The sequence below is a fragment of the Tasmannia lanceolata genome, unplaced genomic scaffold (assembly GCF_043159265.1).
Source record: "Tasmannia lanceolata isolate RefF3 unplaced genomic scaffold, GAP_Taslan_0.1 ptg000003l, whole genome shotgun sequence".
Taxonomy (NCBI): Eukaryota; Viridiplantae; Streptophyta; class Magnoliopsida; order Canellales; family Winteraceae; genus Tasmannia; species Tasmannia lanceolata.
In genome coordinates this window covers 62,976,982-63,048,571 of record NW_027518680.1, presented here as the reverse complement: position 1 = coordinate 63,048,571, position 71,590 = coordinate 62,976,982, and the positions used below count along the sequence as shown (strand labels likewise).

The following is a 71,590-nucleotide window of genomic DNA, read 5'->3' as shown; positions in this document are numbered from 1 at the left end:
ATTCATGTCGTCATCAAGAAGAACATTGCTTGGTTTTAAATCACAATGAACAAGTGGTATTTCACCATGGTGATGAAGATAATCCAATGCAGAGGCCACATCAATGGCTATATTAAGCCTTTGAATAAGGGTCAAGTTCATCACTGGATGTTGCCCATCTTCACTTTGGTGCAACCACTTCTCTAAACTCCCATTAGGCATGTACTCAAAAACCAAAGCTTTAAAATCATTGCCTTGGTAATCAATACTTGAGCAAGAAGTTAAGATCTTAATGAGATTCCGATGCCGAATGTTTCTTAAGGCTTCACATTCGGCGTTGAAGCTCTTAGTAGCCCCGTGTTGTTGAAGGTTGAGTACCTTCACTGCAACAGCCGTTTCATTGTGGTCTAAAAATCCTTTATAAACAGAACCATAACTTCCAGCACCAATCAAATTTTCCAATGAGAACCCATTAGTTGCTCTTAGGAGCTCCGCATAAGAAAGCTTTAAACATAGATCCTCCAAAGGCGTCGAAACAACAGGATTCTTTCTCAACTTTCTTTTCCAATAGAAGGGAGCAAAGAAACAAGATAGTATAATAAGGAATAAAATCACACTGACTATTGAAATTATTACTCGTAGAGAATGAGATTTTCCATGTTTGTTATAAACTTGGAGAGGGCATGCTGTCAACTGTAGTTCTAGGATACCCCCACAAAGCTTGTTGTTTCCATAAACTGAAATCGCACTTGCATTTCTAAAAATCCCTTCCTTTGGTACATCACCCTCAAGATCATTAAAAGACAGATTTAGATACTCAAGTAAGTGAAACTTTTCCATGTATTCTGGAATCTTTCCAAACAAGTTATTGTGTGAAAGATCTAGCTGTTGAATTCCTTTTAAATTGACCAGTGATGAAGGAATGGTTCCTTGAAAGAGGTTATGATCCATGTGTAAGTATTCCAAACTATGACAATTTCCTAACGTACTAGGAATTTCACTTGATAAATTATTATAAGAAATGTCTAAATTCCCAAGTTGTTTCAAGTTTCCTACTTCTGAATCAAGGGATCCTATGAAAGAACTATGTGATAAGTCAAGGACTATTGTTAGTGAGGAAAGCTTCAGAATTTGTGTGGGTATTGTACCACTGAGGGTATTTTGACGAAGGATTACTGCTTCTAAATATCCACAGTTTCCTATACTTGATGGAATGCTTCCTTGTAATTTATTTTTTTGTAAACTGAGTTCTAACAAATGAATTATGTTGCCAAGGGAAGATGGAATTTGACCGAACAGTCCATTTGTCTGAAAGCTCAATAATTGCAGCTTATTAAGCTTTCCAATTCCGAAAGGAATAGTTCCTGTGAGAAAATTCGTCTCCATGCCCAGAGCTGTTAAACCTACCAGATTTTCAATACCTGATGGGATGCTCCCAAATATCTGGTTTCTTCCTAATGTCAGGTATGTCAGTTGAGTTGAGAGATTAGCTATATAGTCGGGCAGTGCACCACTTAAGTAATTGGTGTCCAGAGATAATTTTTGTAGACCAGAGCAATTGGTTAAAGGAGTGAGAAAAATCATGTCGTTAGATTTGCCTCTGCTTCCTAGCCAATTACCTTGAAAGCTAAGAATATAGAGGTCTTCAAGGCTTCCCAAATTCATAGGCAGGAGTCCACTAAAGCTATTACAACCAAAATCAATAGCTAAAAGGCGTGATGCATTAGAAAAAGAGACTGGAATGGGTCCTGTGAATAGGTTGTAACCCATGAGAAGCCATTGTAAATTAGGGAGAGAGAGGCCCAGGTCGGGTGGAAGGCTTCCATGCAACTGATTTTCTACCAGAGAGAGTATAGAAATAGATGAGAGATTGTAAATTGGTTGAGGAATCATACCAGACAAATTATTTGCACTGAGTTGAAGGAAATGTAAGCCGGTTAGTCGTCCGAGCTCATACGGGATGCTTCCTTCCAAACTATTTTGTACTAGTTCTAAATGGATGAGTGAAGAAAGGTTCCCAAGCGAGGATGGGATGTTTCCTGTGAGATTGTTATGTCTGAGGTTTAAGTAAGCGAGCTGAGAGAGCGAGTGGAACTTGTTGGGAACCCCCCCAACAAAATTATTGTAACTTAAATCCATGCCTACGAGCTTTGGCCAATGGGCAGTCAGATTGGTTGGTATTTCTCCTTCATATGAATTGCGCCTCAGATTGAGAGAACGCAAACGGAATAGACCACTCATCTCTGGAGGGAGTTGGCCGGAGAATCCATTGTTTGCGAGGTTGATTTCATGGAGGAAGGTGAGATTTGCTATGTGAAGGGACATGGGTCCGACCAAGCCTTGATCGCCAAGTTTCAAGGCAATGACCCTTTGAGGATGGCGACGACTACATGTGACTCCCTGCCAATGGCAAAAATGGAGAGAATTGTTCCATGAGGTCAAAGCCCCATTAGGATCATGCGTTATTTCATGTTTGAAGGCGAGCAAAGATAATCGATCGGTTTCGTTTCCTAGAGTGCCGGATTCTACAGATAAGAGCAGAGAGAGGAGGGTGACATGAAAGAGAAATGATGGATGCAATAACCTACAACTCACTTTACTTGGAAGCTCCATGGAGAGGGAAGAGAAACTCAAAAACTCTAAGAAAACAAGCCTGGGTTGAAGATGCAGAATCACCTTCAAAGGTTTCTATTTATTTTTGGGGGGGAGGGAGAACGAGTTGGACATTATTATCACATCTATTTGTCCGATTGGAGCGGTGGTTGGGCATTATTATCATATCTATTTGTTTGATTGCCCAACAGACCATTGTTCTAGGGGAAATGATATATTCATCCCATTTTCTTCACTGAGGAACGCCCTTCTAGAGTAAAATGAGCAGTCATAAATACACTAAAGGGGGTGGCCCGGGGAAGAAAAAGGAGCTGAATAGGATCCATGACTTTTGCCCATCACTACCTAATCTTTCCAACCTGTTCTATTTGGATTTTGAGAATTGATTTTGAGTCCAAAACTGACTATTGAACTCAAAATTAAACGCAATTTACAGTCAAATAATCAGTTTACTTTAGCCATCCATATAGGAATCTACCAGGTGAATGTGGACCGTTGATCAGAACGATCCTAGCCATCTGTATTAGACTTTTACCGGCCGAATGTGGATCCTAGCCATCTGTATTAGACTTCTACCGGCCGAATGTGGACCGCTGATCGGAATGATCGTAGCCCTCTGTATGAGACTACTACCGATTAATGTTGGAGGTTAATCTTTTTCCTTTTCTACAAATCATTTAAAGAAACATGCATATAGATGGTTCAATTCTACAATAGAAAACTTAGGGTCGGGCCGAGTTAGGGTACCCGAGGCATTAACCCAGAACCACACCCGACCTAAGTCAGGGTCTAAAAAAATAAACCCTGGTCCGCCCTCAGGGTTGGAAAATCCAGCCCTGACCCAGTTCGGGCTCAGGGCGGGTCAGGGCTGACAGGGCCAAACTTGCACCCCTAGTTGTAAGCCCTTACACCATATAATTTCTCAACATTAACACTTTGAAAACGGAATTCCATAAATTATATATAAAGAAAAAAGAGTTTATACACACCCTTAACTGTGTTAAACTTTTTGTAGATAGACACGTGGTATAACTGGGAGGGCTGTTACAAACTTCCTAAAAATGTAGTGTCTTCCTAATGACTCCTTTTCCTCTCCCAATTTAGCCTATTGGCCATTGGTAGGATTTTATCCTAATCATCAGCCTAAGATTCCATAAATTTGAGTGATTTGGAATGTTGATAATTGCTAGGCAATTTTGGGGAAAGTCAATTCTCGGCTTAATTGTGCAAGAGAACAAACAATATTCTCAGTTTTTAACAGATTTTGTCTTATTCTTTTGATTCATCTGAGCTGGGTGTTATCTACTGCAAAAGTGAGCCGCAAATGTCTTTCCAAAAAATTCAATAGCAAATCCTATTGAGAATTGAAACAATAATGAGGGTAGCTCACATGCCAGCTCACATGCCAGCTAAATGGGCATCCTATTTGCATCCTAGATAGACGGACTCTGATTGTTTGATCTAGGCTGGACCAGAGGTTGTTCAATGGATCAACAGACCTCATAATGGGCCTAGGGCGACTCTTAGTTTTTTATTTTTTTTATTTTATGAAATGGTGTTACTTTATCGAGTTCTTCATGAAAAATTTCTAAAGGATTCAGTAGCCGACCCCAACTAGTTTGGGACAACGGCTTAGTTGAGTTGAGTTGGTACTTTATTTAGGAAAAAAGAGTGCCAAAGATCAAGGCGGGTCATGGGCCTAGGAGTACAAAAGCCAAGTAAACAGACATAATTTCTTAGAGAGGAAGAAATTCAAAAAATTATAGCTCGGCTCTAGTCATACTCCCATGAGCTAGACTACCCGCCTCACGGTTCCTAGGGCGACTGTTAGTAAAAAATCCGAACATTGATAGTTAGAATCTATGTAACCTGGTTAGTCGGTTCGCTTCATTCGGGTTGAAGTCAGCATTTCAAAATTTTCATATAAACCCTATTTGAATTTTTGATTTAATTCACTGTTAATTATCTGTATTTGATAATTCCAATCATTCCAATATATTATTAGAATTTTGAACTTATTTTCAAATAATTGGAGGAAAGAAATAAGAAGGAAAATATATTGTGAGTCATGACTTAGAATATTGTTTCAGTGCTCAAAATCTATCAAATAATAAAAAAGATACTAAATAATTGGAGGAAAGAAATAAGAATATTGTTTCAGTGTTCAAAATCTATCAAATAATCAAAAAATACTAAATAACCCATGACATTTATTTATTTAAATTTTAAATTTATAAATATTTTAAATTTCAAAATATATAGGTAGCATACAAAGTAACTTTTAATAGAGTGATTATAGAAAATGTAACTTCAAACATAAGTCTTGCATGAACAGTTTTGATGGTGAAGATATTTTATGGGTAGAATTTAGTCGTAACTCAGTCAGTATTAATGCTTCATAAATTTATAGTCACTATTTAGTAAATTAAGTTTCAAGAACATGTACGTTTCAGGCTCTAATAATTAATGCTTCATAAATTTATAATCACTTATACATTATCGATGAGAGAAAGAACAGACATTGCTCCTTTACTGATAATTTATACTTTTTTATTTCTAATACTTAATAAATAAATTTAGCAATATAAGATATATGAAAGTCCTTTCTAAGGAAATATTATTCGAGGTACATACAAAGTAAAAGTTAATATTCTTCAAAGTACGTACTATATGTAGCTACTTAGGAAAAGTTCTTCAATCTCTTTAATAGAATGATCAATCTCTTTAATAGAATGATCGGTTCTACCCTAATGCATAGGCTTGGGTAGAGATGGTGGCCACACCCCGTAAATTGAAAACCAAATTAGAACTGGAAACTCCTTGTGCGCCCTGTTTGGTCATTTCCTCTAGAAGAACCAATCCAAAGGAGGAATTTGTCCTAAAATATCTGGCTTAGAGCTTTTATCGTTTTCCTTGTAAGTATCTCTAATGGTTCCTTTACCTCTTACGAGATAAAACAGTAGAAAAGTTAATATAAAATGCAAGAGTGGAGAGGCAGAAGAAACACAAGGATATTTCTGTCAATAGACCTTATACATGACATTAAAATGGAATTGTCGTCTTCTCACATGGAATGTAATGGAAGAGAGGGATTCTTCTTGGGGTAGGCAAAGTGGTATAATAAAATTAAAAAATAACTTAAAAGGGGGCATGAGAATATGAAAACCCTTTGGATTGGTGTTTGGATTGTTGGAATCAAGAATCAGAATTCGCATCCTATTCTGATTCTCCTTGAAAACGGAATGAAAAAATTAGAACTAAAATTTTAATTAATAAGATTCTATTAAAAATTTCATTATGTTCGGGGTGGAATCAAAATACTACCTATAGGGGTGGGAATTGGGAAACATATTCTAGCATTTCCCTTATTAATTACGCCATGATGGCATTCCTGCTCCTTGATTTTGTTTATTTTGGTGACACACATGATCTTGGTTCCATCCTGAATGGTCTCTTGTTTATAAGAAATAAGGCCAAAAAAAGGAAAAAAAAGTTTAGATTTTTTAAGTTGGTAAGTTGGGATTAAACCTCCGACCTCAAGGTTGAAGAAAAACCTTAACCAGTTGAGCACTAGGCTCAAGCCCAAGAAAAATTCAGTTTTGTTTGTCAACCCTAAAATGAGGCAATGGGTTAGACTTGTAGTCGGCATTCAGATCAACTGATCCGATCGCACCCACGTTGCACCCGTGCGGCCTAAAAAGTGGCTTCGAGAGAGAGATTTAACAACCATGGCTCATAAAACATTTTCTACTTGATTTGTTCAACATCAAATTATATACTAGCAGTTTACAAGATAGTTTAGGATTTTATTAGGAAGTGAAAGGCTGGGTAGGTAAAACCCTCTTTCACCAAACTTTGGAAATTGATTTTAATTAGCCCCTTAAAAGGTAAGAGGGGGGCTTTCACTCATATATGAGGAATGCTAAATTGAAGTATGCTCTTGCAAAAACCCAGTCACGACGACATCCTATTGGACCCATTGCACTCAACCGCATTAATCTTTCCTTCAGTTTCTGCATTTTTTCTATGCAGCTATAAATGTGGTTGAGTGGTGTGGACCCCATGAAGAGCCATTAAGCTAGGGTTTGCAAGGATGTCCTTCAGTTTAGCATTCCTCTATGTAGTATAGATTAGAACAACATAAAACAAATAAAGGGTTACACTTATTAAAAAAGAGAGTAGGGATGCCATTTCCCTTGAAAAATACCAAGGTGATGTTTGGCAGCCATGAAAATTTCTTCCATGGAATATTTGTGGGTCCAATTCTGAGAGAGGAGCTGAGAATGAAGGGCAGAAGGGAGGGGAGAGAGCATGAGAAATCTCTTAAAATCAATGCGTATAAACAAACCCACAGTTTTGTCGGGCTCCCGGAGTGATCGTTGATATCCACACTCCCTTGTTTCAATAATGGCACTCCAATATTTACACATATGAATGAGACGCACGCCCTACGTTTGCCTTACTCAAGAAGATTCCCGATAGCATGTGACCCAACATCCCTTTTTGTCTCCACCAATACCTTCCCTAACAACACAACAAACCCCTCTTTTGGACTCTTTCACCTCCTTTTTCCTTTTCTTATGGGTTGGTTCCTTATGTATCATTAACAAATTGGAGCACTGTTTCATTAAAAAATTATTTCCATATGTTGATCCTAACCCTCCGATATGTAGAGGGACTGTTTGATCCTAATCTTCTACAGATCTGAGGGTTAAGAACAACTTATATATGGAAAGGATTTTTGGGGCACAACCTATTTAGGCTATGGCCCATCCAATGGACGGTTTGGATCATCCTATGGTGCAGGCCAGACCTTACTTTTAATAAAGTGAAGAGTGCGATCATCAAAATACAATAGTGCTAATAACATTTCCCAAAATCAATCATAACTTAAGCGTCCTTTTTTGAAATGAGGCCCTCGGTACGAAGAATAAAGACTGATATTATTAAAATTTTATTTTACAGAATAAATCTAAATTAACATTGAACTAAAAGATCAACGAAGCTAAACCCACTGAAGTACTACAATGAGGAAAGACCCACTATGCCAAGTGATGGACTTTATAGCATTCTCAAAAGGGAAATGATATTTCAACCCCCTTCAGCAGCATTGTTTGTTTGTCTATGTCCTCAATATCACTTTATTTTCAAGAACAAACAAAGAAGTTAGCTGGAATTTTCAAGAGAATACAAACAAATGAAGGTGAAAATCAACATAAATGCATGGCATAAACACCCTCACATTAAAGTTGCATATCTCATGATGAGGGTATGAGAAAATGTTTCCAACGATTCTTGTCATTGAACCATTCAACTTCAATCAATACCTTAGTTGTTGCTAAGATACGATGAACCCTCACGTAAAGTTGGCATCCTATTTTTCCTGTCTCGATGGATGCCAATTCCATGATATAATTTTTTGATCTCATGCAATTCTGTGACAACATTACCCATCTGCATTCGATCTCTTGGTGATTCTGCACAACAAGAGATACCGATTCTGAACATTGAGACCACACAGTCATGGATTCTATTTTTCATAATGGTATGATTTTCATTGTTATTATTGTTGACAACTTGGACTTCTTCTGAGATCAATTGTGGGTCTGTAATCTCGATCACTCGATCTGGCAGTGCCGTCTTAGCGAACTGGTCGAGAGTTAGGCCATCTGTAAACAAGTTATTGGTAGGAGCTTTTCCTGTGAACATCTCCAGCAACAAGATTCCATAACTGTACACGTCTCCATGCGTAGATCTCTTTCCACCCATACCATACCCTTTCCATTTAAACATGAATACAAAAATCAAAGCTTTGATCTTGTTAGAAAGAAACTATGAGATGTTGCCAAATAAAACTTCATCTTGTAATCAAGCTAATGAAAATTTTAAAATCTTATAAGATAATAATAAAGAATAAAAAATAATGATAAAGTCATTTACCTGGAGCAACATATCCAATAGATCCCTTTATTGTCAGCGAGCTACTTTGATTGTTAGAGTGATTTGCAGTGTCTTCAAAAATAAACCTTGCTAACCCAAAATCCCCCACATGGGCATTCATGTCATCATCAAGAAGAACATTGCTCGGTTTTAAATCACCATGAACAAGTGGTGTTTGTCCATGGTGATGAAGATAATCCAATGCACAGGCCACATCAATGGCTACATTTAGCCTTTGAATAAGGGTCAAGTTCACCAATGGATGTTGCCCATCGCCACTTTGATGCAACCACATCTCTAAACTCCCATTAGGCATGTACTCAAAAACCAAAGCTTTAAAATCATTGCCTTGGTAATCAATACTTGAGCAAGAAGTTAAGATCCTAATGAGATTCCGATGCCGAATGTTTCTCAAGGCTTCACATTCGGTGTTGAAGCTCTTAGTGGCCCCGTGTTGTTGAAGGTTGAGTACCTTCACTGCAACAACCGTTTCGTTCTGGTCTAAAAATCCTTTATAAACATAACCATAACTTCCAGCACCAACCAAGTTTTCCAAAGAGAACCCATTAGTTGCTCTAAGTAACTCCGCATAGGAAAGCTTTAAGCATGGATCCACCGAAGGTGACATTACTAAAGGGTTCTTCCCCGACTTTCTTTTCCAATAGAAGGTAATATAGAAAAAGGATAATATAATAAGAAATAAAACCACACTTGCTATTGAAATTATTACTAGTAGAGAATGAGATTTTCCACGTTTGTTATAAATGTGGAGAGGGCACGCTGGCAACTGTAGTTCTAGGATACCCCCACAAAGCTTGTTGTTTCCGTGAACTGAAATCGCACTTGCATTTTGAAAAATCCCTTCCTTTGGTACTTCACCCTCAAGATCATTAAAAGATAGATTTAGATACTCGAGGCCGCGAAACTTTTCCAGGTATTCTGGAATCTTTCCAGACAAGTTATTGTGTGAAAGATCTAGCTCTCGAATACCTTTTAAACTGCCCAATGATGACGGAATGGTTCCTTGAAAGAGGTTATGATCCATATAAAGGTATTCCAAACTAAGACAATTGCCTAACGTGTCTGGAATTTCTCCAGACAAACTGTTGCCAGACATGTACAATCTCCCAAGTTGTTTTAAGTTTCCTACTTCTGAAGCAAGGGGCCCGGTTAAAGAATTATATGATAATCCAAGGTACATTGATAGAGAGGAAAGCTTAAGAATTTGGTTGGGTATGGTACCAGTCAGGCTGTTATGATGAAGATATATGGATTCCAAATTTCCACAATTTTCAAGACTTGATGGAATGTGTCCTTGTAATTTATTTGTAGATAGATCGAGTGTTAACAAATGAGTTATGTTACCAAGGGAAGATGGAATTTGCCCGAACAATCCATTTCTGTTTAAGGTCAATAATTGCAGCTTGTTAAGCTTTCCAAGTCCAACAGGAATAGTACCTGTGAGAAAATTATTCTCCATGCCTAGTGTCTTTAAACCTACGAGATTTTCAATACCTGAAGGGATGCTCCCAAATATCTGGTTTCTTCCAAAAGTCAGTCGTTTAAATTGAGTTGAGAGATTAGCTATAGAGTCGGGCAGTGCACCACTTAAGTAATTGGTGTCCAGTTGTAATTTTTCTAGACTAGAGCAATTGGTTAAAGAAGTGAGAAAAATCATGTCGTTAGATTTGCCTCTGCTTCCTAGCTGATTATCTGCGAAGCTAAGATAATTGAGATCTTGTAGGCTTCCCAAATTCATAGGTAGAAGTCCACTAAAGCTATTATAACCAAAATCAAGGTTTGAAAGGCGTGATGCATTAGAAAAAGAGACTGGAATGGGTCCTGTGAGTAGATTCACATCCATGAGAAGCCATTGTAAATTAGGGAGAGAGAGGCCCAGGTCGGGTGGAAGGCTTCCATGCAACTGATTTTCTGCCAGTGAGAGAGTAGAAATAGACGAGAGATTGTAAATTGGTTGAGGTATCATACCTGACAAATTATTTACACTGAGTTGAAGGAAATCTAAGCTGGTTAGTCGTCCGAGCTCATACGGGATGCTTCCTTCCAAACTATTATATCCTAGATCTAAATAGATGAGAGATGAAAGGTTCCCAAGGGAAGTTGGGATGTTTCCCATGAGATTATTTTTCCAAAGGTCTAAGTAAGCGAGCTGAGAGAACGAGTGGAACTTGTAGGGAACCCCCCCAACAAAATTATTGTAACTTAAATTCATAGACGTGAGTTTTGGGCAATGGGCAGTCAGATTGGCTGGTATTTCTCCTTCATATGAATTGAGGCTCAGATTGAGAGAACGCAAACGGAATAGACCACTCATGTCTGGAGGGAGTTGGCCAGAGAATCCGTTGTTTGCGAGGTTGATTTCATGGAGGAAGGTGAGATTTGCTATGTGAGGGGACATGGGTCCGACCAAGCCTTGATCGCCAAGTTTCAAGGCAATGACCCTTTGAGGATGGCGACGACCGCATGTGACTCCCAGCCATTGGCAGAAATTGAGAGAATTGTTCCATGAGTTTAAAGCCCCATTAGGGTCTTGGGTTATTTCATGTTTGAAGGCAAGCAAAGCTAGTCGATCGGTTTCGTTTCCTAGAGTGAGAGATTCTACAGATAAGAAGAGGAGACAGAGGAGGAAGACATGGAAGAGAAACGATGAAGGCAATAACCTACAACTCAGTTTACTTGGAAGCTCCATGGAAAGGGAAGAGAAACTCTAAAACCCTAAGAAAACAAGCCTGGGTTGAAGATGCAGAATCACCTTCAAACCCTTCTATTTATAGGGGAGAGAGAGAGAGAGAGATCTGACTGGTCGATAGAGAGATCTGACGAGTGGATAGAAAGATAAGACTAGATGGGCATTAATATTGGACTTCTACCGATTTTTCATTTTTGTCAAAGATGGCATAAGTGGGGCCCCACGTTAGGCCTTCTACTTTAAGTGGGGCCCCACGACGTTCATACATCAATGCTTGGAGTCACCCTATCTCCGCAATACTTGACTTCCGCTGCCGTATACACGAGGGATGGTTTGGAATGGATGTTGTCTTTCCGCAGAAAAAGACAAAAGAGATTTTCCTCCAAGAACACTTTGTGACCATACACTAATTAGTCAAGTCAATGTCTATAGTTGAAAGTATGAGTATCATTATCAAAACAAATAGGCTCTCACCCGTTTATTATACGTTTAGGAGAAATTATATGAAAGTATGAGTATCATTATCAATAAAGTAGTGATGGATTTGATATTTCCACACCCCCTGCTATTAGAGGTAGGGCTGCAACTCGAGCCGGGTTTTACCCGACCCGCATCGACCCGACCCGAAAATAGCCTGGGTTGGGTTCAGGTTTCATAGGTTTCGGGTCGAGCCGGGTTGAGCATTCAAAAGCCCGCATGAATCTCGGGTCGAGCCGGGTTTGAAGGGGCCCGACCAGAGCCAACCCGACCCGAGTTACATAAGTTATAGTATGTACATTTTTTTCTATTGTTAGTTAAAAGTTAAAAGTGAAAACCCACGCACCCATTGTTATTGCGTGTGAGTGTAATATATGCTTCTATGAGTTGAGTTTATTCAAGTGTTTTGATTCAACATTGATTGTAATTACAACATTGTTTGATTACAGCATTGTTTGATTCAAGTGTAATGTGAGTGTAATTACATCATTGTTTGATTCAAGTGTAATGTGAGTGTAATTTCTGCTTCTATGAGTTGAGTTGCCTTGCCAAACAAGAATTTTCCTTTAAAAATTGCGTCAACGTGAAAAAACCCGAACCGACCCGACCCGAGATTTATCATGGGTAGGGCCGGGTTTGGGAATCGTGGGTTTTCCGAAAAAAAACCCGACCCGACCCGCCCGACCCGAGTTGCAGCCCTAATTAGAGGCACTAGAGGAACTTCCTCCAGACCTGTCCGGACTCTGGAGCCAAGTTTTGTTCATTTATATCTATTCACGAGGGGTATGTTCATTTAGTGGTTGGATGTGTGTTTTTGGGTGTTAGTTATATAGCTATGTGTTGTAGGGTAGTGGGAGTTAGTTATTTATGAGGTGTCTTGTTAGTGGGTAAGTGTGCTTGTGATGTGGCAATCTCTCTTGCTTGTATTTATGTAATAGCAATCTAATGAAATGAAAAAAAAGAGAAATTTCTAGCAAAGAGACTTATGTTTCTCGGAGAGTTATTGTTCCTCTCGATTTGAACCACTAGGAGGTCCGGTTGCCTCGAATCAACCTTTCCCAACCTCTTTTTCTATTTTCTGTTTGTTTGCTTGTGTTACGGCTTATTAGAAGCGTAACATCTTGCCACATGGAAAGGAATGGAAGATTATTCTTGGGGTAGGCAAAGTGGTATAATAAAACAAAAAATAACTAAAGAGGTGCATGAGACAATGGAAACCATTTGGATTGTTGGAATCAAGAATCAGAATTGGCATCCTATTCTGATTCTCCTTGAAAATGGAATGAAAAATGTAAACCAAAAGTTTAAATTAAAAAAATTCTAATTAAAAATTTTATCAGGTTCAGAGTTGAATCAAAATACTACCTCTAGGTGTAGGAAACATGTTCTAGAATTTTCCCCTCTCTAATTAAGCCAAGCTATCATTTCTGCTGTTTGATTTTGTTTCTATTTTTGAACCAAAAATCAGAATCAGGGAGAATCAGAATATGACGCTGATTATAGCGCTTGATTCCAGCAATCCAAATGCACCCTTAGGGGGATGTTTGGATCTAGGGAAAAAATGATGAAATATAATATTTTTCATGAAAAAACATTCGATGGAAAAAATCCGGGATCTAGTAATCTTGCAGTTTCCTTGAAAAACAATTAATTCATTTGACTTTGGGAAAAAAAATCAAGAAAAATGAGTTTACCAAACATGTGAAAACTCATTTTCCTTGGAAAAATATCCTAAAAAAATTCCCTACATAGAGGCAGATCATTGTCAAGATCAATATTCGCAAGGGTGTCCTTAAGTATAGCATTCCCCTATGTAGCATAGATTGGAACAACATAAAAAAAAAAAAAGGGTTACTCTTATTAAAAAAGTGAGTAGGGATGCCATTTCCCTTGAAAAATACCAAGGGGATGTTTGGCAGCCATGAAAATTTCTCCCAGGGAATACTTGTGGGTCCAATTTGACAGAAGGTAGGGGAGAGAGATTCAAGAGGATAGGAGTGGAGAGAGGATGAGAAATCTTAGAAAAACAATGGCACTTTTAAGACCTTATCTTCAACTTGCTTTTCTGATAATACAATCTAATGGTTGACATCCACACCCCCTTGTTTCAATAATGGCACCCCAATCTTTGCATATATGGGACCCACGCCTACGTTTACCTTGAGAAGATTCCCGCTAGCATGTGACCCAACCTCCTTTTTTGTCTCTCTACCATTCCTTCCCTAACAACACCATAAACCCCTCTTTCGGACTCTTTCACCTCCCTTTTTCCTTTTCTTATGGGTTGATCCTAAGAAAATTTTATTAACAAATAGGAGCACTGTTTTTTTCTTTGTATTGTTCTGTCTTGGTTTCTTATGAGACTTTCACCAGACGTCAACATTATGACCAGTGTGAATCTTTTTATCTGTAGAGGAGGGACTGTTTGATCCTAATCCTCTACAGATCGGAGGGTTAGGATCAACCTATATATGGAAAGGATTTTTGGGGCACAACCTATTTAGGATGTGGCCAGCTACAAGAAAATGGGTTACCACCGAGTTTCAAGACCGTCGCTGAAACTAAGAAAAAACGCCGCTATTACATTCACCGACATTTTGGAAAATGCCCGTAAATCCAGTGTCGCTAATTTACTGACGTTCGCAAAAGTCAGTGAAGTACTTACACCGGCGTTAGAAAACGTCACAAAAAGTTGCTTTTTGAGTGCAGCAATTATTATATATGCCGGCGTTTTGAAAACGTCGGCCATCATGTAGCCCATAACATAACAATGTATGCAGATTCACTCAATGGTCCAGAGAATCATTTAAAAGAGGCAAGAAAAAAGATCAGGGTGTGGCTATCAATGTTTCACCATGTCATGTTCTACTTCTTGGTTGCCTTTTGTTTTGATGTGAAAAAGGAAGCGGTGCAAAGTGTACTCCAGCAATGTCCATACAAATATACCAGTAAACACTATAAGAGCTACCTTGAAAGTGCAAGGCCCGTTCGGATGGATGTGGTCACAAACCGACATACAAATAGCAGCCAGATGAGTGGGATCACCCACCATACTGTTCGTGTTAAGAACTGTTACAAGTTGAAAATGAGTTAGAAATGAAATGCTAAGCCAGAGTTGCATATCAACTTAAAGGTGTATTAGGCAACAGGGTAATACCTCCCAAAAATCACTAGAATGTGAAGGATAAAAGCCAAATGAAATAACATAGCCAGCATCAATTGATGCAATGCAACTGATACTTGACTTTCTTTAGGAAACAAAAGTAAAAGATCAAACTCATATTCATGAGCAAACTGAATAACAGTAGGCGGAGACGATATGCATACAAGGTGGTCAGTCACACATTTGTGCGAGATAGTATGCATTGAAACGAATTCACAGCATATGCTCTATTCCCAATTTGTTCCCATCATTTGTGCACAGGAGGCTTATTCAACTCTAAAATTTGGACCTTAGGATGATCCCCATCAATCGATCTATGACATTATATCCAACGAGTCGGTTTAATACTAAAGAAATCCTTAAAACAGGATTTCAAAATGGAAAAAACCCACAAATAAATCACATTCATAACACAATGCAATCATATAAAGAGTATTTCTAATCAAAACTTTAAGCACAACATGGCATTGCTTCAAAAAACATATGGAGATGAGCATGGAAACATCTCTTTGCGCCATTTCTACAAACATGTAGCGGGTAGAAATGATTGGAACAAATAAAATTCATCACTTTGCGCCATTTCATTACTCTTTCCAAAAGAGTAAAGAAAATATTAGAGATTTAAGATAATCTCTAAAAAGGAGATTCAAAACTCTAATTTCCCAAGAGAAAAAAAATAGAAAACAAGATTCAAAACACTAGGGCAATGTGAATAAACTAGATTCATACCCTTTCTTCTTCGCCTTCTTTTGAGAGGAAATGGGTAGGGAAACCCCTTCTCGAAGAAACCAAAACCCTAGAAAAAGCAATTGAAAATGAAATCAAAACCCTAGATTTAAGATAAATCTGACAGGAGAATTCAAAACCCTTATTTTCCAAAGGAAAAAAAATAAAACAAGATTCAAAACCTTAGGGCAATGTGAATAAATGAGACTTATACCCTTTCTTCTTCACCTTCTCTTGTGAGGAAACGAGATTCCAAACCCCTTCTCTTAAAGAAACCAAAACCCTAGAAAAAAGAGAATTGAAAATGAATATCAAAACTCCTGAAAGCAAATCAAAACCCTAGAAATAAAATCGCAAATCCGAAGAAGATGCCTGAGAGATAATCTCCGGAAAGAGAGTTACCGGAGAGAAAATCGCGGGAGAGATAATCACGCACAGGGGAGGGTGAAAACAGCGTGCAGGAGGAAGAAAAAAGAAACCGCGTTTTGAGTGCGGGGTCGATCTCTTTTAATTTGGGTTTTTAGTAATTTGGGTTTTTAGTAAGACCTTCACCGACGGCCAATAAAATCCGACGGTGTAATTGCAATTATCGACGTTTTGTTCAACGTCCCTGAAAACAAAGCAAAAAATCAGTTGGGGCCATGGGATTAACGCATGTTTTGCGACGTTTTGACAAAAAATGCCGTTGCTTAGCAATGTTCAGTGACGTTCAAGAAACGCCGGTGATTATTCCTAGGATGCACCAGCGTTAACCAAATAAACGCCGCAAATTATTTTATTTAGGGACATTTTATGACCGTCGGTAAAAGAACGCTGCTGAAGGTTAACTTTCTTGTAAGTGCGGGCCATACCATACTTTTAATAAAGTGAAGAGTGCGATCATCGAAATACAGTAGTGCTGATAACATTTCCCAGAATCAATCATAGCTTAAGCGTACTTTTCTGAAAGGAGGCCCTCGGTATGAGGAATAAAGACTGATATTTTTAAAATTTTATTTTAAAGAATAAACCTAAATTAACATTGAACTAAACGATCAACGAAGCTAAATCCAATGAAGTACTACAATGAGGAAAGACCCACAATGTCAAGTGATGGACTTTATAGCATTCCCAAAAGGGAAGTGATATTTCAACCCCCTTCAGCAGCATTGTTTGTTTGTCTATTTCCTCAATATCACTTTATTTTCAAGAACAAACAAAGAAGAGAGCTGGAATTTTCAAGAGAATACAAACAAATGAAGGTGAAAATCAACATAAATGCATCCCATAAACATCCTCACATTAAAGTTGCATATCTCATTATGAGGGTATGAGAAAATGTTTCCAACGATTCTTGTCACTGAACCATTCAACTTCAATCAATACCTTAGTTATTGCTAAGATAAGATGAACCCTCACGTAAAGTTGGCATCCTATTTTTCCTGTCTCGATGGATGCCAATTCCATGATATAAGTTTTTGATCACATGCAATTCATTGACAACATCACCCATCTGCATTCGATCTCTTGGTGATTCTGCACAACAAGAGACACTGATTCTGATCATTGAGACCACACAGTCATGCATTCTATTTTTCATATTGGTATGATTTTCATTGTTATTATTGTTGACAACTTGGACTTCTTCTGAGATCAATTGCGTGTCTGTAATCTCGATCACTCGATCTGGCAGTGCCATTGGTAGGAGCTTTTCCTGTGAACATCTCCAGCAACAAGATTCCATGACTATACACGTCTCCATGCGTAGATCTCTTTCCACCCATACCATATTCTTTCCATTGAAACATGAATACAAAAATCAAACCTTTGATCTTGTTAGAAAGAAACTATGACATGTTGCCAAATAAAACTTCATCCTATAATCAAGCTAATGAAAATTTTAAAATCTTATAAGATAATAATAAAGATTAAAAAATATTCATAAAGTCATTTACCTGGAGCAACATATCCAATAGATCCCTTTATTGTCAGTGAGCTACTTTGATTGTTAGAGTGATTAGCATGTCTTAAAAAATAAACCTTGCTAACCCAAAATTCCCCACATGGGCATTCATGTCATCATAAGAAGAACATTGCTCGGTTTTAAATCACAATGAACAAGTGGTGTTTGTCCATGGTGATGAAGATAATCCAACATCAATGGAGGTTGCATATCTCCACTTTGATGTGACCACTTCTCTAAACTCCCATTAGGCATGTACTCAAAAACCAAAGCTTCAAAATCATTGCCTTGGTAATCAATACTTGAGCAAGAAGTTATGATCTTAATTGGATTCCGATGCCGAAAGTTTCTTAAGGCTTCACATTCAGCGTTGAAGCTCTTAGTAGCCCCGTGTTGTTGAAGGTTGAGTACCTTCACTGCAACAGCCGTTTCATTGTGGTCTAAAAATCCTTTTTAAACAGAACCATAACTTCCAGCACCAATCAAATTTTCCAATGAGAACCCATTAGTTGCTATTTGGAGCTCCGCATAAGAAAGCTTTAAACATAGATCCTCCAAAGGCATCGAAACAAAAGGATTATTTCTCAACTTTGTTTTCCAATAGAAGGAGCAAAGAAACAAGATAGCATAGTAAGGAATAAAATCACACTGACTATTAAAATTATTACTCGTAGAAAATGAGATTTTCCACGTCTGTTATAAACGTGGACAGGGCATGCTGGCAACTGTAGTTCTAGGATACCCCCACGTAGCCTGTTGTTTCCATAAACTGAAATGGCACTTGCATTTCTAAAAATCCCTTCCTTTGGTACATCACCCTCAAGATCATTAAAAGACAGATTTAGATACTCGAGAAAGTGAAATTTTTCCAAGTATTCTGGAATCTTTCAGGACAAGTTATTGTATGAAAGATCTAGCTCTCGGATTCCTTTTAAATTGGCCAATGATGAAGGAATGCTTCCTTGAAAGAGGTTACGATCCATGTATAAGTATTCCAAGCTAATACAGTTGCCTGACGTGTTGGGAATTTCACCTGCTAAATTTTTATGAGAAAATTCTAATGCCCCAACTTGTTTTAAGTTTCCTACTTCTGAAGCAAGGGATCCTGTGAAAGAATTATACGATAAGTCAAGGACTATTGTTAGTGAGGAAAGCTTCAAAATCTGAGTAGGTATAGGACCATTGAGGCTATTTTGAGCGAGCATTAGTTCTACTAAATATCCACAATTTCCAAGACTTGATGGAATGCCTCCTTGTAATTTATTTTCAGATAAACTAAGTCCTAACAAATGAGTTATGTTGCCAAGTGAAGATGGAATTTGGCCGTACAATCCATTTGTCTGCAAGGCCAATGATTGCAGCTTGTTAAGCTTTCCAAGTCCAACAGGAATAGTAACTATGAGAAAATTCCTCTCCATGCCCAGTGCTGTTAAACCTACCAGATTTTCAATACCTGATGGGATGCTACCAAATTTCTGGTTTCTTCCTAAAACCAGTCGTGTCAGTTGAGCTGAGAGATTAGCTATAGAGTCGGGCAGTGCACCACTTAAGTGATTGGTGTCCAGTGCTAATAATTGTAGACGAGAGAAATTGGTTAAAGAAGTGAGGAAAGTCGTGTCGTTGGATTTGCCTCTGCTGGCTAGCTTATTATTTCCGAAGTTAAGAGCATAGAGACCTCGAAGGCTTCCCAAATTCATAGGTAGGAACCCACTAAAGCTATTATTAGAAAAATCGAGGATTGAAAGTCGCGATGCATTACATAAAGAGACTGGAATGGGTCCCATGAATAGATTCCCATCCATGAGAAGCCCACGTAAATTTGGGAGAGAGCGGCCCAGGTCGGGTGGAATGCTTCCATGCAACTGATTATATGCCAGAGAGAGAGCATAATTAGACGAGAGATTGTAAATTGGTTGAGGAATCATACCAGACAAATTATTTGCACTGAGTTGAAGGAATTCTAAGCTGGTTAGTTGTCCTAGCTCATACGGGATGCTTCCTTCCAAACTGTTACATCCTAGATCTAAACTGATGAGAGATGAAAGGTTCCCACGCGAAGTTGGGATGTTTCCCATGAGATTATTTTTCCAAAGGTCTAAGTAAGCGAGCTGAGAGAACGAGTGGAACTTGTAGGGAACCCTCCCAACAAAATTATTGTAACTTAAATTCATGGACGTGAGTTTTGGGCAATGGGCAGTCAGATTGGCTGGTATTTCTCCTTCATATGAATTGAGGCTCAGATTGAGAGAATGCAAACGGAATAGACCACTCATGTCTGGAGGGAGTTGGCCAGAGAATCCGTTGTTTGCGAGGTTGATTTCATGGAGGAAGGTGAGATTTGCTATGTGAGGGGACATGGGACGTCCGACCAAGCCTTGATCGCCAAGGTTCAAGGTATTGACCCTTTGAGAATGGCGACGACTACATGTGACTCCCTGCCAATGGCAAAAATGGAGAGAATTGTTCCATGAGGTCAAAGCCCCATTAGGATCATACGTTATTTCATGTATTGGCAACAAAACATATATTATTAAAGAACAGTATTATGGCATCTTTTATAACCATTAACCTCTGGTTTGTCTACTAGTGTGTGTGTGTGTGTATATATATATATATATATATATATATATATATATATATATAGAGAGAGAGAGAGAGAGAGAGAGAGAGAGAGAGAGAGAGAGAGAGAGAGAGAGAGAGAGAGAGAGAGAGAGAGAGAGAGAGAGAGGGAAAACAGCATCCTCAACAAATTCAAGAAAAATTCTACCTTCTGTGGAATGTGGCTTGGATTTCATTGGAAGGAGACAAGGGTGACACATCAACAGACAAGCAATTATAAAAGCAAGAAACATCCCTGATAGTCACTAGAGATTTCGTTTCTATACAAAACAAGAGGTTTTGCTAATGTGGAATCCAAATGCCAAGCAAAAAACCTAAGCCATCCTGGCTTTTTGAGCATCTTTCCAGAGTTATGAAACCACTGGCAGGGCTATCTTGGTAAATAAAAGGGTGTATTTATCATTTTCCTTAAATGATTGGTACGATTTTTGAGCCACATATAGCATAACGAAAGCAAGGCCAATCAAGTGTGATTAAGATCAATCATAACTTAGGTGTATTTCGTTTTTGGAAACAGGCCTTTGGTATAACGAGACATAAAGACTCCTTATTTTATTGAAATCTCATTTTATGGAATCAGCCTAAATTAATACTGAACTAAACGATAAACAAAGCTAAATCCACTGAAATACTACAAAGTGGAAAGACTCACTATGCCAAGTGATAGACTTTATAGCATTCTCAAAATGGAAATAATACTTCCACCCTCTTTAACAACGTCTGTTTGTATGTTTCCTGAACATGACTTTATTTTCATGAATAGGCAAAGAAGAGAGAGCTGGAAATGATGCCATTTTTACGATAATACAAACAAATGGAGGTGAAAATCAACATAAACGAATGCCACAACCATCCTTACATTAAAGTTGCATATCTCATGATGAGGTTATAAGAAAATATTTCCAATGATTGATGTCAACTTCAATTAATACCTTAGTAATTACTTAGATAAGATGAACCCTCGTGTAAAGCTGGCATCCTATTTTGCCTATCTCGATAGATGCCTATTCCTTGATACAAGTCACTAATCACATGCAATTCCTTGACAACATCACCCATCTGCATTCGATCTCTTGGCGATTTTGCACAGCAAGAGACACCGATTCTGAACATTGAGACCACACAGTCATGCATTCTACTTCTTATATTTCTATGGTTGTTATTATTGTTGGCAACTTGAAATTCTTCTGAGAGCAATTTTTGGTCTGTAATGTCCATCACTCGATCTGGTAGGGCCATCTTAGCAAACTGGTAGAGAGTTAGGCCATCTGTAAACAAATTGTCCGTTGGACTTTTTCCTGTGAACATCTCCAGCAACAAGATTCCATAACTATACACGTCTCCATGTGTAGATCTCTTTCCACCCATCCCATACTCTTTGCATTTAAACATGAAGATAAAAATCAAAGCTTTGATCTTGTTAGAAAGGAAATATGAGATTCGTGTAATCAAGCTAATAAAAATTTTAAAAATCTTGTAAGATAATAATAAAGAACAAATTTTTTTGATAGAGTCATTTACCTAGAGCAACATATCCAATTGAACCCTTTATCGTCAGCGAGCTACTTTGATTATTAGAGCGATTAGCATTGGGTTCAAAAATAAACCTTGCTAACCCAAAATCACCCACATGGGCATTCATGTCGTCATCAAGAAGAACATTGCTTGGTTTTAAATCACAATGAACAAGTGGTATTTCACCATGGTGATGAAGATAATCCAATGCAGAGGCCACATCAATGGCTATATTAAGCCTTTGAATAAGGGTCAAGTTCATCACTGGATGTTGCCCATCTTCACTTTGGTGCAACCACTTCTCTAAACTCCCATTAGGCATGTACTCGAAAACCAAAGCTTTAAAATCATTGCCTTGGTAATCAATACTTGAGCAAGAAGTTAAGATTTTAATGAGATTCCGATGCCGAATGTTTCTTAAGGCTTCACATTCGGCGTTGAAGCTCTTAGTAGCCCCGTGTTGTTGAAGGTTGAGTACCTTCACTGCAACAGCCGTTTCATTGTGGTCTAAAAATCGTTTATAAACAGAACCATAACTTCCAGCACCAATCAAATTTTCCAATGAGAACCCATTAGTTGCTCTTAGGAGCTCTGCATAAGAAAGCTTTAAGCATAGATCCTCCAAAGGCGTCGAAACAACAGGATTCTTTCTCAACTTTCTTTTCCAATAGAAGGGAGCAAAGAAACAAGATAGTATAATAAGGAATAAAATCACACTGACAATTGAAATTATTACTCGTAGAGAATGAGATTTTCCATGTTTGTTATAAACTTGGAGAGGGCATGCTGGCAACTGTAGTTCTAGGATACCCCCACAAAGCTTGTTGTTTCCATAAACTGAAATCGCACTTGCATTTCTAAAAATCCCTTCCTTTGGTACATCACCCTCAAGATCATTAAAAGACAGATTTAGATACGAAAGTAAGTGAAACTTTTCCATGTATTCTGGAATCTTTCCAAACAAGTTATTGTGTGAAAGATCTAGCTCTTGAATACCTTTTAAATTGACCAATGATGAAGGAATGGTTCCTTGAAAGAGGTTATGATCCATGTGTAAGTATTCCAAACTATGACAATTTCGTAATGTACTAGGAATTTCACTTGATAAATTATTATAAGAAATATCTAAATTCCCAAGTTGTTTCAAGTTTCCTACTTCTGAATCAAGGGACCCTATGAAAGAATTATGTGATAAGTCAGGGACTATTGTTAGTGAGGAAAGCTTCAGAATTTGTGTGGGTATTGTACCACTGAGGCTATTTTGACGAAGGATTACTCCTTCTAAATATCCACAGTTTCCTATACTTGATGGAATGCTTCCTTGTAATTTATTTTTTTGTAAATTGAGTCGTAACAAATGAGTTATGTTGCCAAGGGAAGATGGAATTTGACCGAACAGTCCATTTGTCTGAAAGGTCAATAATTGCAGCTTATAAGCTTTCCAATTCCGAAAGGAATAGTTCCTGTGAGAAAATTCTTCTCCATGCCCAGAGTTGTTAAACCTACCAGATTTTCAATACCTGATGGGATGCTCCCAAATATCTGGTTTCTTCCTAATGTCAGGTATGTCAGTTGAGTTGAGAGATTAGCTATAGAGTCGGGCAGTGCACCACTTAAGTAATTGGTGTCCAGAGATAATTTTTGTAGACCAGAGCAATTGGTTAAAGAAGTGAGAAAAATCATGTCGTTAGATTTGCCTCTGCTTCCTAGCCAATTATCTGTGAAGCTAAGAATATAGAGGTCTTGAAGGCTTCCCAAATTCATAGGCAGGAGTCCACTAAAGCTATTCCAACCAAAATCAAGGGCTACAAGGCGTGATGCATTAGAAAAAGAGACTGGAATGGGTCCTGTGAATATGTTGTAATCCATGAGAAGCCATTGTAAATTAGGGAGAGAGAGGCCCAGGTCGGGTGGAAGGCTTCCATGCAAATGATTTGCTGCCAGAGAGAGAGTAGAAATAGATGAGAGATTGTAAATTGGTTGAGGAATCATACCAGACAAATTATTTACACTGAGTTGAAGGAAATTTAAGCCGGTTAGTCGTCCGAGCTCATACGGGATGCTTCCTTCCAAACTATTATATCCTAGATCTAAATGGATGAGAAATGAAAGGTTCCCAAGAGAAGTTGGGATGTTTCCCATGAGATTATTTTTCCAAAGGTCTAAGTAAGCGAGCTGAGAGAACGAGTGGAACTTGTAGGGAACTCCCCCAACAAAATTATTGAAACTTAAAGTCATGGACGTGAGTTTTGGACAATGGGCAGTCAGATTGGTTGGTATTTCTCCTTCATATGAATTGCGGCTCAGATTGAGAGAACGCAAACGGAATAGACCACTCATCTCTGGAGGGAGTTGGCCGGAGAATCCATTGTTTGCGAGGTTGATTTCATGGAGGAAGGTAAGATTTGCTATGTGAGGGGACATGGGTCCGACCAAGCCTTGATCGCCAAGGTTCAAGGCAATGACCCTTTGAGAATGGCGACGACTACATGTGACTCCCTGCCAATGGCAAAAATGGAGAGAATTGGGCATTATTATCACATCTATTTGTTATCACATTCAAAGGTTTCTATTTATTATCACATCTATTTGTCCGATTGGAGCCGTAGTTGGGCATTATTATCATATCTATTTGTTTGATTGCCCAACAGACCATTGTTCTAGGGGAAATGATATATTCATCCCATTTTCTTCACTGAGGAACGCCCTTCTAGAGTAAAATGAGCAGTCATAAATACACTAAAGGGGGTGGCCCGGGGAAGAAAAAGGAGCTGAATAGGATCCATGACTTTTGCTCATCACTACCTAATCTTTCCAACCTGTTCTATTTGGATTTTGAGAATTGATTTTGAGTCCAAAACTGACCATTGAACTAAAAATTAAACGCAATTTACATTCAAATAATCAGTTTACTTTAGCCATCCATATAGGAATCTACCAGGTGAATGTGGACCGTTGATCAGAACGATCCTAGCCATCTGTATTAGACTTTTACCGGCCGAATGTGGATCCTAGCCATCTGTATTAGACTTCTACCGGCCGAATGTGGACCGCTGATCAGAATGATCGTAGCCCTCTGTATGAGACTACTACCGATTAATGTTGGCGGTTAATCTTTTTCCTTTTCTACAAATCATTTAAAGCCCATCAAATGGACGGCTACGATTATCCCATCGGTCCATTTTTGTAGCATCATCCAATCCGCAATATATAGGCATACATCTCGGAGTCACCCTATCTCAAGTTAGAAATTTTACTTAAAGTGCTTGACTTAGTCAGAGGGATGATCCTGCCGTCCTGAAATGGATGTTGTCTCTTTCGAATTCAACTAGACAGAAAATGACAAAAAGAGATTTTCCTGCAACAAAACAGTAAGGGTACCGCCCTTGATATTGCTCATTTTTTTAGCTTTTTGAGGAGCTGCTGATGGATCAAAAGTCAAGGGTGGTACTTCCACCGTACAAAGGGCCTTATTGTTGTAAGTAGGGCCGCAACAGGGTCGGGTTTTTCAAAACCCTAGCCCAACCCTGGATCCCATTATCTCGGCCTTGACCCTGAGCCAGGGCCGAAAAACCTCAACCCATGGCCCGCACTACAGGGCTCAGTGCTGGCCCTGGCCCGCCTTGATTGGCCCTGATTGGGCAGGGCAGGGCCGGGCCTGGCCTAATTGACCCTAGTGCAAATACCTGTTAAGAGTGCCAAAAATAAAGCAACCACTTATCATATAGAACAAAATGATCAATAAACAGAGAAAGGGAACAAAATAAGACAATATGAATTCAACAACATGATGGGCAACAGAGACAATTAATAATAATAATATAAAGAAACATCAATCCAAGATATAGAAAACATTAGCAAAAGAAACATGCATATAGATGGTTCAATTCTACAATAGAAAACTTAGGGTCGGGCCGAGTTAGGGTACCCGAGGCATTAACCCAGAACCACACCCGACCTAAGTCAGGGTCTAAAAAAATAAACCCTGGTCCGCCCTCAGGGTTGGAAAATCCAGCCCTGACCCAGTTCGGGCTCAGGGCGGGTCAGGGCTGACAGGGCCAAACTTGCACCCCTAGTTGTAAGCCCTTACACCATATAATTTCTCAACATTAACACTTTGAAAACGGAATTCCATAAATTATATATAAAGAAAAAAGAGTTTATACACACCCTTAACTGTGTTAAACTTTTTGTAGATAGACACGTGGTATAACTGGGAGGGCTGTTACAAACTTCCTAAAAATGTAGTGTCTTCCTAATGACTCCTTTTCCTCTCCCAATTTAGCCTATTGGTCATTGGTAGGATTTTATCCTAATCATCAGCCTAAGATTCCATAAATTTGAGTGATTTGGAATGTTGATAATTGCTAGGCAATTTTGGGGAAAGTCAATTCTCGGCTTAATTGTGCAAGAGAACAAACAATATTCTCAGTTTTTAACAGATTTTGTCTTATTCTTTTGATTCATCTGAGCTGGGTGTTATCTACTGCAAAAGTGAGCCGCAAATGTCTTTCCAAAAAATTCCCTAGCAAATCCTATTGAGAATTGAAACAATAATGAGGGTAGCTCACATGCCAGCTAAATGGGCATCCTATTTGCATCCTAGATAGACGGACTCGATTGTTTGATCGAGGCTGGACCAGAGGTTGTTCAATGGATCAACAGACCTCATAATGGGGCCTAGGGCGACTGTTAGTTTTTATTTTTTTATTTTATGAAATGTTGTTACTTTATTCAGTAGCCGACTCCAACTAGTTTGGGACAAAGGCTTAGTTGAGTTGAGTTGGTACTTTATTTTGGAAAAAAGAGTGCCAAAGATCAAGGCGGGTCATGGGTCTAGGAGTACAAAAGCCAAATAAACAGACATAATTTCTTAGAGGGGAAGAAATTCAAAAAATTATAGCTCGGCTCTAGTCATACTCCCATGAGCTAGACTACCCGCCTCACGGTTCCTAGGGCGACTGTTAGTAAAAAAATCCGAACATTGATAGTTAGAATCTATGTAACCTGGTTAGTCGGTTCGCTTCATTCGGGTTGAAGTCAGCATTTTAAAATTTTCATATAAACCCTATTTGAATTTTTGATTTAATTCACTGTTAATGAGCTGTATTTGATAATTCCAATCATCCCAATATATTATTAGAATTTTGAACTTATTTTCAAATAATTGGAGGAAAGAAATAAGAAGGAAAATATATTGTGAGTCATGACTTAGAATATTGTTTTAGTGTTCAAAATCTATCAAATAATCAAAAGATAACCCATGACATTTATTTATTTAAATTTTAAATTTATAAATATTTTAAATTTCAAAATATATAGGTAGCAAGATAAATATAAACTTTTAATAGAGTGCCAAAATTATATAGAAAATGTAACTTCAAACATAAGTCTTGCATGAACAGTTTTGATGGTGAAGAATTTAGTCGTAACTCAGTCACTATTTAGTAAATTAAGTTTCAAGAACATGTACGTTTAAGGCTCTAATAATTAATGCTTCATAAATTTATAATCACTTATACATTATCGATGAGAGAAAGAACAGACATTGCTCCTTTACTGATAATTTATACTTTTTTATTTCTAATACTTAATAAATAAATTTAGCAATATAAGATATATGAAAGTCCTTTCTAAGGAAATATTATTCGAGGTACATACAAAGTAAAAGTTAAATTGGGAGAGAACCCGATGTATTGTTTATTTCCTGACATTTTTAGGCTTGCCACCAGCAGTGAGTCCAAAATCTCAGACTATCTAACTAGGGGGTCAGAGCATGGAAGGGGTTTTTGGGATATTCGGCTACTCAGGGCTCTTAAAGATGATGAAATTGTGAGCTTCACAGCGCAATTACAGCTTGTAAATTCTTGTCATTGTTCGATTTTTGTCATGGATGAAAGAATTTGGACACCTGATCCAGACGGGAGTTTCTCCGTTAGATCTTTCTTTTCGGCCTTGTGCAGTGGGAATAGGAAGGCTAAGTGTCAGGCGAGAGTTTGGAAGACTTGGGCACCTCCAAGAGTGGCGGCATTCGCTTGGACCGTCAGTCGTAAAAGGCTTTCGCTTGGACCGTCAGTCATAAAAGCATAAATACATAAGACAGACTAAAGAGAAGGAAATTTCAGATGGCAAGCCGGTGTGTTCTATGCAAGAAAGCAGAGGAAACTATTGATCATTTACTTCTACATTGTCCGTTAACCTATCAAATTTGGATGAATTTTCTTAGATTCTTTGATGTGTCATGGGCTTTTACAAAAGGCATTAGAAGGACCTTATTGAACTGGCGTGGTGGTACGTTTGGAGATATGGGGCAAGCGATGTGGAAATTCCTTACTTGTGTCATCATCTGGAACATATGGAATAAAAGAAACAACCGGATATAAAGAAAGGAGGTTGAATTGGGTCATCTTACAGATTAAAATTAAATTAATTTCATGGATCAAAGATAGAATGAGAATTAATTATGGAATCGAGGATATATTAAGGAGTTGGAATACTATTATTTGGGAGCAGATGATCAAGGAAAAAGTTACCCCAAAATGGCAACCTCCGCCGATTGGTTGGTTCAAGCTAAACTTTGACGGAAGCTCCATCAGAAAATCCCGGAAAAGCAGGGATCGGTGGAGTCATTCGCGATAACAATGAGACGATACTGATGTCTTTCTTAGGACCGGCAGGCATCTGTTACGCTAATGAAGCTGAGGTACGAGCGCTGTTATTTGGGTTTAAATGGTTCGCTAATAGCAAGCTCGGACCGCTAATTGTAGAAGGTGATTCCTCAAACACCATTGCTTGGGCAACCAAAAACTCAAACGGACCCTGGAGATTGCATAACTTCGTGACTAAAATTAGGGATTTGGTGAGTGTCATCATGCCAACAATCGAACATCGGAGGAGATCGGCTAACGAGGTCGTTGATCAGCTGGCAAAGGATGGTGTTCTGCGTGAATTCATGTCCATTTTTATAGCGCCCGAGATGGAGGGTATTGCAAAGAATATGTAGAAGTGTTATCATTTTCTGATGATCTCTAAGTGGGGGGTGTAACTAATGTATGTCCCCCTTTCATCTTTTCTTGGTAATAAAAGTCAATTTAAAAAAAAAAAAAAAAAAAAATGTCGCAGGATATGAACAGAATTTGTTGCAGCAAAATTGCCATAGATTTATTCCGTGGACTAGTCATGTCAGAATCATGTGTAATACCAATCCTCATAACATTTCCCAGCATCCTGAGCGCTATATCTGCCGCCTCAGCTCTAAAGCATGGTCAAGAAGTCCATGTGCAGATGATCAAGTCGGGACTTGAACATGAGATGGGCATATCCAATTCTCTTATTACAATGTATGATAAGTGCTGAAAAGCAGAAAGATCAAGCTTATATTTTAGAGCTAAATGCTATCTTAACAATGTACTCAAAATGCAGTAGGCTGACCGATGCAAAGAAAATCATCAAAGCAATGAGCAAGAGGGATTTCTACACGTGGAATGTGTTGATGAATGGGTATTCCATCAGTGGCCATTATTATGACACCATCATTCTCTTTCTAGATATGCTTGAGCAAGGAATGCATTTCCATCAGTTGGCTTTCTCGTTTCTTCTTACAACTTGCAGCAGATTGGCTTCCTTGCAGTTCAGCAAACAGTTTCATGCTTTCACCATAAAATAGCAGTTTCAGATTCCTAATCAGCAAACTCATGTGTTGTCAATAAATAATGCTTTGGTATCCATATATTCAAAATGTGGTAGCATCATCAATGCGATTAGTGTATTTGAAAGGAGGGAAAGAAGAGATGTTTTTTCATGGCCTGGCATGATTACTGGGTTTGGACATGATTATGAATCACTCAATCTGTTTGAGAGGATGAAAGCAGAAGGTGTCAAACCAAATTCCGTAACCTTTCTCGGATTGCTTACTGCTTGTGCTCATGCAGGCCTAGTCAGAGAAGGAACCCACATTTTTCAGCTCCATGAGCATTGAGCAATGAGCACTATGCTTGCATGGTTGGTATGTTCGGGCATTCCTGTCAGTTTGGAAGAGCTGAAAAGTTGGTTGAGACTAGCATTGCTCTTATTGGAACTAAGTGGAACTTTTGCTTGAGCTTGTGGAGGGTGTTACTCGGGGTGTGCCATGCACATAAGCAACTCGAACTTGGTGTGCTTGCTGCAACAAGAATTCTTGAGATGGAACCTGATGATGAGCATACTCACATTCTTCTAGCTAATCTATATGCTGCCTTTGGTATGTGGGATGATGCAGTAAGAGTGAGGAGGCTGATGAAAGATAGAGGGTTAAAGAGGGACGTTGGGTTCAGCTGGATTGACATTGGAAGCCGAAGGAACATTTTCATACCAGGAGATGTTACTCAACAAAATAGGGAGGCGATATATGAGAAGCGGGCAGTTCATGACGTTGATGAGTCGCAAAAGGAAGCAATCATTTCTTATTACTGTGAGTAGCTGGCTGTAGCATTAGGCGTTTTCATTTTTTTGGGCAAGAAATGTGTAGATTACTGGTAAAAGCAATACCAAATCCAAATGAATTTATAGGGCAGGAAGAAGAAAGAAGATATACTATGACAGTTACAAGAATCACCAATCTATTGATAGACAAAAATCAGATATATAATCTTATGGGCTGCATTAATATTGGCCTTATGAGATATTTCTTGGCTGTAAAACCTGTTGATGTCTAGAAATTCGATCTAGTGCCCAACTCACATTGTTGAGGTTCATGGTGATAGAAATGGAGGATATTGACACCAAATAGAATAGCTACATCTTCGTGTCATGGAAGCGAGATGCATTTCTAGTTTCCATTGGTGTTAATGTGTGCCAGAGCGGTAAGAAAAGGCTCCCAAGAAGGCGGGAAGAGGGAAGGATCGGGGGATTTTTTTTAATAGTTAAATATTTAAGAAATCTAAAAAAATAAAAAATTACTAAAAAATATAAGAAATAATTATATGAACAAAATATTAAAAAACATTTTTTATTAAAAGATCCAACATTTACTTAAAGGAAAATCACTATTTGTTGAATGCCTGTGTTGACCAGTCTGTTGACGAGTGCCTGACAAGATGAAAAATTTTTAGAAACCAAATTATGAGTTTTTTTTACCGGGCTGTTTATTTTTAATAATGTTTGTACATGATAGGATTTATGAATTTTTAAAATTAGAAAAATACACTATCATTTGGAAGTTAAGATTTTGACCCGATCCGTTTTTTCGAATTTTGTACTAGAACTAGAAAGTTGACTTTTTATCCTTTAAGATTTGGCTCTTGAAACTATTTGTAATACATTCAAATGGGGGGTATTCTTATATTTATATGTAACTAAGAAGAGAAAGAGAAGAGGACCACCAAGAAGAGAAGAGGACCAGCAAGTGACAAGGAGGGTTGATAGGAAACGCGCTTCACATAGAGTGGGAATCGCATTTCCCAAGTTTCTGAAACGAGATTCTCAAAAATTGGGTAATCAAGAAGATCCCATTTCCGAATCGCGTTTCAAAGAATCACGTTTCCCCATTCTGATTAGAGCTTCCTGCTTCCTTGGTCCCGATTATAACGGTGAACAATTAGAGTATCCTGCGCTGATCGCAGACAGATCAAGCTTATGAGCAGCACATCTCTGAGTCCTTATGATGAAGGGGAGCACTCTCTTGGTAGAATTCCTTTATTACGTGTAAGGAAACTTGGAAAGATACCCTTGGGGCATCTTTGGATGCCACCAAAATCTCTCCTTATTTGAAAATAGGATTATGTTAGTTTGATCTTATTTGCAAAGGCAACATTAAGGCCTCGTTGGAAGCCATTAACTATATCATTTTATAAAACAAGTATAGTCATTATTTGCTTATAATCATATCTACCTTCAAAATCATTTGCATATAAGCTTATATGCAAATAATTTTTAGTGGCATCCAAAGAGTCCCTTAGACTTACTGTATATAGTGTTTATTCTATATTTTATTTTGTCTCTACATTTTTGTTCTTACATTTTAAGTGTATATGCTGTTGGAATTTTAATGCATTTAATTTTTTTTGTCAGTTTGTGAATCACATTTCAAATGTTGTACAATGCCATTTTAATTCTTTAATATTTTATACATTTTGCACCTAGTTTCATTGAGCTTTTTGGTTCATTGTTTGATGTTTTCTTTGTAACTCTTTTTGCCAAACAGAGAGAGAGAGGGGAGAGAGAGAGAGAGACGTTGAGTGCGAGACTGTTGTTTATACATGGAGAAAAAAAAAAACTCCCTCTTCTCTCTTTCAATGGTTCTTTTCTTCTAGACTTGCATTTCACAAGTTCTCGGGATTTTTCTATTTTCAAAGCCTTTGCAAGATAGTTTTACATGGGCAAATTGTTCGTCATAGATCATGTTCGCCAGGTCCGAGCCTGTTTGTGCACATCGTCAAAGACGACATATAGTGCTGTTTTATCCTTGATATGGGTTCAAGAAACACGATTAGATACCAATTGTGATTTGCGAATTGCATGGACTACTATAGGCTGTGAGTTCATATTCTTCGTATTGGCTATTTGATGTCAATTATATTGTTGAAATGGTCTACGTACCCCATTTTACTCTATCCTCTTTGTTTCTATTCCAAGGCGAGGTAACGGGACTTGTATATTTCTATACAAAGCAGAACTTGACTCATAAGCTAACTAAAAAAGAGCTTAAAAAAGAGTTCCGACTACCTGATTCTCTGCTTTCATTTTGTGTTCTTGACGTCGTGTCTCTAGGCATTATATTACCTAGTCCAACTGTTATCTTCTCCTGCCTAGCAAGCAGATTTTCCTAACTAGTACATATCTTTTTTTTTTTGAAAATCCTAAGAAGTACATATCACAGCATAAGTTTAACATGAGGTCAAAAAGAAAAGGGAAAAATGGAATTTTAGTCGATAAATCTGGTATTGCTGTTGGATGCTGACTCCATGAATGTCACCATACTCTTTCAGATTATTATTTTTCTTTAATTACTCTATTGTCATTCATGTGATATAGTGATATACTACATGGCTCATATATTCCGTTCTACATGTTGATTCCGTGCTATAAAAGATATATATTACTACGAAATCGATCTTTTGTCCTTGATTGAATACTAATTTCTCTTGGACAGGCATCTTATAGTTGTTTCTTGCTTTGGGCACTGATGGCATAAATGGCGTGTTTTCTGCCACAACTTATGCCTAAATGTTTTTTATCGTGCAGCAATATAAGCAGTGGATTTTGAGGACAATAGAAGACACTTGGAACCTTTTCAACTTCACTACACTTTGGAATGAAAGCAATGATGGTGAGGCATATCTCATGGCTATATATAACAACCCCGATCTGCTGCAGCTGCTTGTACAAGATAATAACTTCAAAGATTTATTTCATGACACTCTTGGATTTGGTGCTGCCAAAATTATCAGGTGATGTAGCATGTAGCCATGTACACATTTTGCAAACTATTTTCTGTAGGCATCTGTGTTTTCACGTAATTAAGGTTGATTTTTTGGGACCATGATCAGAATAGCACAATTCCATAATATGTTTCTATTTGAATTAGTGGACAGTCTCTGCAACACATAGGAGGAATGGCGGGTTATTATGTCATGAGATGCTCAGGCAACACAATATAGAAGAAATAAGAGTGTGTAACAAGAACAACGCCTCATGTACCTCTATTGGAGAACCCATACATCCATTTGGTCCAAAAAAGAAGCTAACACCTACAAATTTGAGATGACATAGAGTTGACTTATTCTTTACATTGGCACTACACACATCTCATATACTCCTATCTCATATGGTCAACTCAGGAGAAATACCTTGGTCTAAGTGCATCCTATCTAACCTTTTAGATGTGGCTCAGTTCCATCATGTCCGCCACATGAAGTAACTCTCCATTAGAAGATTGTCACTTTGATGGAAACTTGGTAGTCTAGCACTGTTACATGGGAGTTTGATACCAAACTGAACAATCTGAATTTAACTCATTTCAGTAGGACTCTTCACAACCGAAAGAGTAGTCTTATTTTAATTACATGAGAGATAACAAAGATTAAGATAAAAGAGGGGACTAGATGACCCCAAAAATGGAAGAGAAGAGAAAAAAGGCAGAGAGAGAGAGAGAGAGAGAGCCGTCCATAGCATTTCAACTATTTGTTCCACATGGCCGACAGTCTGTCAACAGAAAAACTAACTCCATCACATAGCTAATGTGCATGGACAATTATATTAACAAGCTGTATAACTCTAGAAATGTCAGTCAGTAACTCCTAGTCCTAGCATTGGGCATTGGTCTGAGTTAGGGGAAGAGGGCAGTAGAAGATATGAGGTGGAAGGAGAGGATTGGAGATCTTTTGAGTGAGCCCCAAGTAATCCTCATTCAATCCTAGAGATGGGACAGGAAGGCTGAGCCTAGCTAGGAGGTTGGTGGAGGGGTCTCTGTTTTGGTCTAGCAATTTGGTGGTCCAACGCCTCCCACTCAGTTCCTCAGGAGCAAGCAAACTCGGAGTTAGCTGGGAGAGAATCAAACATTGGAGATCTGATTTCTTTTTACCCAGAGATGACCCATTGTATTCCTTTGATCATCTCAATCACCGGGGCTTCCCCGTGTATCTCTTCTTTATTAATATTTTTATTTGCCCTTAAGAAAGTCATTACAGTAAGTCGATCTCTTCACAATTGAAAGAGCAGGGTGTTTATACGATCTTAACTAATTTTACATGGGGTGATAATCAGCCAACACCGGCATCATATTGATAATGTGTATGGGCGATAGCATTAACAATTCATTTTACTCAAGAGATGGCCTTTTTTAGCTATAGCATTTGGTCATTGTTTTCAGGAATAAATAGCAACCAAAATAAATTCTAACAAAAAACATGCCAAAGCATGCAAACGAAAGTGTAAGTGTATATATTTCAAACCCGACTGGAGTATTTCCATATTAAGAAATCAGTGAATATTGTAAAATGAGTTCCATCTCAGGTGACATACCGACATGAAAATGCAGGAGATCTAATTTGAAAATGGTCGTTTTGTGAGAAGCTTTCTAATTATACATGTACTTGTGATGTTCAAAGTACTGCAGGGATCTTATGTTAGTGTACATTATATACTATGTTTAGTCCATAGAAATTTATTCAATCATCACCTTATACAGGGTCAGTCATCTTCTGTTTCATTTAACTTGTGGAAAATCCGTGTTCTGGACTTCGAATCTGTTCTAATATCAATGGTTAATCTGTGAGTTTCAAGAGGATAGTGGGTGTAACTTATGCTGAGGATTTCGATTCGATTGATGATGTTAGCAAGCAAGCCTATTGCTAACGTGGAGCTCCTGAGTTTGCAAAAATGCTCCTTAAGGAAAGACACCGATTCCAAACCATTGATCAAGTTATTTCAGCTATTAAGGAAGTTCCTCTGTGATAAGCCTCAAGATATTGGCTTGCTAAAGTTTCAGATGATTGAAAAATTTTCTTACTGCAGTTTATATAAAATCACAGAGATTATAGTCCATTTTCTTTCATGGAAATGGTAATACAAGTGCTGTTAGTTTTCTCCTGTCCCTATAATTTTTGTGGCTACCCAGTGAGCTCCACATTGAGATAAGAGGATCATCAGGAATTCAGGATGAGACCCTGCAATGACTGTAATTTTTTTATTTGGACCTTTTTCTGTTGAGCCCTACTCGATGTAAAATAAAACTTTGATGCTGTGAAATTTCATTGTGAATTGGTTTTGGTTATATGCATATTATTATGTATGGTATAAGCGATGTTTATCTGCTTGGTCATTTGAAATTTTGGGAAATTATAAATACCAAGAATGCTCCTGTTGGTGCATTTTTTATGATTAAATACAAAAAAGTTCTTTGTTTAAGCGGAAAAGTTCTTGAAAAAAATCCAAAATTTTGACCCACCCCCGCCCCCATCTTAAACTTTAAAAAATCTGTTAGGCTCCTAAATGGGGGCCTGCCTATGTAAGGGACTAGTTGGATCCCAGCCTGGTATGGGACAGGTTTAAAGGGAGTAGCCTAACGGGTTCCACCTCTGACTTTGGTATTGCAGGTTCCTATCAGAGCGAAGTTACCACAGAGTGGGCCGTTGTGAAAAGGGCTACATGGAAAAAAAAATCCAGAGTGAAAGCCACCACAGAGTGGCTGCCGAGGGCAGCAAATGCGGAAGCGTGGTGGAATGTTTTAATCCTAAGTGGGGCCAGCCTAGCTTGATTGATCCAATCTGTCATTTGACATGCCTTGCTTTTCTTTGGATCTATTGTGACCCAAAAATTATGCCAATCGTGCACTTCTAATTTACCTTTTGTTATTAAATGTGAACCGTTTCCCACTATATAGTTTTTGACAGTCCATATACAAGGATGAAAAATGTACATTATTAGCTTTGTAATTTGAGTGATGGCCGGTGATAACGACCCTTGTTTTAACCATGCCTGCCCTTTAGACTATGTTTGACTGCGGGCATTTACTTCGTAGAGGGGTGGTGTACGTACTAGACATGCCTTGGATTTACATGGAACTTACCTAGTAGAATAGTGGTAAGAAGTGCTTGGTTGTCAACCTCATAGAGCAGTGGTAAGGAGGGTCATTACCAATATACAAGGAGAAGAGAGTAAGGAGAAAGAAAGAAGAAAAGCATCATTCCCAAGAAATTCAAGATAAATTCCACCTCTTTGCAGAATTTGGCTTCGATCTCTTTGGAAGGAGACAAGGGAGACAAATCAGCAGACATGAAATTGTAAAACCAGGAGGGTAGTCTTTAGAGATTTAGTTGCTATATTGGCAACCCAACATGGGGTTTCGCTGATGTGGCATCCAAATGCCAAGCAAAACCCCTAAGCCATCCTAGCTTTTGTTCGTCTTTCCATAGCTATGAAGTCACTAGTAGGGTTGGCTTGGTAAATAAAAGGGTGAATTTATCATTTTCCTTGAATGATTGGAATGATTTTTGAGCCATAGCACATCCAAAGCAAGGGCTATAAAATCAATCATCACTTGATTTTATTAAAATTTTATTTTACATAATAAACCTAAATTAACTCCGAACTAAACGATCAACGAAGCTAAATTCACTGAAGTACTACAATAAGGAAAGACCCACTATGATATTGCCACTTGTACGAATGTAATGTCTTATTATTACGAAAAAGAAGGGTACTATTGGCATGATAATGTGTTATACTTGTGTTGTTAGATACGTGGTGTAATTGGGAGGGCTCTTACAAACTTCCTAAAAATGTGGTGTCTTCCTAATACTCTCTTTTCTCTCCAAATTTAGCCTATTGGTCATCAGCCTGAGATTCCATAAATTTGAGTGATTTGGAATGTTGAGAACAACAATATTCTCACTTTTTAACAGATTTTGTCCTATTCTTTTGACCCATCTGAGTTGGGTGTTTTCTACTGCAAAGGTGAGCCGCAAATGTCTTTCCGCAAAATTGCCTAGCAAATCCTGTTGAGAATTGAAACAATAATGAGGGTAGCTCGCATGCCAGCTAAATGGAGTTCCTATTTGCAAGATTAATGCCTATAAAAAAACAAGAGTATAAACCTTTTTAGGGAGAATCCAAGTAGTGACTTATAGATAGACGGGACTCTGATTGTTTGATCTAGGCGGGACCAAAGGTTGTTCATTGGATCAATGGACTTCATAGTGGAGCCTAGGGCGACAGTTAGACCCGGCAAAATCAACCCGTGCCCGCAGGTCGACCGAACTCACTTGCAAATTTGTGGGTATGGGTTGGCATATGAGTGACCCGTTAAAAATGACCCGTGGGTCACCCAATCCGCCAAAATATGGGTTGGGTAGGGTGAACCCGTGGATACCCGAATTTCATTTTTTTTTTGGTTCGAGTAGATACTAGCCGCATTTCCTAACTTGCAACGAAGAGTAGCTTTTAGATAAAAGAAGGGATTTTTCCCTCTTTTGGAGGGTACTCCAGGCATTTTGTGTTACTTAATTGAGAAGCAATCCATACGAACCGTGAGATCAAAGAAAAAGAGAAAGGACGGTCTAGATTAAGAGGAAATGCAACCTAGTATAAAAGGGACAAGGGTTCGTTTGCAAGGGGGTACTCGAGGCATTTTTTTCTTAGTCTCTTCTTCTCTTTTTGTTGCTATAATTTCTTAGTCTCTTCTTCTCTTTTTATGAAATGGTGTTACTTTATTTAGTTCTTCATGAAAATTTTCTAAAGGAATCATTAGCCTACCCCAACTGGTTTGGGACAAAGGCTTAGTTGAGTTGAGTCGAGTCGAGTTGGTGTTACTTTATTTAGGAAAAAAGAGTGCCAAAGACCAAGGCGGTCACAGGCCTAAGAGTACAAAAGCAAAGAAAACAGACATATATAACTTCTTAGGGAGGAAGAAATTCAAAAAATTATAGCTCGGCTCTAGTCACACTTCCATGAGGGAGACTATCCGCCGCACGGTTCCTAGGGCGACTGTTAGTTAAAAAATGCGAACAGTGATAGTTAGGATCTATGTAACCTGGTTCATCGGTTCGCTTCATTCGGGTTGAGGTAGCACTTCATAATTTTCATATAAACCCTATTTGAATTTTTGATTTAATTCATTGTTAATTCGGTCTATTTGATAATTCCAATCGTCCCAATATATTATTAGAATTTTGAGCTTATTTTCTAATAATTGGAGGCAAAAGAAATAAAAAAGAAAATATATTGTGAGTCATGACTTAGAATATTGTTTCAGTGTTCAAAATCTATCAAATAATCAAAAGATACTAAATAAACAATGTACATTGAATTATTTTCATTTTAAAATTATAAATATTTTAAATTTCAAAATATATACATTGCATGATAAACATAATCTTTTAATAGAGTACCAAAATTATATTTTGAAGGAGGAACTCTCAAACATAAGTCTTTCACGAACATAATGAGATAGGTGAGGATGTTTAGCTAATAGTTTTGATGGTGAAGATATTAGATTGATCAATATTCCGCCCCTTACTGCAAATTTCTAGTGTCTATACTTCACTCCATCAATTTGCAAAATGACTGATGCAATCTTTGTGGTCCCACATACCCCACCCATGAGAAAACCAGCTGACATCAGTCTAGAAACGGGAAGGAAAGCATATTGGCGTCAAGAGAGGGGGGCCATAAGGATTTCTTTGCTTCAAAGCTCAAAGAAGCCATTCATTCCACATTTAGAGAATTATTGGGAATTTTAATTTATTTTTAGTGATGTTCTAATAGAAGTTTAATGTAGAAATAAGTTTACGCTAGAAATTGAGGGAAAACAAGTGAGTGAAAGATCCAATTAATCAAAGTGAGTGGAAGATCCCACTTAATCAAAAATTTTGGCAACAACCTTGTTGGAATTGAATCGCTAAAAATCATCGATGCCCTTCTTTTCTATTTTTTTCTATCTGCTTTCTTTCTCTCTTCTTTTCTCTCATTTTCTATTTCGTCTTTTATTTTTCATTGCGCAAGTCTTTGTGCTTAGTTTTTTCAAACATGAAAGGTTCATCTAACTTCATGCCAAGCGACAATGTCATCTTGTCGAAGTTAGCATTCATAGAAGCTAGATGCCTTTTGATCTCTCTCATTGTCTCCTCTCAATAATCCACTATGATACCAATTGTTACGAATCTAAATCCGTTCACAACGTGATTGATCTTCTTAGAGGGAAGATCAGCCGACAACCCTTATCTCTAAGACTTCTACCTATACCAAACAACGAGAGAGAGAGAGAGAGAGAGAGAGAGAGAGAGAGAGAGAGAGAGAGACCAAACTCCACATATAATATCCAACCTAATTTATAACTCAAGGAGTGGGACCCATCTAGGCATGTAAAACTTTCCAAGTAGACAAGGCCCACTTCTTGACCAGCTCCAATTTACTTGCCCGGTCCTTTGATGTAATTCGATTCATCTTTGTAAAAGAACGAACACGAGCTACTACCCCTTATGAAAAGGGATGTGATTTCCATTAATCTTCCGTAATTACATTCAGCCCTAATCAGTGCTTATATAGAGCACTTAGAGATAAACATGGAAAGATGAAGAAAAACATAGAATCAAATCACAAAGATGATAAACATGGAATCAAATCACACTAAACTAGATTCGAATCCTAACCTATCCTACTTACCTCATCTAGCACACTTGCCTAATCTAAGAATTTAAAATATAATTAATATATTGATAATACATTAGAATATTAAATAAGAGAGCTTTCATATTAATGATAGTTACATAGTTAATTCCTTATGGTTCTAAAGGATAAAAGTATCATTGTGGAGAATGCAAGAAGCTACCATTCAAAAAAAAAAAACAAAGAAAGATAAAAGTATTACGAATATACGTGTATATGAATATGCATTAACTCTATATTTCTTGGAGTTTTTTTGTTAAAACATTTTATAAACCATTATCTCTTTTTTTTTTTAAAAAAACAAGCTTTATAAACCATTATCTTGTGATTATTCAAAAAAAAAAACCAATATCTTGAAAATATATTTGATTTAAGTAAAGCTTCTGATTATATATAAATTATAAACCTATGAAAAAGCTATAAATAATGCACTCAAAAAAACTAAAATAAAACTCGAGTCAATATATACCTGAAAAACAAAACTAAAATCATGCCAAGATGACTCTCCGTTTGGTTGTCAGAATTTTTCTGATTCTTGGGACTTTTGCGGAATTTCTGCAGGAAACCCACATTTGGTTGGTGGGCCCAAAATAATCCCAGGAACCAAAATAACCACGCACGAAACCCCAGGAAGGAAAAAAAAAACTCCCAGGAACCAAAATAATCCTAGAAACCAAAAATAAGCTTGCAGAAGGGAGGGGCATTTTATGACCGTCGGTAAAAGAACGCCGCTGAAGGTTAACTTTCTTGTATGTGCGGGCCATACCGTACTTTTAATAAAGTGAAGAGTGCGATCATCGAAATACAGTAGTGCTGATAACATTTCCCAAAATCAATCATAGCTTGAGCGTACTTTTCTGAAAGGAGGCCCTCGGTATGAGGAATAAAGACTGATATTATTAAAATTTTATTTTAAAGAATAAACCTAAATTAACATTTAACTAAACGATCAACGAAGCTAAATCCAATGAAGTACTACAATGAGGAAAGACCCACAATGCCAAGTGATGGACTTTATAGCATTCCCAAAAGGGAAGTGATATTTCTAGGATACCCCCACATAGTCTGTTGTTTCCATAAACTGAAATGGCACTTGCATTTCTAAAAATCCCTTCCTTTGGTACATCACCCTCAAGATCATTAAAAGACAGATTTAGATACTCGAGGAAGTGAAATTTTTCCAAGTATTCTGGAATCTTTCAGGACAAGTTATTGTATGAAAGAACTAGCTGTCGGATTCCTTTTAAATTGGCCAATTATGAAGGAATGGTTCCTTGAAAGAGGTTATGATCCATGTATAAGTATTCCAAGCTAATACAGTTGCCTAACGTGTTGGGAATTTCACCTGCTAAATTTTTATGAGAAAATTCTAATGCCCCAACTTGTTTTAAGAGAGAGAGAGAGAGAGAGAGAGAAGAAAAACAGCATCCCCAACAAATTCAAGAAAAATTCTACCTTCTGTGGAATGTGGCTTGGATTTCATTGGAAGGAGACAAGGGTGACACATCAACAGACAAGCAATTATAAAAGCAAGAAACATCCCTGATAGTCACTAGAGATTTCGTTTCTATATTGGCAACAAAACAAGAGGTTTTGGTAATGTGGAATCCAAATGCCAAGCAAAAAACCTAAGCCATCCTGGCTTTTTGAGCATCTTTCCAGAGTTATGAAACCACTGGCAGGGCTATCTTGGTAAATTAAAGGGTGTATTTATCATTTTCCTTAAATGATTGGTATGATTTTTGAGCCATATATAGCATAACGAAAGCAAGGCCAATCAAGTGTGATTAAGATCAATCATAACTTAGGTGTATTTCTTTTTTGGAAACAGGCCTTTGGTATAACGAGACATAAAGACTCCTTATTTTATTGAAATCTCATTTTGTGGAATCAGCCTAAATTAATACTGAACTAAACGATAAACAAAGCTAAATCCACTGAAATACTACAAAGTGGAAAGACCCACTATGCCAAGTGATAGACTTTATAGCATTCTCAAAATGGAAATAATACTTCCACCCTCTTTAACAACGTCTGTTTGTATGTTTCCTGAACATGACTTTATTTTCATGAATAGGCAAAGAAGAGAGAGCTGGAAATGATGCCATTTTTACGATAATACAAACAAATGGAGGTGAAAATCAACATAAACGAATGCCACAACCATCCTTACATTAAAGTTGCATATCTCATGATGAGGTTATAAGAAAATATTTCCAATGATTGATGTCAACTTCAATTAATACCTTAGTAATTACTTAGATAAGATGAACCCTCGTGTAAAGCTGGCATCCTATTTTGCCTATCTCGATAGATGCCTATTCCTTGATACAAGTCACTAATCACATGCAATTCCTTGACAACATCACCCATCTGCATTCGATCTCTTGGCGATTTTGCACAGCAAGAGACACCGATTCTGAACATTGAGACCACACAGTCATGCATTCTACTTCTCATATTTCTATGGTTGTTATTATTGTTGGCAACTTGAAATTCTTCTGAGAGCAATTTTTGGTCTGTAATGTCCATCACTCGATCTGGTAGGGCCATCTTAGCAAACTGGTAGAGAGTTAGGCCATCTGTAAACAAATTGTCCGTTGGACTTTTTCCTGTGAACATCTCCAGCAACAAGATTCCATAACTATACACGTCTCCATGTGTAGATCTCTTTCCACCCATACCATACTCTTTGCATTTAAACATGAAGATAAAAATCAAAGCTTTGATCTTGTTAGAAAGGAAATATGAGATTCGTGTAATCAAGCTAATAAAAATTTTAAAAATCTTGTAAGATAATAATAAAGAACAAAATTTTTTGATAGAGTCATTTACCTAGAGCAACATATCCAATTGAACCCTTTATCGTCAGCGAGCTACTTTGATTATTAGAGCGATTAGCATTGGGTTCAAAAATAAACCTTGCTAACCCAAAATCACCCACATGGGCATTCATGTCGTCATCAAGAAGAACATTGCTTGGTTTTAAATCACAATGAACAAGTGGTATTTCACCATGGTGATGAAGATAATCCAATGCAGAGGCCACATCAATGGCTATATTAAGCCTTTGAATAAGGGTCAAGTTCATCACTGGATGTTGCCCATCTTCACTTTGGTGCAACCACTTCTCTAAACTCCCATTAGGCATGTACTCAAAAACCAAAGCTTTAAAATCATTGCCTTGGTAATCAATACTTGAGCAAGAAGTTAAGATTTTAATGAGATTCAGATGCCGAATGTTTCTTAAGGCTTCACATTCGGCGTTGAAGCTCTTAGTAGCCCCGTGTTGTTGAAGGTTGAGTACCTTCACTGCAACAGCCGTTTCATTGTTGTCTAAAAATCCTTTATAAACAGAACCATAACTTCCAGCACCAATCAAATTTTCCAATGAGAACCCATTAGTTGCTCTTAGGAGCTCCGCATAAGAAAGCTTTAAGCATAGATCCTCCAAAGGCGTCGAAACAACAGGATTCTTTCTCAACTTTCTTTTCCAATAGAAGGGAGCAAAGAAACAAGATAGTATAATAAGGAATAAAATCACACTGACTATTGAAATTATTACTCGTAGAGAATGAGATTTTCCTTGTTTGTTATAAACTTGGAGAGGGCATGCTGGCAACTGTAGTTCTAGGATACCCCCACAAAGCTTGTTGTTTCCATAAACTGAAATCGCACTTGCATTTCTAAAAATCCCTTCCTTTGGTACATCACCCTCAAGATCATTAAAAGACAGATTTAGATACTCAAGTAAGTGAAACTTTTCCATGTATTCTGGAATCTTTCCAAACAAGTTATTGTGTGAAAGATCTAGCTCTTGAATACCTTTTAAATTGACCAGTGATGAAGGAATGGTTCCTTGAAAGAGTTTATGATCCATGTGTAAGTATTCCAAACTATGACAATTTCCTAACGTACTAGGAATTTCACTTGATAAATTATTATAAGAAATGTCTAAATTCCCAAGTTGTTTCAAGTTTCCTACTTCTGAATCAAGGGACCCTATGAAAGAATTATGTGATAAGTCAAGAACTATTGTTAGTGAGGAAAGCTTCAGAATTTGTGTGGGTATTGTACCACTGAGGCTATTTTGACGAAGGATTACTCCTTCTAAATATCCACAGTTTCCTATACTTGATGGAATGCTTCCTTGTAGTTTATTTTTTTGTAAATTGAGTCGTAACAAATGAGTTATGTTGCCAAGGGAAGATGGAATATGACCGAACAGTCCATTTGTCTGAAAGGTCAATAATTGCAGCTTGTTAAGCTTTCCAATTCCGAAAGGAATAGTTCCTGTGAGAAAATTCGTCTCCATGCCCAGAGTTGTTAAACCTACCAGATTTTCAATTCCTGAAGGGATGCTCCCAAATATCTGGTTTCTTCCTAATGTCAGGTATGTAAGTTGAGTTGAGAGATTAGCTATAGAGTCGGGCAGTGCACCACTTAAGTAATTGGTGTCCAGAGATAATTTTTGTAGACCAGAGCAATTGGTTAAAGAAGTGAGAAAAATCATGTCGTTAGATTTGCCTCTGCTTCCTAGCCAATTATCTGTGAAGCTAAGAATATAGAGATCTTGAAGGCTTCCCAAATTCATAGGCAGGAGTCCACTAAAGCTATTCCAACCAAAATCAAGGGCTAAAAGACGTGATGCATTAGAAAAAGAGACTGGAATGGGTCCTGTGAATAGGTTGTAATCCATGAGAAGCCATTGTAAATTAGGGAGAGAGAGGCCCAGGTCGGGTGGAAGGCTTCCATGCAAATGATTTGCTGCCAGAGAGAGAGTAGAAATAGATGAGAGATTGTAAATTGGTTGAGGAATCATACCAGACAAATTATTTGCACTGAGTTGAAGGAATTCTAAGCTGGTTAGTTGTCCTAGCTCATACGGGATGCTTCCTTCCAAACTGTTACATCCTAGATCTAAACTGATGAGAGATGAAAGGTTCCCACGCGAAGTTGGGATGTTTCCCATGAGATTATTTTTCCAAAGGTCTAAGTAAGCGAGCTGGGAGAACGAGTGGAACTTGTAGGGAACCCTCCTAACAAAATTATTGTAACTTAAATTCATGGACGTGAGTTTTGGGCAATGGGCAGTCAGATTGGCTGGTATTTCTCCTTCATATGAATTGAGGCTCAGATTGAGAGAATGCAAACGGAATAGACCACTCATGTCTGGAGGGAGTTGGCCAGAGAATCCGTTGTTTGCGAGGTTGATTTCATGGAGGAAGGTAAGATTTGCTATGTGAGGGGACATGGGTCCGACCAAGCCTTGATCGCCAAGGTTCAAGGCAATGACCCTTTGAGAATGGCGACGACTACATGTGACTCCCTGCCAATGGCAAAAATGGAGAGAATTGTTCCATGAGGTCAAAGCCCCATTAGGATCATGCGTTATTTCATGTTTGAAGGCGAGCAAAGTTAATCGATCGGTTTCGTTTCCTAGAGTGCCGGATTCTACAGATAAGAGCAGAGAGAGGAGGGTGACATGAAAGAGAAATGATGGATGCAATAACCTACAACTCACTTTACTTGGAAGCTCCATGGAGAGGGAAGAGAAACTCTAAAACTCTAAGAAAACAAGCCTGGGTTGAAGATGCAGAATCACCTTCAAAGGTTTCTATTTTTTTTTTTTGGGGGGGGGGAGGGAGAGCGAGTTGGACATTATTATCACATCTATTTGTCCGATTGGAGCCGTAGTTGGGCATTATTATCATATCTATTTGTTTGATTGCCCAACAGACCATTGTTCTAGGGGAAATGATATATTCATCCCATTTTCTTCACTGAGGAACGCCCTTCTAGAGTAAAATGAGCAGTCATAAATACACTAAAGGGGGTGGCCCGGGGAAGAAAAAGGAGCTGAATAGGATCCATGACTTTTGCCCACCACTACCTAATCTTTCCAACCTGTTCTATTTGGATTTTGAGAATTGATTTTGAGTCCAAAACTGACTATTGAACTAAAAATTAAACGCAATTTACAGTCAAATAATCAGTTTACTTTAGCCATCCATATAGGAATCTACCAGGTGAATGTGGACCGTTGATCAGAACGATCCTAGCCATCTGTATTAGACTTTTACCGGCCGAATGTGGATCCTAGCCATCTGTATTAGACTTCTACCGGCCGAATGTGGACCGCTGATCGGAATGATCGTAGCCCTCTGTATGAGACTACTACCGATTAATGTTGTAGCATCATCCAATCCGCAATATATAGGCATACATCTCGGAGTCACCCTATCTCACGTTAGAAATTTTACTTAAAGTGCTTGACTTAGTCAGAGGGATGATCCTGCCGTCCTGAAATGGATGTTGTCTCTTTCGAATTCAACTAGACAGAAAATGACAAAAAGAGATTTTCCTGCAACAAAACAGTAAGGGTACCGCCCTTGATATTGCTCATTTTTTTAGCTTTTTAAGGAGCTGCTGATGGATCAAAAGTCAAGGGTGGTACTTCCACCGTATAAAGGGCCTTATTGTTGTAAGGAGGGCCGCAACAGGGTCGGGTTTTTCAAAACCCTAGCCCAACCCTGGATCCCATTATCTCGGCCTTGACCCTGAGTCAGGGCCGAAAAACCTCAACCCATGGCCCGCACTACAGTTCTCAGTGCTGGCCCTGGCCCGCCTTGATTGGCCCTGATTGGGCAGGGCAGGGCCGGGCCGGGCCTAATTGACCCTAGTGCAAATACCTGTTAAGAGTGCCAAAAATAAAGCAACCACTTATCATATAGAACAAAATGATCAATAAACAGAGAAAGGGAACAAAATAAGACAATATGAATTCAACAACATGATGGGCAACAGAGACAATTAATAATAATAATATAAAGAAACATCAATCCAAGATATAGAAAACATTAGCAAAAGAAACATGCATATAGATGGTTCAATTCTACAATAGAAAACTTAGGGTCGGGCCGAGTTAGGGTACCCGAGGCATTAACCCAGAACCACACCCGACCTAAGTCAGGGTCTAAAAAAATAAACCCTGGTCCGCCCTCAGGGTTGGAAAATCCAGCCCTGACCCAGTTCGGGCTCAGGGCGGGTCAGGGCTGACAGGGCCAAACTTGCACCCCTAGTTGTAAGCCCTTACACCATATAATTTCTCAACATTAACACTTTGAAAACGGAATTCCATAAATTATATATAAAGAAAAAAGAGTTTATACACACCCTTAACTGTGTTAAACTTTTTGTAGATAGACACGTGGTATAACTGGGAGGGCTGTTACAAACTTCCTAAAAATGTAGTGTCTTCCTAATGACTCCTTTTCCTCTCCCAATTTAGCCTATTGGTCATTGGTAGGATTTTATCCTAATCATCAGCCTAAGATTCCATAAATTTGAGTGATTTGGAATGTTGATAATTGCTAGGCAATTTTGGGGAAAGTCAATTCTCGGCTTAATTGTGCAAGAGAACAAACAATATTCTCAGTTTTTAACAGATTTTGTCTTATTCTTTTGATTCATCTGAGCTGGGTGTTATCTACTGCAAAAGTGAGCCGCAAATGTCTTTCCAAAAAATTCAATAGCAAATTCAGTAGCTCACATGCCAGCTCACATGCCAGCTAAATGGGCATCCTATTTGCATCCTAGATAGACGGACTCTGATTGTTTGATCTAGGCTGGACCAGAGGTTGTTCAATGGATCAACAGACCTCATAATGGGCCTAGGGCGACTCTTAGTTTTTTATTTTTTTTATTTTATGAAATGGTGTTACTTTATCGAGTTCTTCATGAAAAATTTCTAAAGGATTCAGTAGCCGACCCCAACTAGTTTGGGACAACGGCTTAGTTGAGTTGAGTTGGTACTTTATTTAGGAAAAAAGAGTGCCAAAGATCAAGGCGGGTCATGGGCCTAGGAGTACAAAAGCCAAGTAAACAGACATAATTTCTTAGAGAGGAAGAAATTCAAAAAATTATAGCTCGGCTCTAGTCATACTCCCATGAGCTAGACTACCCGCCTCACGGTTCCTAGGGCGACTGTTAGTAAAAAATCCGAACATTGATAGTTAGAATCTATGTAACCTGGTTAGTCGGTTCGCTTCATTCGGGTTGAAGTCAGCATTTCAAAATTTTCATATAAACCCTATTTGAATTTTTGATTTAATTCACTGTTATTAGAATTTTGAACTTATTTTCAAATAATTGGAGGAAAGAAATAAGAAGGAAAATATATTGTGAGTCATGAGTTAGAATACTGTTTCAGTGCTCAAAATCTATCAAATAATAAAAAAGATACTAAATAATTGGAGGAAAGAAATAAGAAGGAACTGATAAGAATATTGTTTCAGTGTTCAAAATCTATCAAATAATCAAAAAATACTAAATAGCCCATGACATTTATTATTTAAATTTTAAATTTATAAATATTTTAAATTTCAAAATATATAGGTAGCAAGATAAATATAAACTTTTAATAGAGTGCCAAAATTATATAGAAAATGTAACTTCAAACATAAGTCTTGCATGAACAGTTTTGATGGTGAAGATATTTTAATATCCTTCAAAGTACGTACTATATGTAGCTACTTAGGAAAAGTTCTTCAATCTCTTTAATAGAATGATGGGTAGAATTTAGTCGTAACTCAGTCACTATTTAGTAAATTAAGTTTCAAGAACATGTACGTTTAAGGCTCTAATAATTAATGCTTCATAAATTTATAATCACTTATACATTATCGATGAGAGAAAGAACAGACATTGCTCCTTTACTGATAATTTATACTTTCTTATTTCTAATACTTAATAAATAAATTTAGCAATATAAGATATATGAAAGTCCTTTCTAAGGAAATATTATTCGAGGTACATACAAAGTAAAATTTAATATCCTTCAAAGTACGTACTATATGTAGCTACTTAGGAAAAGTTCTTCAATCTCTTTAATAGAATGATGGGTTCCACCCTAATGCGTAGGCTTGGGTAGAGATGGTAGCCACACCCCGTAAAAAAAACCTGAGGTGTAAAATGGTGGGCCCACGCATCAAAACATATGGTGTAAAATGGTGGGCCACACCCATCATTGCACGAGGTGTGAAATAGTGGGCCCTATTATATGCATGGGTTTGGAGAGAGATGCCGGGCCAATCAAATTAAGTGTTAAATGGTGGCCGCCCCACCCATTCTATGCTCGGGTATAAAATGTTGGGAGCCACCCTATCAAAGCAAAACATGACTTTTATCGTTTTCCTTGTAAGTATCTCTAATGGTTCCTTTACCTCTTACGAGATAAAACAGTAGAAAAGTTAATATAAAATGCAAGAGTGGAGAGGCAGAAGAAACACAAGGATATTTCTGTCAATAGACCTTATACATGACATTAAAATGGAATTGTCGTCTTCTCACATGGAATGTAATGGAAGAGAGGGATTCTTCTTGGGGTAGGCAAAGTGGTATAATAAAATTAAAAAATAACTTAAAAGGGGGCATGAGAATATGAAAACCCTTTGGATTTGGATTGTTGGAATCAAGAATCAGAATTGGCATCCTATTCTGATTCTCCTTGAAAACGGAATGAAAAAATTAGAACAAAAATTTTAATTAATAAGATTCTATTAAAAATTTCCCTACTTCCAAACAGCCCCAATGTGGTTGAATTCATCGAGGCAGATCATTGTCAAGATTAATTAAGATTGGTGACACACATGATCTTGGTTCCATCCTGAATGGTCTCTTGTTTATAAGAAATAAGGCTAAAAAAACGAAAAGAAAAGTTTAGATTTTTTAAGTTGGTAAGTTGGGATTGAACCTCCGACCTCAAGGTTGAAGAAAAACCTTAACCAGTTGAGCACTAGGCTCAAGCCCAAGAAAAATTCAGTTTTGTTTGTCAACCCTAAAATGAGGCTTGATTGATCAAGGAGAGGTCAACCACAATGGGTTAGACTTGTAGTCGGCATTCAGATCAACTGATGCGATCGCACCCACGTTGCACCCGTGCGGCTCAAAAAGTGGCTTCGAGAAAGAGATTTAACAACCATGGCTCATAAAACATTTTCTACTTGATTTGTTCAACATCAAATTATATACTAGCAGTTTACAAGATAGTTTAGGATTTTATTAGGAAGTGAAAGGATGGGTAGGTAAAACCCTCTTTCACCAAACTTTGGAAATTGATTTTAATTAGCCCCTTAAAAGGTAAGAGGGACTGAAGTATGCTCTTGCAAAAACCCAGTCACGACTCACGAGGACATCCTATTGGACCCATTGCACTCAACCGCATTAATCTTTCCTTCAGTTTCTGCATTTTTTCTATGCAGCTTTAAATGTGGTTGAGTGGCGTGGACCCCATGAAGAGCCATTAAGCTAGGGTTTGCAAGGATGTCCTTCAGTTTAGCATTCCTCTATGTAGTATAGATTAGAACAACATAAAACAAATAAAGGGTTACACTTATTAAAAAAGAGAGTAGGGATGCCATTTCCCTTGAAAAACACCAAGGTGATGTTTGGCAGCCATGAAAATTTCTTCCATGGAATATTTGTGGGTCCAATTCTGAGAGAGAAGCTGAGAATGAAGGGCAGAAGGGAGGGGAGAGAGCATGCAAACCCACAGTTTTGTCGGGCTCCCGGGGTGATCCTGGCACGTTTAAATCCTTATCTTGCATTTACTTTTCTGATAAAACAAACTGATAGTTGATATCCACACTCTCTTGTTTCAATAATGGCACTCCAATATTTGCACATATGAATGAGACGCACTCCCTACGTTTGCCTTACTCAAGAAGATTCCCGCTGGCATGTGACCCAACATCCCTTTTTGTCTCCACCAATACCTTCCCTAACAACACAACAAACCCCTCTTTTGGACTCTTTCACCTCCTTTTTCCTTTTCTTATGAATTGGTTCCTTATGTGTCTACATTATGACCACCGTGACTCTTTCATTAACAAATTGGAGACTTTCACCAGATGTCAACATTATGACCACCGTGACTCTTTTTTTTCTATAGGTTGTGCCCCCAAAAAATTATTTCCATATGTTGATCCTAACCCTCCGATATGTAGAGGGACTGTTTGATCCTAATCCTCTACAGATCTGAGGGTTAAGAACAACCTATATATGGAAAGGATTTTCGAGGCACAACTTATTTAGGCTATGGCCCATCCAATGGACGGTTTGGATCATCCTATGGTGCAGGCCAGACCTTACTTTTAATAAAGTGAAGAGTGCGATCATCAAAATACCAAACATAACTTAAGCGTCCTTTTTTGAAATGAGGCCCTCGGTACGAAGAATAAAGACTGATATTATTAAAATTTTATTTTACAGAATAAACCTAAATTAACATTGAACTAAAAGATCAACGAAGCTAAACCCACTGAAGTACTACAATGAGGAAAGACCCACTATGCCAAGTGACGGACTTTATAGCATTCTCAAAAGAGAAATGATATTTCAACCCCCTTCAGCAGCATTGTTTGTTTGTCTATTTCCTCAATATCACTTTATTTTCAAGAACAAACAAAGAAGTGAGCTGGAATTTTCAAGAGAATACAAACAAATGAAGGTGAAAATCAACATAAATGCATGGCATAAACTCCCTCACATTAAAGTTGCATATCTCATGATGAGGGTATGAGAAAATGTTTCCAACTATTCTTGTCATTGAACCATTCAACTTCAATCAATACCTTAGTTGTTGCTAAGATAAGATACAATGAGTTGGCATCCTATTTCGATGGAAGCCAATTCCATGATATAAGTTTTTTTATCTCATGCAATTCTTTGACAACATTACCCATCTGCATTCAAAATACAGTAGTGCTAATTTTCCAAAATCAATCGTAAGTTAAGCATAATTTTTTGAAATGAGGCCCATGGTACGAGGAATAAAGACTGATATTATTAAAATTTTATTTTACAGAGTAAACCTAAATTAACATTGAACTAAACAATCAACGAAGCTAAATCCACTGAAGTACTACAATGAGGAAAGACCCACTATGCCAAGTGATGGACTTTATAGCATTCTCAAAAGAGAAATGATATTTCAACCCCCTTCAGCAGCATTGTTTGTCTGTCTATTTCCTCAATATCACTTTATTTTCAAGAACAAACAAAGAAGTGAACTGGAATTTTCAAGAGAATACAAACAAATGAAGGTGAAAATCAACATAAATGCATGACATAAACATCCTCACATTAAAGTTGCATACCGTACCTTAGTTGTTGAGAAAAGGTATGAGAAAATGTTTCCAACGATTCTTGTCATTGAACCATTCAACTTCAATCAATACCGTACCTTAGTTGTTGCTAAGATAAGATGAACCCTCACGTAAAGTTGGCATCCTATTTTTCCTGTCTCGATGGATGCCAATTCCATGATATAAGTTTTTGATCTCATGCAATTCTGTGACAACATTACCCATCTGCATTCGATCTCTTGGTGATTCTGCACAACAAGAGACACCGATTCTGAACATTGAGACCACACAGTCATGCATTCTATTTTTCATAATGGTATGATTTTCATTGTTATTATTGTTGACAACTTGGACTTCTTCTGAGATCAATTGTGGGTCTGTAATCTCGATCACTCGATCTGGCAGTGCCGTCTTAGCGAACTGGTCGAGAGTTAGGCCATCTGTAAACAAGTTATTGGTAGGAGCTTTTCCTGTGAACATCTCCAGCAACAAGATTCCATAACTGTACACGTCTCCATGCGTAGATCTCTTTCCACCCATACCATACTCTTTCCATTTAAACATGAATACAAAAATCAAAGCTTTGATCTTGTTAGAAAGAAACTATGAGATGTTGCCAAATAAAACTTCATCTTGTAATCAAGCTAATGAAAATAATAAAATCTTATAAGATAATAATAAAGAATAAAAAATAATGATAAAGTCATTTACCTGGAGCAACATATCCAATAGATCCCTTTATTGTCAGCGAGCTACTTTGATTGTTAGAGTGATTTGCAGTGTCTTCAAAAATAAACCTTGCTAACCCAAAATCCCCCACATGGGCATTCATGTCATCATCAAGAAGAACATTGCTCGGTTTTAAATCACCATGAACAAGTGGTGTTTGTCCATGGTGATGAAGATAATCCAATGCACAGGCCACATCAATGGCTACATTTAGCCTTTGAATAAGGCTCAAGTTCACCAATGGATGTTGCCCATCCCCACTTTGATGCAACCACATCTCTAAACTCCCATTAGGCATGTACTCAAAAACCAAAGCTTTAAAATCATTGCCTTGGTAATCAATACTTGAGCAAGAAGTTAAGATCCTAATGACATTCCGATGCCGAATGTTTCTCAAGGCTTCACATTCGGTGTTGAAGCTCTTAGTGGCCCCGTGTTGTTGAAGGTTGAGTACCTTCACTGCAACAACCGTTTCGTTCTGGTCTAAAAATCCTTTATAAACATAACCATAACTTCCAGCACCAACCAAATTTTCCAAAGAGAACCCATTAGTTGCTCTAAGTAACTCCGCATAGGAAAGCTTTAAGCATGGATCCACCGAAGGTGACATTACTAAAGGGTTCTTCCCCGACTTTCTTTTCCAATAGAAGGTAATATAGAAAAAGGATAATATAATAAGAAATAAAACCACACTTGCTATTGAAATTATTACTAGTAGAGAATGAGATTTTCCACGTTTGTTATAAATGTGGAGAGGGCACGCTGGCAACTGTAGTTCTAGGATACCCCCACAAAGCTTGTTGTTTCCGTGAACTGAAATCGCACTTGCATTTTGAAAAATCCCTTCCTTTGGTACTTCACCCTCAAGATCATTAAAAGATAGATTTAGATACTCGAGGCCGCGAAACGTTTCCAGGTATTCTGGAATCTTTCCAGACAAGTTATTGTGTGAAAGATCTAGCTCTCGAATACCTTTTAAACTGCCCAATGATGACGGAATGGTTCCTTGAAAGAGGTTATGATCCATATAAAGGTATTCCAAACTAAGACAATTGCCTAACGTGTCTGGAATTTCTCCAGACAAACTGTTGCCAGACATGTACAATCTCCCAAGTTGTTTTAAGTTTCCTACTTCTGAAGCAAGGGGCCCGGTTAAAGAATTATATGATAATCCAAGGTACATTGATAGAGAGGAAAGCTTAAGAATTTGGTTGGGTATGGTACCAGTCAGGCTGTTTTGATAAAGATATATGGATTCCAAATTTCCACAATTTTCAAGACTTGGTGGAATGTGTCCTTGTAATTTATTTTTAGATAGATCGAGTGTTAACAAATGAGTTATGTTACCAAGGGAAGATGGAATTTGCCCGAACAATCCATTTGTGTGCAAGGTCAATAATTGCAGCTTGTTAAGCTTTCCAAGTCCAACAGGAATAGTACCTGTGAGAAAATTTTTCTCCATGCCTAGTGTCTTTAAACCTACGAGATTTTCAATACCTGAAGGGATGCTCCCAAATATCTGGTTTCTTCCTAAAGTCAGTCGTGTCAATTGAGTTGAGAGATTAGCTATAGAGTCGGGCAGTGCACCACTTAAGTAATTGGTGTCCAGTTGTAATAGTTCTAGACTAGAGCAATTGGTTAAAGAAGTGAGAAAAATCATGTCGGTAGATTTGCCTCTGATTCCTAGCTGATTATGTCCGAAGGTAAGAAAACTGAGATCTTGAAGGCTTCCCAAATTCATAGGTAGAAGTCCACTAAAGCTATTATAACCAAAATCAAGGTGTAAAAGGCGTGATGCATTAGAAAAAGAGACTGGAATGGGTCCTGTGAATAGATTCAGATCCATGAGAAGCCATTGTAAATTAGGGAAAGAGAGGCCCAGGTCGGGTGGAAGGCTTCCATGCAACTGATTTGCTGCCAGTGAGAGAGCAGAAATAGACGAGAGATTGTAAATTGGTTGAGGTATCATACCTGACAAATTATTTACACTGAGTTGAAGGAAATCTAAGCTGGTTAGTCGTCCGAGCTCATGCGGGATGCTTCCTTCCAAACTATTATGTCCTAGATCTAAATGGATGAGAGATGAAAGGTTCCCAAGCGAGGATGGGCTGTTTCCTGTGAGATTGTTATGAAAAAGGTTTAAACAAGCGAGCTGAGAGAGCAAGTGGAACTTATTGGGAACCCCCCCAACAAAATTATTGTAACTTAAATCCATGCCTACGAGCTTTGGGCAATGGGCAGTCAGATTGGCTGGTATTTCTCCTTCATATGAATTGAGGCTCAGATTGAGATAACGCAGACGGAATAGACGACCCATGTCTGGGGGGAGTTGGCCGTAGAATCCATTGTTTCCGAGTTTGATTTTATGGAGGAAGGTGAGATTTGCTATGTGAGGGGACATGGGTCCGACCAAGCCTTGATCGCCAAGTTTCAAGGCAATGACCCTTTGAGGATGGCGACGACCGCATGTGACTCCCAGCCATTGGCAGAAATGGAGAGAATTGTTCCATGAGTTTAAAGCCCCATTAGGGTCGTGGGTTATTTCATGTTTGAAGGAGAGCAAAGCTAGTCGATCGGTCTCGTTTCCTAGAGTACAAGACTCTACTGATAAGAAGAGGAACAAGACAAGAGTGACATAAAAGAGAACAGATGAAGGCAATAAACTACAGCTCAGTTTACTTGGAAGCTCCATGGAAGATGCAGATTCACCTTAAAACACTAAGAAAACAAGCCTGGGTTGAAGATGCAGATTCACCTTAAAACCCTTCTATTTATAGGAGAGAGAGAGAGAGATATGAGTAGATGGGTGCATCTCACGTCAGAAATTTTACATTAAATGGGCCCTCCACGTTTCATGATTTAGGTTGGCATGTCTCACGTTAGGCCTTTTACTTTAAGTGGGAAAGGAAAAATATTTCTAAAGATTAGTAAAACTTCTTTCATCTTCCCTCCGCTCACCCTAATCCCTGAGTAAAACGTAAGATTGAACTAGGACCCTCAGAATGGATCGTGACCCAGAAAGTATAATCAGAAAAGCAATTTGAAGAGGATCCGACAAAAGGGATATAATCGGATCCTTAAGATTTTCAAGCTGTCGTAACCATCCATGGGATGCAGTTAGCAATTTTACTTTAAGTGAGGCCCCACACGATTCGAAATGGATCGTGACCCTTTCACGTCAGATATTTTACTTTAAATGGGCCCGTCCACGTTTTCATGATTTAGGATATCAACAAATTCTACTTTAAGTGAGGCCCCACGTTCTCACGCTAGGCCTTTTACTTTAAGTGGGGCCCAACGACGTTTACTTGACTAGTCGGGCAGCGAGAAACACAGATCACACACTAATTAGTCGAGAAGGGTGTCATTATCAAAACGAAAAGGTTCTGAACCGCCAATATAATCTTTACCATTATTATTATGGTGTCAATGAACCTAATGGATCCAAAGGGTCCCAGAGTTAAAGGGCAAGAATGGGGCACAACAGTTGGATCTGAACCGCGTCCATTGGATTCCTATCCGGAGGTCCGATAGCTCCGAATGAAGGGCACTAATGTATGAAAATGTCTCCTTCATTTATTTTGTGTATTTATATCTATTCACGAGGGGTATGTTGGAACTTTAAAAATTATTCTCAAAACAACAACCCACATTTCATTGGGATGACGGGGTTCTCTATGTAGTATAGATTTTCAAGCTGTTGTAAGACCATGGTTTTAAATTTCGGTGGAGACCGACACCGAAACTGCATTTACCCGAAACGTTACTATATTTCGCCCAAATTTCTGAATTTCGGTCGAAAAAGCCGTATCCCCTGCGTCTTGATGGGCAATTGTTTGCAACCGTTTAATATGGGTAAAAAGGGAAGTGATATTTACGCCCCTTTTGATCACCAGGCACCACCCGGTGTCAGTGTATCAATGACAAAAGGAGGCCTGATGTACAAAAGGGAAGTGATATTCAAGGGCTTTGATTGCAACGTTGACTGTCATTGGGTGTCCCTGGTGATCAAAAGGGGCGTAAATATCATTTCCCGGGTAAAAAAGGTAAAGATAACTCATAATGCAGTTTTTTAGGGCCTAAATTTGCTAAAGCTCTCCCCCCCAACCCCCCATTATGCAACCGTTTAATATGGGTAACAAGATAGCCTCTTACCTTAAGAAAAAAGGTAAAGATAACCATATACCATTTTTGCCTAAATTTGCGGAAGCTCTCTCATCAATGGCCGACCTACCACCCCTCATCCTTTTCTAAGAAAATGGAGATGGGGTTTATTTTCTCCAAACCAACAAAAAGGAATGATAATGTTACTTGGAGATAGAGACAAATCATCCCTAATTAATCTTCTAGAGATTATCTGTAAGGTTTTAAATTTCGACCGAAACCGAAATTGGGTTAAGTCGAAACGTTACAAAATTCCTCGAAATTTTAACGAAATTTCAGGCCGAAATTTAAGGAATATCCTTAAAAAATCTGAATTTTAATCGTTATTTAATATTATCCTGAAATTTCAGCCGAATGTACACGATAAAATATTACCCTTTTTTATTTCAACGGATTTAGAAAGGAATTTCAAAATTTGCCTGAAATTTCGGTTTCGATGAGGACCGAAACACATTCCGAAACCGAAATTTAAAAACTTGGATGCAGGTAGTAATTGTGATTGTTCATCTTATTGGTTGCTTTATATCTTTGCAATAAAATTAACCATTTGTTTTCACCTTAGGAGTTGATTGAATTAACTATGGATCCAAAATAGATCAATGGTTAGTAATTAACAAGTGGGAACCGCCCTTTCATCAGCCCATAAATTGATCATTTAACGTTTTGGTTAATTAAACTAATGAAAATGCACAGGGTTGAACAAAACCAAAAAGGTTAGAAAAATCATGAATTGATTTACAAGCGTCCATCACAAAAGGCATTTCGTAGATGGTCTGTCGCGTGTCAAGGCAGCCACCTGAATGATCACAAATTCTGCTGAAAAGTGAGCCTCTGTGGTTGCACTGACATGTTGTGAGGGACTCTAGCAAATCCCATTCATGGAAGTTCAAAGGTCCAAAAAATAGAGCATAAATATACAACACATACTAAAATCTCTAAAATTACACTATATGTCACGACCCGAACCCAAAATCCGGGGTCCGGCGCACGTGACAGCCGCCGCACACCGGTAGGGTCGCCCCCACAAGCATGCAAGGCTTCTTCACAACCAACTATTCTCAATATTTAGAGCGACTAATAAAAGCGGAAATTTTAGTCTCAATTAAAGCTCAAACGAAATACATATATAGGTCTAAAAGTCTAAATCCACAATAAAATAACAAACGCTTCTAAACTGGAAATAATGAAAGAAAGCAAGAAATGTCTTAGGTTCCAATCCAAGTGCTTGAATTCCTCAGCAAGTCTACTGCCGCTCCTCTGTATCTGAAAATTGTTAAACCACATAATGAGCTAACAGCCCAGCCAACTTTCCAAATCCAAGTTAGCTAATAGGAAAACGAAAACATGCTGGTGCGGAAAAGAAGTAACATGCCATAAAATTTAGCCAATGCAGAAATTGATAAGAATCAAGAAAATCATTTCTACATAAGCTATATAAGAAAAATACATGTTTTTACAAAAACAATTCCAACCACTCAGTTATGCAGTTTTCCACTTTGAAATTAATGACAAAGAATATATATTTTCAAACACTTGGTTTTGCATTTTTCCACTTGGAAATCAAATACTTAACAGTCTTCTCTGTGGCCAATTTCCAACCTTATTGGCAAGTAGCGTAACCCAAGCCGAACACTCGTTCGCAGGACTCACAGGTCCAAAAGCGCGCAATGTCACAATATCAATAGCCAGAGGACTCCCTACTGGCCGCCCGAGATCAACCTTACGGGTAGATAAAATTTGACCGGTCTACGTGATCACGTCCAGTGTACTCACCCACTGGTAGGTTGGGCACTAGATCCCCACCAGAGATCAACCTTACTGGAGGAATCCATTCCATACCAAGACTGTATACAATTATAGATAGAAGCAATTTAATGTTTGCAATACCGTGCCATAAATTTTGTAAACGCTTCAAGTCATAGGGGACTCCCCCCATTCCAATCTATGAAAACCATATCGTAAACAAAGTGCCTTTCAAATTGTTGCTTCATGAATTCTAGTTTTCAAAATCATGTTCTTCATAAAGCTTTTTATGTATAGGAATGAAAACATTTCAAGACTAAAGGATACCATGCATAATGACATTCAACTATTTAGAATGACATAACTAAAAACGGTCAGTGAGAATCTTCTCCAAAACAAGTTCCAAGTGAGAGTAGATATGCAAAAATTGTAATAGAAAGCTTTCAACTTAGCTAAATGTACATATTTGATAATACACTGACATAAGGTAGGATCACCTACCTTAAGCGCAATCTCCAAGAATTACTTTGCAAGGTCAAGATTGATGCAGGTGTAACCACTAGCTCAATTAATACCCAAGTCTAGGGAAGGATCAACTTCTTTAAGGAATTCCGTCGAACACCCTCTCGCTGCAAAGACCAAGCAATAGTAGGCTTTTTCCCGGTTGAGAAGGAACGGTGACAACCAATTGTGGTCGTGTCAAAGGCGACTACAAGTATGAGATGGAGGGTCCAGAGACAACAAGCTTCCTCTTGCACTTTCCACCAAGACGACACAGAACTTCCAAGGTATTTCAAAACCCCAAGAAAGGAGGCTAAACAATGCAAATGAATGGCGGACGGGGTTGAAACAACTAGCAATAGGGGCTGCTTGTATTGAATTAGAATCCATTGGCATTGATTTTAGGGGATGTTGTAGATGAGGGCACAAATACAAAGTGGTTGCTGTCATTCAAGGAAGAGGGGAAAAAATGATGCCTTGAAAGAGAACTAATCTAGTCTCTGATATTATCTTCAATTGAGAGAAAAGACCAACAACGGTCTCTTGTCCAAAGTCAATCCTCTTCATACATGCTAGGTGACTCATTTTTCCATAAGGCTTGATTTGTAAGAAAGGCAACTGCCTTGATCGACCATGCAACAATTAAATTTGATTTGGCAAAATTTCCTTCCTTGCATATGACAAAAAGGTAAGCAATTTAATTGGGTTAGGTAACTTGCCTTCCTTGCCCATGGCCAACCCAACACACCAATCCAAAATTGCCTTGCTTGCCCACCATGCTATATTTAGTTAAGAAATTAATTGGCTATTCTTATGGCAACAAATCATGGCCATCCAAAATTCAAAGAAGGCACTAACGGATTTGGTCATCTCTCCTACTTTCCGTTTATAAACAAGATTGATATGGGAATATCATTCTTTACACTTTCCTTTAAGAACTTCTATTTAGGATCCTACAGTACCTTACTAGTCCAATAATCATCATGGCCTTTAAAAATTAAAACACTTCTAATTCAATTTCTAGTCACCGAAATTGAAATCCCTAATGAGCACACAAAAAACTTGTCCTTACTTTATTTATGGCATTTGCTTAAAAGCATAGCTACTTTTAGTAAAACATCAAATACCTGATTTTGATAATGACACCCTATTCAAAAAAACTACCACTTTAAAATTACCTTATTCTAGAGGCATGAGTTTTGGTAGGGACACTCATTTCCAAGCAAATATTCCTAATTTCGATTTTACTAACGACACTCATTCCAAGGAAATTAATCATAAGTCCATTTGATAATAACACCCTTTACAAGTAGTTAAAACATGTTCAAGCATTGGGGCTGGGTGTTACACTATACCTGTAAGATTTCTAAACCAATGCCTATTATAGCAGGGGCATTTTTCTAACTTTATAAAACCATACTCAAAACCAGAACATTTTCTTTCTCTTCATTTCGTTCACCATTCTTTTCGGATTTCATTTTCCTTTCTTAAACTGTGTTTTAACGTAGGTAGGACCTAGGACATGGACGGTCTGATTTGAAATAGATTGTGACTCAAATGTATGATCCGAAAAGTATATTGAAGAAATCCAACTGAAAAGGGATATGATCGGATCGTGACCAAGAAATAGTGGATACGATCCAACGGCTACCATTATCCGATTATTAAGATTTTGCCATTTGAATGCTTATATCCAAACCCTTAAATTGGCCTCTTGCAAATAAGCTTTATGATAAAAGCATTGCTTGAGTATAGGAATTGTGGAGAAGAGATTACATTTGAGAAAAGTCTTAATTAGCCTAACCATTGCCCATTCTTCTTTTAATCCATCAATCCGACGGCTTCTATTATCCGATCTTTAAGATTTTCAAACTGCCATAACTATACATGGGATGCAGCAGCAGTGATACCGTTATCTTTCCAATAAGATTAACCATTGATTTTCATGATTCAATTGATTATTGATCCAAACAAGATCAATGACTGGTAATTAATCAGTGGGACCCACCGTTTCATCTGCCCATAAATTGATGATTATTGGACATCGGATAATTAAAGGGAAAATCATTAAAAAAAATGCAAAGTTTATACGAGATTGTGAACAAAGGGTATTGATTTGAAAATTATAAAAAAGGTGTTGTCAGGTGAGAGAAGATGACTTTTAGGACAAATATACCCCTCCTAATGGTTCCGGGGTATAAAATGTGGTTCCGGGGTATAAAATGTGGTTCCCTAATGGTTCCGGGGTATAAAATGTGGTTCCCTAGTGGTTCTGAGGTATAAAATGTGGTTCCGTAGTGGTTCCGGGGTAGAAAATGTGGTTCCCTAGTAGTTCTGGGGTATAAAATGTGGTTCCGTAGTGGTTCCGGGGTATAAAATGTGGTTCCCTAGTGGTTCCAGAGTAGAAAATGTGCTTCCTAGTGGTTTCGGGGTATAAAATGTGGTTCCCTAGTGGTTCTGAGGTATAAAATGTGGTTCCGTAGTGGTTCCGGGGTATAAAATGTGGTTCCGTAGTGGTTCCGGAGTATAGAATGTGGTTCCGTAGTGGTTCCGAGGTATAAAATGTGGTTCCCTAGTGGTTCCGGGGTATAAAATGTGGTTCCCTAGTGGTCCTGGAGTAGAAAATGTGGTTCCCTAATGGTTCTGGGGTAGAAAATGTGGTTCCCTAGTGGTTCCGAGGCATAAAATGTGATTCGGTAGTGGTTCGAGGGAATAAAATGTGGTTCCCTAGTGTTTCCGAGGTATAAAATGTGGTTTTATAGTTGTTCCGAGGTATAAAATGTGGTTCCGTAATGGTTCTGGGGTATAAAATGTGGTTCCGAGGTATAAAATGTGGTTCCCTAGTGGTTCTGGCGTATAAAATGTGGTTCTCTAGTGGTTCCGGGGTAGAAAATATGGTTCCCTAGTGGTTCCGGGGTATAAAATGTGATTCCCTAGTGGTTCCGAGGTATAAAATTTGGTTCCCTAGTGGTTCCGGGGTAGAAAATGTGGTTCCCACGCCGGACCCGTATGGGCCGGGTCGACCCGCGTGTCACCCGAATTTTTGCCGTATTTTTTAAGATGTTTTTGGGAAATGTTATCCGCACTACCGTATTTTGATGAGGACACTCCTCACTTTATTAAAAGTACGGTATGGCCCGCACCATAGGATGATCCAAACCGTCCATTAGATGGGCCACTGCCTAAATAGGTTGTGCCCCAAAAAGCATTTCCGTAGGTTTATCCTAACCCTCTGATCAGAATTTTAGAGGGTTGGTCCTAACCCTCTATAGATCGTAGGGTTAGGATCAACCTATGGAAATGATTTTTGGGACACAACCAATTTAGGCAGTGGCCCATCTAATTGACGCTTTGGATCATCCTATGGGGGTCCATACCGTACTTTTAATTAAATGAGGAGTGCCCTCATCAAAATACAATAGTGTGGATAACATTTCCCTTTTTTTGTATGGGAATTTGCTAGCCACCTTTGCCGAGGCAACTTCTCGGCTTGTGGCCCATCCTTTGATGCAAAGATTGGCAGAAGTAATATGAGTGCAAAGGTGGCTAGCACAACCATAATTGAAAAAAATAGTAATCATTACTGATTTGTGGCTGAGGTGCTAAGTTTTAAATGAAAAATTACGAAAAAATGGAAGCAAAGTATTAAAATTACAAAAAAAATACCAAAATGATGCACTAACATATGACAATTACTGAACTACAAAGTTTGACTGTCTTCCGTCGGAAGTCCGAACGTTTGTTCGGAGGTCCGAAGTTTTGTTCGGATTTCCGACGGAAGCCAGTAGAATAGGGATAATTCCAAAGATTTTTATTTTCAAATTGAGTAAAAATTCAAAGGATAATAGGGATATACATTGTGATCTTAGTGTCATGCAGGCAACCATAAATTGAAGCTTGATTTTGGTGTTTTAGAATAAAAAAATGCAAAGAAAATGGATTTATCTTGAAAATGGGGAAAATAACAAAATTCAGTTTTAAGCTCAAAATTCATTTTCTTTGCATTTTGTAGCACTGCTTCGATAAGTTTATCATGAATAAACCCTCATGATTACCAAACCCTGCTGTAAATGGCAACCTTCAAAACCTTTCCATGGAGTTTTCCACGTTAGAAAAGTCTTGAGGAAGAAGAAGGTGGTAGGTGAGAAGGTAATAAGTGCATAGGGATAGGTGCAAAAAGGTGGAGAGAAAAAAGAGGTAGGAGGGGTATATTTGTCCTAAAAGCCATCTTCTCTTCACCTGACAACACTTTTTTTATAAATTTCAAATCAATACCCTTTGTTCACAATTTCGCATAAACTTTGCATTTTTTTAATGATTTTCCCATAATTAAACTAATAAAAAAGCATAGGAGATAAGCAAAAGCGTAGAATAGAAAGCTTTTTCGTACAAGAACAAGTAGAGGCTTCGAATCTGTGGACAGAGATAGAGAAAATTGACCCTCTCACTTCGACCCCACACTTTCACTTACAAGTTACAACCCAAAAGCGGAAAAATCTAAAAGACGCACACTATCTGTTCGAGAGAATGCACGAACGAAAAGCAGTCTCCTAGTCTCCTATTATTGCTGCAAATACTTGTTGTGGGAATTTCTTTCATGCCCTTTATATGTTTAAGGAGATGATGGACGAGGGTTTGATTCCCAACGAATTCACTTTGGGCAGCCTTCTTAAGGCGATCTCTGGTCTAGGTGATGTATGGGTTGCAAAAAGCTCCATGGTTGGTCTGTAAGGACTGGTTTTGCATTAGTTGTTGGTGTGCGGACTTCCCTCATAACCATGTACTCAGAATGCGAAATCTTGGATGATGCTCGGAGGATTTTTTGCGAGGTCCCTCTTCCTTTGCATGAGGACATTCCGACATGGAATTCGATCATATCCGCTAATGTTTCAAATGGGAATTAGAGTGAAGGCTTTCAGTTGTTTTTAGACATACTCTGCATAGGACTTGTTCGTCCAACATAATTCCTTATGCTAGCATGCTCAATGCTTGTACTTCTGTTGGAGCAGAAGAGTATGGGAGGATAATATTTGGAAAAAACATCAAAGATGGGCTGTTCAACAGGACTACTATGGGGATTTCTCTCATTACATTTTATTATAAGTGTAGTGTTATTGGTGAAGCCTAATCTCAGTCTAATTTGGAAAGTACTGTACATCTCTATCAGTGGAAGTGCAGATATCAGTCTTCAAGTGGGAGATTGTTATTTTTATACAAGGGGTAGTTTTGTACTTTCGTGAATTAGATTTTTTTTCTTTATTGTAATGCGTTTCTGAACGCCATATAAAAGGGATGTGATATCAGGAGACCCAATTGTGAGAGAGGCATGAGGGTTTGTAATCTCTTCTTTAGAACAGTGGAATCGTTGGCTTGTCGCTCTGCCGTGGACGTAGCCCATACCAAACTAGTTGGGTGAACCATGTAAATCTGTGTGTGAATCTTTCGTTTATCTTTGCATCGTTATTCTGCTTCGTTGTTAATTCCTAACATGTAGGAATTTAAAAGATGCAAATAGAATGTTCGAGATGATATCCCCAAAGAATGTAGTTTCATTGAATACAGTTGTCGGAAGTGCTTAGCACTATGATAACGAAGTCTGAAGAAAAAGGGTATATCAGAGGATTGAAGCCTTGTCACGCTTCTAAACCGGTTAGCCATTTACAGTTTGCAGATGACACGCTGCCATTTATAGAGGAAGATGGGTGATCGGTAGCAAACTTTAAAAGACTATTCCGATGGTTCGAAATTACATCCGGATTAAAAATTAATTTTTCTGAAAGTGTCATGGCTGGGATCAATGTTCAACACAAGCCTGTCATGCTGTGAGCATTGGATGCAAAGTGGAAAAGTTACCGATTACATATTTGGGACTCCCGCTTGGCTACGGAATTCCATCAGCTACTCAATGGGATCCGGTAGTTGAGAGAATCGAAAGGAAGGTGGCCATATGGAAGAAAAAATACATCTCTCTTAGTGGAAGAATTACATTGATAACTTCCCTTGCAAATATGCTGGTATATTTCATGACCTTGTACAAAATCCCGTCGAAGATCGCTTCAAAGAATCGAAAAACTACAAAGAGATTTCCTTTGGATGGGGATGGAAAACTAAAGAAATCTAGGCACTTGATCAATTGGAAGAAGGTATCAAAATTGAAGAAGCAAGGAGGACTGGGGATTGGGAAAATTAGAACTTAGAATAAGGCATTATTGGGAAAGTGGTTGTGGCGGTATGGAGCGGAAAAGGGGACTCTTTGGCACAATGTTATAGGGGAAAAATATGGGAAAGAATGGGGGTACATGGAATGCTAAAAATCTTACGGCCGGAAAAGGGTCGGGAGCGTGGAAGTTTATCTGCGCCTCTTGGGATCAATTTGAGCAATTCGTGCGCTTCAAGGTGGGCAATGGGGAAGAGGTAAGATTCTGGATTTATCTATGGGTGGGAGAGAACCCGATGTATTGTTTATTTCTTGACATTTTTAGGCTTGCCACCAGCAGTGAGTCCAAAATCTCAGACTATCTAATTAGGGGGTCAGAGCATGGAAGGGTTTTTTGGGATATTCGGCTACTCAAGGCTCTTAAAGATGATGAAATTGTGAGCTTCACAACGCAATTACAGCTTCTAAATTCTTGTCATTGTTCGATTTTTGTCATGGATGAAAGAATTTGGACACCTGATCCAGACGGGAGTTTCTCCGTTAGATCTTTCTTTTCGGCCTTGTGCAGTGGGAATAGGAAGGCTAAGTGTCAGGCGAGAGTTTGGAAGACTTGGGCACCTCCAAGAGTGGCGGCATTCGCTTGGACCGTCAGTCATAAAAGGCTTTCGCTTGGACCGTCAGTCATAAAAGCATAAATACATAAGACAGACTAAAGAGAAGGAAATTTCAGATGGCAAGCCGGTGTGTTCTATGCAAGAAAGCAGAGGAAACTATTGATCATTTACTTCTACATTGTCCGTTAACCTATCAAATTTGGATGAATTTTCTTAGATCCTTTGATGTGTCATGGGCTTTTACAAAAGGCATTAGAAGGACCTTATTGAACTGGCGTGGTGGTACGTTTGGAGATATGGGGCAAGCGATGTGGAAATTCCTTACTTGTGTCATCATCTGGAACGTATGGAATAAAAGAAACAACCGGATATAGAGAAAGGAGGTTGAATTGGGTCATCTTACAGATTAAAATTAAATTAATTTCATGGATCAAAGATAGAATGAGAATTAATTATGGAATCGAGGATATATTAAGGAGTTGGAATACTATTATTTGGGAGCAGATGATCAAGGAAAAAGTTACCCCAAAATGGCAACCTCCGCCGATTGGCTGGTTCAAGCTAAACTTTGACGGAAGCTCCATCAGAAAATCCCGAAAAAGCAGGGATCGGTGGAGTCATTCGCGATAACAATGAGACGATACTGATGTCTTTCTCAGGACCGGCAGGCATCTGTTATGCTAATGAAGCTGAGGTACGAGCGCTGTTATTTGGGTTTAAATGGTTCGCTAATAGCAAGCTCGGACCGCTAATTGTAGAAGGTGATTCCTCAAACACCATTGCTTGGGCAACCAAAAACTCAAACGGACCCTGGAGATTGCATAACTTCGTGACTAAAATTAGGGATTTGGTGGGTGTCATCATGCCAACAATCGAACATCGGAGGAGATCGGCTAACGAGGTCGTTGATCAACTGGCAAAGGATGGTGTTCTGCGTGAATTCATGTCCATTTTTATAGCGCCCGAGATGGAGGGTATTGCAAAGAATATGTAGAAGTGTTATCATTTTCTGATGATCTCTAAGCGGGGGGTGTAACTAATGTATGTCCTCCTTTCATCTTTTCTTGGTAATAAAAGTCAATTTTCAAAAAAAAAATAAAAATAAAAAAATAAAAATAAAAAATAAAATGTCGCAGGATATGAACAGAATTTGTTGCAGCAAAATTGCCATAGATTTATTCCGTGGACTAGTCATGTCAGAATCATGTGTAATACCAATCCTCATAACATTTCCCAGCATCCTGAGCGCTATATCTGCCGCCTCAGCTCTAAAGCATGGTCAAGAAGTCCATGTGCAGATGATCAAGTCGGGACTTGAACATGAGATGGGCATATCCAATTCTCTTATTACAATGTATGATAAGTGCTGAAAAGCACGAAGATCAAGCTTATATTTTAGAGCTAAATGCTATCTTAACAATGTACTCAAAATGCAGTAGGCTGACCGATGCAAAGAAAATCATCAAAGCAATGAGCAAGAGGGATTTCTACACGTGGAATGTGTTGATGAATGGGTATTCCATCAGTGGCCATTATTATGACACCATCATTCTCTTTCTAGATTTGCTTGAGCAAGGAATGCATTTCCATCAGTTGGCTTTCTCGTTTCTTCTTACAACTTGCAGCAGATTGGCTTCCTTGCAGTTTAGCAAACAGTTTCATGCTTTCACCATAAAATAGCAGTTTCAGATTCCTAATCAGCAAACTCATGTGTTGTCAATAAATAATGCTTTGGTATCCATATATTCAAAATGTGGTAGCATCATCAATGCGATTAGTGTATTTGAAAGGAGGGAAAGAAGAGATGTTTTTTCATGGCCTGGCATGATTACTGGGTTTGGACATGATTATGAATCACTCAATCTGTTTGAGAGGATGAAAGCAGAAGGTGTCAAACCAAATTCCGTAACCTTTCTCGGATTGCTTACTGCTTGTGCTCATGCAGGCCTAGTCAGAGAAGGAACCCTCATTTTTCAGCTCCATGAGCATTGAGCAATGAGCACTATGCTTGCATGGTTGGTATGTTCGGGCATTCCTGTCAGTTTGGAAGAGCTGAAAAGTTGGTTGAGACTAGCATTGCTCTTATTGGGACTAAGTGGAACTTTTGCTTGAGCTTGTGGAGGGTGTTACTCGGGGTGTGCCATGCACATAAGCAACTCGAACTTGGTGTGCTTGCTGCAACAAGAATTCTTGAGATGGAACCTGATGATGAGCATACTCACATTCTTCTAGCTAATCTATATGCTGCCTTTGGTATGTGGGATGATGCAGTAAGAGTGAGGAGGCTGATGAAAGATAGAGGGTTAAAGAGGGACGTTGGGTTCAGCTGGATTGACATTGGAAGCCGAAGGAACATTTTCATACCAGGAGATGTTACTCAACAAAATAGGGAGGCGATATATGAGAAGCGGGCAGTTCATGACGTTGATGAGTCGCAAAAGGAAGCAATCATTTCTTATTACTGTGAGTAGCTGGCTGTAGCATTAGGCGTTTTCATTTTTTTGGGCAAGAAATGTGTAGATTACTGGTAAAAGCAATACCAAATCCAAATGAATTTATAGGGCAGGAAGAAGAAAGAAGATATACTATGACAGTTACAAGAATCACCAATCTATTGATAGACAAAAATCAGATATATAATCTTATGGGCTCCATTAATATTGGCCTTATGAGATATTTCTTGGCTGTAAAACCTGTTGATGTCTAGAAATTCGATCTAGTGCCCAACTCACATTGTTGAGGTTCATGGTGATAGAAATGGAGGATATTGACACCAAATAGAATAGCTACATCTTCGTGTCATGGAAGCGAGATGCATTTCTAGTTTCCAATGGTGTTAATGTGTGCCAGAGCGGTAAGAAAAGGCTCCCAGGATCGGGAGATTTTTTTAATAGTTAAATATTTAAGAAATCTAAAAAAATAAAAAATTACTAAAAAATATAAGAAATAATTATATGAACAAAATATTAAAAAACACTATTTATTAAAAGATCCAACATTTACTTAAAGGAAAATCACTATTTGTTGAATGCCTGTGTTGACCAGTCTGTTGACGAGTGCCTGACAAGATGAAAAATTTTTAGAAACCAAATTACGAGTTTTTTTTTACCGGGCTTTTTATTTTTAATAATGTTTGTACATGATAGGATTTATGAATTTTTAAAATTAGAAACACGCACCATCATTTGGAAGTTAAGATTTTGACCCGATCCATTTTTCCGAATTTTGTACTAGAACTAGAAAGTTGACTTTTTATCCTTTTAAATTTTGCTCTTGAAACTATTTTTAATAGATTCAAATGGGGGGTATTCTTATATTTATATGTAACTAAGAAGAGGAAGAGAAGAGGACCAGCAAGTGACAAGGAGGGTTGATAGGAAACGCGCTTCACATAGAGTGGGAATCACATTTCCCAAGTTTCTGAAACGAGATTCTCAAAAATTGGGTAATCAAGAAGATCCCATTTCCGAATCGCGTTTCAAAGAATCACGTTTCCCCATTCTGATTAGAGATTCTTGCTTCCTTGGTCCCAATTATAACGGTGAACAATTAGAGTATCCTGCGCTGATCGCAGACAGAGCAAGCTTATGAGCAGCACATCTCTGTGTCCTTATGATGAAGGGGAGCACTCTCTTGGTAGAATTCCTTTATTACGTGTAAGGAAACTTGGAAAGATACCCTTGGGGCATCTTTGGATGCCACCAAAATCTCTCCTTATTTGAAAATAGGATTATGTTAGTTTGATCTTATTTGCAAAGGCAACATTAAGGCCTTGTTGGAAGCCATTAACTATATCATTTTATAAAACAATTATAGTCATTATTTGCTTATAATCATATCTACCTTCAAAATCATTTGCATATAAGCTTATATGCAAATAAATTTTAGTGGCATCCAAAGAGTCCCTTAGACTTACTGTATATAGTGTTTATTCTATATTTTATTTTGTCTCTACATTTTTGTTCTTACATTTTACGTGTATATGCTGTTGGAATTTTAATGCATTTAATTTTTTTTGTCAGTTTGTGAATCACATTTCAAATGTTGTACATTTTAATTCTTTATAAGATTTTATAATTCTTTAATATTTTATACATTTTGCACCTTGTTTCATTGAGCTTTTTGGATCATTTTTTGATGTTTTCTTTGTAACTCTTTTTGCCAAACAGAGAGAGAGAGGGGAGAGAGAGAGAGAGAGACGTTGAGTGCGAGACTTGTTGTTTATACATGGAGAAAAAAAAAACTCCCTCTTCTCTCTTTCAATGGTTCTTTTCTTCTAGACTTGCATTTCACAAGTTCTCGGGATTTTTCTATTTTCAAAGCCTTTGCAAGATAGTTTTACATGGGCAAATTGTTCGCCAGGTCCGAGCCTGTTTGTGCACATCGTCAAAGACGGCATATAGTGGTGTTTTATCCTTGATATGGGTTCAAGAAACACGATTAGATACCAATTGTGATTTGCGAATTGCATGCACTACTATAGGCTGTGAGTTCATATTCTTCGTATTGGCTATTTGATGTCAATTATATTGTTGAAATGGTCTACGTACCCCATTTTACTCTATCCTCTTTGTTCCTATTCCAAGGCGAGGGAATGGGACTTGTATATTTCTATACAAAGCAGAACTTGACTCATAAGCTAACTAAAAAAGAGCTTAAAAAAGAGTTCCGACTACCTGATTCTCTGCTTTCATTTTGTGTTCTTGACGTCGTGTCTCTAGGAATTATATTACCTAGTCCAATTGTTATCTTCTCCTGCCTAGCAAGCAGATTTTCCTAACAAGTACATATCTTTTTTTTTTTTGAAAATTCCTAACAAGTACATATCACAACATAAGTTTAACATGAGGTCAAAAAGAAAAGGGAAAAATGGAATTTTAGTCCATGTGAGCGATAAATCTGGTATTGCTGTTGGATGCTGACTCCATGAATGTCATCATACTCTTTCAGATTATTATTTTTCTTTGATTACTCTATTGTTATTCATGTGATATACTACATGGCTCATATATTCAGTTCTACATGTTGATTCCGTGCTATAAAAGATATATATTACTACGAAATCGATCTTTTGTCCTTAATTGAATACTAATTTCTCTTGGACAGGCATCTTATAGTTGTTTCTTGCTTTGGGCACTGATGGCATAAATGGCGTGTTTTCTGCCATAACTTATGCCTAAATGTTTTTTATCGTGCAGCAATATAAGCAGTGGATTTTGAGGACAATAGAAGACACTTGGAACCTTTTCAAGTTCACTACACTTTGGAATGAAAGCAATGATGGTGAGGCATATCTCATGGCTATATATAACAACCCCGATCTGCTGCAGCTGCTTGTACAAGATAATAACTTCAAAGATTTATTTCATGAAACTCTTGGATTTGGTGCTGCCAAAATTATCAGGTGATGTAGCATGTAGCCATGTACACATTTTGCATACTATTTTCTGTAGGCATCTGTGTTTTCACGTAATTAAGGTTGATTTTTTGGGACCATGATCAGAATAGCACAATTCCATAATATGTTTCTATTTGAATTAGTGGAGAGTCTCTGCAACACATAGGAGGAATGGCGGGTTATTATGTCATGAGATGCTCAGGCAACACAACATAGAAGAAATAAGAGTGTGTAACAAGAACAACGCCTCATGTACCTCTATTGGAGAACGCATACATCCATTTGGTCCAAAAAAGAAGCTAACATCTACAAA

At 38.1% G+C, this 71,590-nt stretch overlaps 5 protein-coding genes, 1 long non-coding RNA gene and 2 pseudogenes across 7 annotated transcripts in view; 2 read left to right on the top strand and 6 right to left on the bottom strand.

The window, feature by feature from the left end:
- LOC143864316 (receptor kinase-like protein Xa21) overlaps positions 1–2,661 on the bottom strand; it is a 3,367-nt gene extending 706 nt beyond the window's left edge. For both annotated transcript variants that reach the window (XM_077375231.1, XM_077375236.1), the window contains exon 1: positions 1–2,661. This exon is cut by the window's left edge and continues 115 nt beyond it. In XM_077375231.1, coding sequence (XP_077231346.1) covers positions 1–2,592 — 2,592 coding nt within the window. In that variant the 5' untranslated portion in view covers positions 2,593–2,661.
- Positions 2,662–7,568: 4,907 nt separating this feature from the next.
- Positions 7,569–11,285, bottom strand: LOC143858355 (receptor kinase-like protein Xa21). Its single transcript, XM_077368993.1, has 2 exons — positions 8,533–11,285; positions 7,569–8,369 (listed from the first exon to the last, which is right to left on the bottom strand). Exons 1-2 carry the CDS (start codon positions 11,240–11,242, stop codon positions 7,921–7,923), a joined length of 3,159 nt encoding a protein of 1,052 aa, XP_077225108.1. The 5' UTR covers positions 11,243–11,285; the 3' UTR covers positions 7,569–7,920.
- Positions 11,286–14,401: 3,116 nt separating this feature from the next.
- LOC143858366 (uncharacterized) lies at positions 14,402–16,326 on the bottom strand. Its single transcript, XR_013238929.1, has 4 exons — positions 16,011–16,326; positions 15,823–15,891; positions 15,612–15,678; positions 14,402–14,788 (listed from the first exon to the last, which is right to left on the bottom strand). It is a non-coding gene; the product is annotated as an uncharacterized LOC143858366 (long non-coding RNA).
- Positions 16,327–21,102: 4,776 nt separating this feature from the next.
- Positions 21,103–24,024, bottom strand: LOC143864306 (uncharacterized; annotated as a pseudogene).
- A 4,839-nt stretch (positions 24,025–28,863) lies between these two features.
- On the top strand, positions 28,864–30,141 carry LOC143870047 (pentatricopeptide repeat-containing protein At2g27610-like). The gene is made up of 4 exons (XM_077376557.1): positions 28,864–29,024; positions 29,107–29,325; positions 29,431–29,620; positions 29,713–30,141. The coding sequence occupies exons 1-4, from the start codon at positions 28,864–28,866 to the stop codon at positions 30,139–30,141; spliced, it is 999 nt and encodes a 332-aa protein (XP_077232672.1).
- Positions 30,142–42,072: 11,931 nt separating this feature from the next.
- Positions 42,073–45,367, bottom strand: LOC143870046 (uncharacterized). Its single transcript, XM_077376556.1, has 2 exons — positions 42,661–45,367; positions 42,073–42,515 (listed from the first exon to the last, which is right to left on the bottom strand). Exons 1-2 carry the CDS (start codon positions 45,365–45,367, stop codon positions 42,073–42,075), a joined length of 3,150 nt encoding a protein of 1,049 aa, XP_077232671.1.
- Positions 45,368–52,070: 6,703 nt separating this feature from the next.
- LOC143870045 (receptor kinase-like protein Xa21 pseudogene) lies at positions 52,071–55,409 on the bottom strand (annotated as a pseudogene).
- An 11,597-nt stretch (positions 55,410–67,006) lies between these two features.
- LOC143870044 (pentatricopeptide repeat-containing protein At3g49170, chloroplastic-like) lies at positions 67,007–68,350 on the top strand. Its single transcript, XM_077376555.1, has 4 exons — positions 67,007–67,233; positions 67,316–67,393; positions 67,640–67,829; positions 67,922–68,350. The coding sequence occupies exons 1-4, from the start codon at positions 67,007–67,009 to the stop codon at positions 68,348–68,350; spliced, it is 924 nt and encodes a 307-aa protein (XP_077232670.1).
- Positions 68,351–71,590: the final 3,240 nt, after the last annotated feature.

Bases quoted from the DNA above. Each gene is read 5' to 3' on its own strand.
- LOC143858355 (XM_077368993.1), bottom strand. From the start codon at position 11,242: ATGGAGCTTCCAAGTAAACTGAGTTGTAGGTTATTGCCTTCATCGTTT. The intron at 8,370-8,532 runs GTAAATGACTTT...TTAAATGGAAAG, and splicing joins TATTGGATATGTTGCTCCAG to GGTATGGTATGGGTGGAAAG.
- LOC143870047 (XM_077376557.1), top strand. From the start codon at position 28,864: ATGTCAGAATCATGTGTAATACCAATCCTCATAACATTTCCCAGCATC. The intron at 29,326-29,430 runs GTTTCATGCTTT...AAAATGTGGTAG, and splicing joins TCCTTGCAGTTCAGCAAACA to CATCATCAATGCGATTAGTG. The intron at 29,621-29,712 runs GTCAGAGAAGGA...CATTCCTGTCAG, and splicing joins CTTGTGCTCATGCAGGCCTA to TTTGGAAGAGCTGAAAAGTT.
- LOC143870046 (XM_077376556.1), bottom strand. From the start codon at position 45,367: ATGGAGCTTCCAAGTAAAGTGAGTTGTAGGTTATTGCATCCATCATTT. The intron at 42,516-42,660 runs GTAAATGACTCT...TTAAATGCAAAG, and splicing joins AATTGGATATGTTGCTCTAG to AGTATGGTATGGGTGGAAAG.
- LOC143870044 (XM_077376555.1), top strand. From the start codon at position 67,007: ATGTCGCAGGATATGAACAGAATTTGTTGCAGCAAAATTGCCATAGAT. The intron at 67,234-67,315 runs GTATGATAAGTG...CTCAAAATGCAG, and splicing joins TCCAATTCTCTTATTACAAT to TAGGCTGACCGATGCAAAGA. The intron at 67,830-67,921 runs GTCAGAGAAGGA...CATTCCTGTCAG, and splicing joins CTTGTGCTCATGCAGGCCTA to TTTGGAAGAGCTGAAAAGTT.